The 72,089-nt window shown below is 38.1% G+C and overlaps 3 protein-coding genes and 1 non-coding gene across 4 annotated transcripts; 2 read left to right on the top strand and 2 right to left on the bottom strand.

Moving 5' to 3' along the window:
- Positions 1-29,056: 29,056 nt before the first annotated feature.
- On the bottom strand, positions 29,057-29,129 carry TRNAA-AGC (transfer RNA alanine (anticodon AGC)). The gene has a single exon. It is a non-coding gene; the product is annotated as a tRNA-Ala (tRNA).
- An 883-nt stretch (positions 29,130-30,012) lies between these two features.
- On the bottom strand, positions 30,013-33,836 carry LOC143540671 (protein NRT1/ PTR FAMILY 4.6-like). The gene is made up of 5 exons (XM_077033666.1): positions 33,717-33,836; positions 33,416-33,633; positions 32,469-32,906; positions 31,097-31,577; positions 30,013-30,527 (listed from the first exon to the last, which is right to left on the bottom strand). The coding sequence occupies exons 1-5, from the start codon at positions 33,739-33,741 to the stop codon at positions 30,013-30,015; spliced, it is 1,677 nt and encodes a 558-aa protein (XP_076889781.1). The 5' UTR covers positions 33,742-33,836.
- Positions 33,837-52,955: 19,119 nt separating this feature from the next.
- Positions 52,956-58,108, top strand: LOC143540670 (protein PTST homolog 2, chloroplastic-like). The gene is made up of 9 exons (XM_077033665.1): positions 52,956-53,318; positions 54,155-54,234; positions 56,064-56,098; positions 56,159-56,239; positions 56,652-56,821; positions 56,897-57,018; positions 57,108-57,252; positions 57,339-57,407; positions 57,997-58,108. Exons 1-9 carry the CDS (start codon positions 52,956-52,958, stop codon positions 58,093-58,095), a joined length of 1,164 nt encoding a protein of 387 aa, XP_076889780.1. The 3' UTR covers positions 58,096-58,108.
- A 2,090-nt stretch (positions 58,109-60,198) lies between these two features.
- LOC143540656 (thioredoxin H2-like) lies at positions 60,199-61,195 on the top strand. The gene is made up of 3 exons (XM_077033654.1): positions 60,199-60,331; positions 60,792-60,914; positions 61,008-61,195. The coding sequence occupies exons 1-3, from the start codon at positions 60,218-60,220 to the stop codon at positions 61,137-61,139; spliced, it is 369 nt and encodes a 122-aa protein (XP_076889769.1). The 5' UTR covers positions 60,199-60,217; the 3' UTR covers positions 61,140-61,195.
- Positions 61,196-72,089: the final 10,894 nt, after the last annotated feature.

Here is a 72,089-nt window from a genome sequence, read left to right as displayed (position 1 = left end):
ACCGGTTTATAAACCGAACCGGTTTGAGTCAAACCGGTTTTGACCAGCCATTGACCAAACCGGTTCAGTTTGGGTTTAAAACCGGTTTTGTACACCTCTAGGGGGGATGTTTCTTTCAATTCTAGGCTTAGTTAAGACTCAAAAAGGGTCTCTTTCCATTTCTCACATTAAACAATGAGTAACGCTAACAATCTTTACTAAAGAGGACTAAATGTGACTTTGATATGGTATTTTCGTACTTTGTAACTTTTATTTGTTGATTTATGGACAAAGTTGGGTTTGTTTTCTTGTTTTGTTTTTGTTTTTTTTTTTATAAATGTCACACCCCAACCTAAGACGGAAATGTTGGGGCGTGATCCGATTGCTCACAGCTCGAAGACACTATCTTAGTATAAAAGTGAGGATATCTAATTAGTTATTTTAACTTCAACGTACACACACGTTTCCAAATATACAAAACAATTCAAATAAACAAATATGAGTTCAAATAAAGTTTAACTTATTTATATCCTAAAGTCTTGTCTACGTGTCCATGCTTCAATCTTCCATACAAGTAACCTGCATATGCGTATAAAATAGAGTTTTGTCAACATAAAGTTGAGTGAGAATATCACCAATTTGACTCCACAATAAAATAAGCATAACGTGATAAGTGCGAATAATGAAATCAAACCGTAAACAAGTATGTGGACCGTTGCCAAGCGAATCGGGCATTGGTCACCAGCAGGAACACCCGCTATATGATTGATTGAATAGTAATTCCAACATACGATTGATTGAATGGTAAAACAAGTAAGCAAATAGCACATAGGCTTGATTAAATCACTTCACAATAACACGTATGCATTTGTTTGAATATATATATATATATATAGTATGAAAATATGAATACGTACGCATATGTCTCCAAAACGTTTATGAAAATCGAGTGAAATAGGGGAATGATAAACTCACCTGATCGAGTAAGCTAAACAGGAATGTATACGACAAGAAAGCGGAAATCACGCTCTTCGAGAATTACCGACAAGAATCCTAATTAAATAATATTATGAATGAATTATAAAGGATGTAATACGTATGATGAATTTAGGATTGCGATATGATTGGAGTTATATTTATGGTCGGGTACTTTATGGATTAAACGATTGATCTCTACTAATTATTGTTATTATTATTTAATTATAAAAATCATTGTTCGTTATAAAATCGAGTTTACGTACAAGTAGTTTAAATAAATATGATATGAGATCTACTATAAACGTTTAAATATAATATTATCATAACATTTATATCTTAGAATCCTTAACGAAAATCGATGGTAAAAATATAATTTATACCTTTAATATGTTTAATACGTTCATTATGGTTTGTTCAAAACGAATAATAATAATATGTATATATATATATATATTTATATATATAAATATGAGTAAATTTATAAAAACAACTTAACAACGAAAATCCTCAATATTAGTGTCGGGTTTTACATAAAATAATGATGATTTATTATTATTAATATATATATATATATAGACATAGACACACGAAAACTCGTCACGAGACCAATTTGAACCATTATTATTATTTTTTATTTCATATAAAATTTGAACCATTGTAATCTATTTGATCTAAAATCATTTTATTCTGTAAATGACTAATTAATGTTGTTATTATTATTATTTTATAAGTAATGTAGATGTAGCTACGTAATGTGTTGTAAGCGCAGTTTAAAATGTTGTGTAGTTATAATTAGTGTAGTGTGGTGTAGACATATATAATGTAGTGTATGCACACTTTTAATGTTGTGTAGTTATAATTAATATAGCGTTGACATATCTAATATAGTGTAGTCAAAACTAATTTTGTGTAGGTAAAGTAATATCCTACACATTAAGCAACACATCTTACACGTCATACAGCATATCCTACACATAAACCTATTTACATCTTATTTACAGTTTATCAACAAACAAATCTACATCTTTTTTTATTTTATTTTTAATTTCAAAATTTTTATATAAATTATACATACACATTTCAAAATACCACATACACAATACATAAATGAACCAACATACGATAAAAAAATTACGCATGTACAATTCAAAGTATCACCTACACAGTACATATATGAACCTACACATTACTTAAATGAACCTACACGTGATAAAAGATACACATACATAATTCAAAAAAACCACATATATAGTACATATATGAACCTACAAAGTACATAAATGAGCCTACACACGATAAAAATTAGAACTACACTATTCAAAATACCACCTACATGGTATACATATAAACTTACATATTACATAAATGAACCTACACGATAAAAATTACACTTACACAATTCAAAATACCACAAATACAATAAATGTATGAACCTACATAGTGCATAAATGAACCTACACACGAAAAAAAATACACATACACAATTTGAAATACCACATACACTAACAAAATAAATAATGTAACTTTTAACATAATCATTTTTAAATTATGAATTTAATTAGTAAATTAATTAACTGTGAAAATTAATTCCTAAATAATGTAACTTTAACATATTGTTGGTCAACGTTTTTTTATGAACATTGAAGAACGTGTTAGCTTGTATAAACTAGAAAACGTATGTTGAAACACACAAATTTATTTGGTAATATAGATTATATGATTTTTTTTGTAGGTTGTGATAACTTCTCTTCTTGCAAGCTTAAATTATTAGAATATTTTATTTGAGAGATGATGTAGTTAAAATTTAGGAATGTAATAATGAAATATAAATTACAAATGTGGCTTCTACAAAGCAAAATACCAACATACCCTTTTTGTTTGAAACTACATTAATTTTCATTAAGATGTTGAAACTCATAATTACACTATTACCATTTTGATTGTAGACCATAGATCAATCATCATCAATGATTACGATTAACTTCTCGTTATAAAATCACTTCTCGCAAGATCCATCCCCTATATATATATATGTTATCTCAATGAATTGTTTTAGATAAGCCCTGCTTGCAGTGTGCGCATAATATATATATATATATATATATATATATATATATATATATATATATGCGTGGGCCCTTGGGTTGGCAAAAGTGAAATTGCATTAAATTTGACGTTATTTTACTAATTTTGTGAAAATAGAGTTAAAAAAAACGGAAGGTTAATCAGGCATCATGTGGTGGCGTTGATAGCCGAAAGACAAGGGTAGATGCACCAATCGGCCTGGGTCTCGATGGTTGAGTGTTATGTACATAATGTCCAAGGCTTGATGCAAAACCACTATCGAGCTGGGGGGTCTCATTGGAAGTATCATCCTTATTCCTATGGCGTAGAGGTAAAGCTATCTACATCCTACTCTCCTCAGACCCTACCATAGTTTTGCTATTGATGGATTTACCGAGTATGAATCATCAATGATGATGATGATGATGATGATGAATAATGAATTGTTTTACAATTTCTAAATTGTAATAATGAGCTATTCACATCAAAAATGAGCTAGAATGCCTAAATTCATTGGAACTCTTTGATGTGGTTACTTTGAGTAAGTTAATGTTGTGTCGTGATTGTGGGTTTGAGTTCAAACCTTCCAGAAGAACAAGAATTAGGGCTGTAAACGAACCGAACGAACACGAACAAGGCCTTGTTCATGTTCGTTCGTTAAGTAAATAATGTGTTTACAAACGGTTCACGAACACTTACCGAATGAGACTTTATGTTCGTGTTCGTTCATTAAGGAAATTAATTTGTTCACGAACGGTTCACGAACACAAATAAAATCGGCAGAGTCTAGAGATTGAGACCGATGTATTCATTAATGTGAATAACGAAAGCCTGTAAACGAATCGAATGAACACGAACAAGGACATGTTCGTGTTCGTTCATTTAACTTTAAAAGAACATAGACACTTAATCAAACAAATATTTATGTTCATGTTCGTTTATTTAAAAATGGACATTTGTATTTGTTTAAAATCTAAACTAACACAACTGAACAAAGATAAACGAACATGTATGAACAAACGTAAATGAACACAAATATAAACGAACTTAAATGAAAACACTTAAATTAACACAAATTAACAAATATAAAACTTTTAAGCAGATAACATATCCAGATAATATTTAATTATTTTCTATTAATATTAATACATAAATGAACATAAATAAACAGACATAAATGAATGTTCATGAACATAAATGAACGAACGGAGCATGCGTTCATGTTCGTTCGTTTAATTAAACGAACACAAATTTTTTGTTCATGTTCGTTCGTTTATTAAATAAACGAACATAAATGCACTTCCCACCGAACGGTTCACGATAGTTCACCGAACGTTCGGTTCGTTTACAAGCCTAACAAGAATGCTCTTTTAAGGGTTTTTTTTTCTTCAATTTTTTTTCCGTGTGTTTTAAGGTTAACTATCATTTTCTCCGGATGGTCTCTCAAGATTCAGTTTTGTCCTGTTTATAAATTCATTTGTCCAATGGAGGGTTATCCGTTATTGTTAAAAGTTACTTAAGCGTTAAAACTCTAAAATATACATACGTGATATACATCTTTAAAAAATGTTCTCTACGATATTCATAGCTTCATTCTATATGCGGACAATGAAAGACAAATCATATGATTTATAAGGTTTAGCCGAAACATTCAAGCCGAGTAACAGGAATGAGTATGAAACTGACTAACTGAGTATGGGATTAGTTTTAAACATTTTCACATGCATGAGACGAATATGGAGAAAAACAAATTTATAAATATACAAAAACAAATTCCTAGAAAATCAAATTTATAAATATACAAAAACAAATTCTTAAGGCAACTAAAGCTAAAGCTCATTCATGAAGTGTTTTAAGACTGAACATGAAAAAAAAGGGCCTAATTAAAATTGGGAAAAAAACTCGTATATCATAAATAAAAATAAATATGATAATAATAATAATAATAATAATAATAATAAAGGAGAAACAAGTGAGTTTGAGTTGAAGTAAATAATAGTAATATTAATATAAAGTAATAATAGATACATGGTGATTTGATAGATTTGATTTTGTACACAAGTATCTTTGACTAATTTGCAAGGGTACGTACTTCCTCTTTTATTAAATAAACTTAAAAAATAAACATGTCTTGTGACTTGTGTTTATTATATATCACCAACGTTTTTATAGCTTTTATTAACAGTATACGTCTCAGGTAGAAGAGATCAAAGATAAACTACTCACCAAGGCCCGGGTGGTGGGAAGGTAAACGCCAAGGGAAGGGAACGGGTGTGCATCCTTAAAAGGCCAATCTGGAGACGAATGCCAGATTAGTTAAGACTAGACGTTATGAAGAGGGAGCTTGACTTGAGTTGAAGTAAATAATAATAATAATAATAATAATAATAATAATAATAAAAGGAAAAGGCTAGGAAGTGGGAGTTGGAATTGAATTGTAAGTAAACAAATAAAGTAACAATACATACATACATACACATATAGATACGTACATGAAAGCAAGCAATTAATACATTGAGTTGAATACATACTAAATATAGTTCCTTAGCGAAGTAAACCTTAGGCGAAGTTACGCTTGAAGGCGAAGTTACGCTTGAAGGCGAAGTTCATCAGGCGAACTTAATCTTGCAGGCGAAGTTATCGCGCTGCAGATCTGTTTGCCAATAAATCCTTCGTTTCTTAGCCAAATAACTCGATTTTGGTACCCACGGAATCGTATGATCGGCGCCTACAAATCCCAACCATCAAATCGGCCTAAAATCGACGTTTTAGGGGTCCGATTTGGGCAGTTTGGGTTTCGGGTCCGGTTAACCCATCCAATCCTAACCATTTTCAGTAATATTAGCTTTGGTGGATTTGTTCTTACCTTACCAACTCAGATCTATCAACAAAATCTCGGGTCTCGGCTTCGAATCTTGATCGGTTAGAATGTGTGTGTTTTGAGTGTGTGAAGAAATAGATGTAAATGAAGATATTTTTGGGATTTTGGGGGTATTTATATCCCTGAAATCTCATTCTTATTTAACCCATCTCAATTAATCCACGCCCAAGACCCGCTCCCTACCCGATACTAATTAATTACGCAAAAACACTAAACATAACTTCATTTATTCATCATTAAAATTTTTAGGATGTTACATATACACATATTTGCTGTTACCAATCTTTAATTTCTAGTTACTTAAATAATATTAAGACTGTATTGAGTGAGTGTACCTTTTGGTAACACTTTTATTAGATCATGAACATTGCTATGTCGTTTTCATTACATAATACTGTTAATGCAAACTCTTTGTTTGGGATGGATGAGCAAAGATTAAGCTTAAGGGCAAGATGTTACTGCGCACTTATAACACACTTACTCTTTTTTAATTCTTTCTTGCAGATCCTAACTGAACACAGCAATGGTTGTCGGTGAAGCTGCTGCCGTGTCCGCTGTAAAAGAGTTAATTAGCGCTCTGGCGTCGTATAGCTTGAAAGACGTGGCTCTAACTTTAGACGTTGTGCCTGAGCTCCAGAAGCTGCAAAACGCTTTGACCCTCATCGAAGTTCTACTTTTAGATGCAGGCGAGAAGGAGTTAAGAGAAATATTAGTTCAAGTGTGGTTGAACCAACTCCAGCATTTAACTTATGAATTAGAAGACCTGGTCGACGCTTTGGCCATCGAAGCTAAGCGACGAAAGCCGGCTGATGCAGGCACCAGCAGCAGCAGCAGCAGCAGGGTATTGAAGTACATTCTGTCCAAAATTCATTCTACTAAGTATGCACTCAAGATGAGTTCTAAGCTAAAAGAGGTTACACAGAAATTGGATGATCTATATAAGCGTAGACAGCTTCTGGTTTGGTCAAAAGGCCACATAAAGTTACTAGACGGTTGGAGGAAACTTCAAAGACTGATGGGAAAATTATAGGCCGGGAACGCGATAAAGAGGCATTGTTGGGGGAGTTGTTGGGCAGTCAATCTTCAAGCAGTCAGACTCAAACTTTCAAGGTCGTGTCCATAGTTGGTATGGGCGGGATTGGCAAAACCACTCTTGCCCAACTTCTGTACAATGATGAACGAGTGAAGAGTCATTTTGAACTCATGGCATGGATCCCTGTTTCTGATGACTTTGATGCGTTTAGAATCACCAAAGCCATCTTTCAAGCTGCAGGTGGCGGAAGCAAACACTTTGATACTCTAGATCTTCTCCAGTCGGCCCTTGAAGAAATACTTTCTGGTAAAAAGTTTCTGATTGTTCTGGACGATGTCTGGAACGAAGACAACACGAAGTGGAGAACCTTCAAACGCCTTTTCTCTGTAGGGTCTCCTGGAAGTAGGATTCTTGTGACCACACGGAATACCAATGTTGCTTTTGCAATGGACTCCGTTCAAGCTTACCCTCTCGGGCTTTTGTCGAATGAAGACGCGCTGTCTTTATTTGTTGAGCATGCATCAGGTGAGCACAACTTCGATTGGAAGCAAACACTTGAATTGCATGGTAAGGATATCATCAAGAAATGTGATCGGTTGCCTTTGGCTTTGAGAGCACTCGGGCGGGTATTCAAGACAAAATCCAATCAAGAAGAATGGGAAGAGCTCTTGAATAGCCATATATGGAAATTTGATTACAAAAGTGGGGTTCTTCCGGCTCTAATGCTGAGTTCTACGATCTCCCCGCGGATTTGAAGCGAGTTTTCAAGTATTGCTCCTTATTCCCAAAGGACTACTCGTTTGACAAGGACAAACTAGTCCTGTTGTGGATGGCGGAAGGGTACCTGAACAAGACAGATGAAGACAAGCCAATGGAAATTTTAGGTGCCGAATATTTTAGTGAACTAGTGTCCAGGTCCTTCTTTCAGCATGCCGACAGCGATATGTCACAATATATGATGCATGATCTGGTCCATGACTTGGCTACAAGTGTTGCAGGAGAGTTCTTTTTAAAGGTGGATGATAAGTTGGACACCTACCATAGGAATGAAGCTTTTGAGAAAGTCCATCATGTTTTACTTATTCAAAAACAATACAAAGCACACGATAAGTTCAAGGAGCTGGTTAATGCTAAACACCTGAGAACCTACTTACCCATGGCAGCTTCAGGGTTTGATAGAACCCAGAATTATATGTACCAAACAAGGTTATTTTAGAACTATTTCCTCAACTGAAATATCTAAGAGTTCTAAGCCTAGCTGGTTATAACCTTACAGAGGTTCCTGAGTTCATTGGTAGCCTTATGCATCTTCGGTACCTAAACTTTTCCAGAACTCTGATCACATGTCTACCCGAACAAGTCTGTGAGCTTCAGAATCTGCAGAGCTTGTTGTTGTATCGCTGTCCTATTCTATCTAGCTTGCCAGATAACATTTCAAAGTTAACAAACCTGCAACATCTCGACCTCACTTGCACTCCATTATTGAAAAAGATGCCATTAGGAATTAGTGAGTTGAAGGGTCTACACGCGCTAACCAAAGTTATTATCGAGGGCCTACACAAAGTGCAAAACGCATTACAAGCAAAAGAGGGAAAATTACAAGAAAAGAAAGGAGTGCGTGACTTGTATCTGCAATGGAGTAAAGCCTTTGATGGTTCAAGAAATGAAGTAACCGAGTATGAAGTACTTGAAGCGTTAAGACCTTTTAGGAAGTTGACAAGCATGGAGATCGAGTATTATGGGGGAACAAAGTTTCCTAGTTGGGTTGGGGATCCCTCATTTATTTATTTAACCGAGGTTAGATTGATTGGTTGTGAACGTTGTACACGCTTTCCAACACTTGGATATCTACCGTTACTTGAACAGTTCGAAGTTGAACACATGCATGGGTTGGAGAGGTTGGGTTCAGAGTCCAGTAGACCTTCTATATCAAACAATGGTGTTGCATTTCCATCGCTTAAACGGTTAAGTTTTACGGGTATGCTTGGGTGGAAGGAATGGTCAAGTAGTGGCAATGACAAAGCATTTCCTTGTCTTCGTTTTATAAATCTAATAAACTGTCCGAAGTTAGATGTAGTGACAATTGAGCCAATACCGTCACTTCGAGCTTTATGTATACGGGAATGTCCTTTAGTTGTGTTAAGAAGCATGGTCGGCGTGTCATCATCAATCACTTTCTTGGATATGCGTGAAATTAAAGGACTTTCTCAACAACATGGAGAAATTCTATGGCATCTTCGGGCAATTGAATGTCTCAACATTGGTTGTTGTGATGAACTCACACACTTCTGGGAATCAGAAGAGATTCTTGGGCGTTTAAGGATATTGAATATATTTACGATTATCAGTTTGGTATCATTTGGGAAGGAAAAGGCAGCCAGAATGGAATCTGTTAGAGAAGTGAGACTTATTGGTTGTTGGATACTGGAGAGTTACAACTGTCCAAGTAACGTTGAGATGTTGCATCCTTGACCTTCCCAACAACGGATGGCCTCTCGTCCACTTTGAAGAAGCTTATGGTTTATCGTTGTGATGTCGTGGATCCATGTTTCCTTAAGGACAACTTTTTGGTATCACTTGAATCTCTTGAGATTAATAGTATGCTGCATTTGAAGTTGTTGGATAAAGGATACCTAAAACATCTCACAAGATTAACAATAGATGATTGTGATAACATAGGCTCCATTCCAGAGGAAGGGTATGGTTTCCTTCCATTTTGTTGCTTGGAATACGTGAACATAAATTCTTGCCAAAATTTGACCTCTTTTCCTCATACGATTTTGCCAATGATGGAATCTCTGAAAGAAATGCATATAGTTAATTTTTCAAGTGTGGATTATTCTGTTAATTGGGTCGGGTGGCCTCCCAACTTAAGATCCCTATCAATAGGAGGGTTAAAGAATCCCATCTCAGAGTGGAGGCTGCAAAATCTCCCAACCTCAGTTACAAAACTATCCTTATATGGCAAAAAGTCAGATGTGGTTTCATTTCCGAAAACTAATTTTCTTCTTCCACCGTCTCTAAGTTGTTTAGATATCCAAGGATTTATGAAGTTGAAATCAGTTTCAGAGGGCCTGAATAACCTCACATGTCTCGAACATCTTTCTATTACATCATGCCCTGAGCTTAAAGATCTGCCAGGAAAATTACTCCCTTCACTTTCAAGTTTGGATTTGTCTAGAACCCCAAAGCTGATAAAAAAGCGTGATAGCAAAAAAGGCATCTTCTCTCAAATCCCTAAGCTTAAATTGTGAATCAGGTTTGTGACAGTTACTGCCCTTGTTCATAAATGTATTATTTGTGATTTTCTATGCATGATATGTTTTCTGTACATTATGATTCTCATAGGGTACGGTTTCATCGTTGAAAGAATCTTCCACACGACAAGTAAAGCTTCAAAGGGGTTATTTTCAGGTAAAACCCAATCTAAAAGTTGACAAGTTTTTACCTTCTTGTTTTCAATTTCCGTCTGCGCACTTTCTCGTTTTTAGTTACAATATGTGTACCTAGAATGCTTTGCATCTGTATCTATCTTTTCATGTAATTTTAAGTGGAGTGTTTGATAATTTAGAACCTTTGATAAATACTATTATTTAAAATAACATTTTAAAACTTTTTAGAAACTCCTTTGTAAAAGCAACTGGCCTGGTTTCTTTTATAGAAACTCATATGTTACATAAAAAGATGAGTGGGCAGTACGAGTGTGAAGTTGTCGAGTTGAACTTTAAATTACTTGAGATCAAGTTTTTAGAAACTCGAATCAAGGCAAGCCTAAACTATAACTAATTTAATAAAGGAACTCGACCCCAAACTTCACATACCGAATTCAACTGTAATAAGTTTTGTTTTATGTAATATTTATTAATAACTAAACAGGTCAGAATAGAGTGAATTGTTATATAAACGGGTCAACATATAGTGAATTGAAATTTAAAGGTCAAAATATAGTGACATAAAACAAAACGGGTCAAAATATGGCGTATTAAAATGAAACGGGTCAAAATATAGTGAATTGAAATTCAACATGTCACAATATAATGATATAAAACAAAACGGGTCAAAATATGGTGTATTAAAATGAAACGGGTCAAAATACGGCATATTAAAACGAAACTGGTCAAAATATGGTGCGTTAAAATGAAACGGGTCAAAATATGGCGTATTAAAATGAAACAGGTCAAAATATGGTGATTTAAAACGAAACGGGTCAAAATATAGTGAATTGGTATATAAACAAGTCAAAATATGGTGTATAAAAATGAAATGGGTCAAAACATAGTGAATTAAACGGTTCAGGTAGTGAATTAAAATTAAGCGGGCCAAAATAGGAACTTAAAGTGAAATTGGTCAGATGGGTCAAAATATAGGCAAATGGGTCAAAATATGGTTTATTAAAATGAAACGGGTCAAAACATAGTGAATTAAGCGGTTTACACAGTGAATTAAAATTCAACGGGTCAAAATAGGAACTTAAAATGAAACTAGTCGAACGGGTCAAAATACAGTCAAAGGGGTCAAAACATAGTGAATTAAGCGGTTCAGGCAGTGAATTAAAATTAAAACGGGCCAAAATAGGAACTTAAATTGAAACTAGTCAAATGGGTCAAAATACAGTCAAACGGGTTAAAACATAGTGAATTAAGCGGTTCAGGCAGTGAATTAAATTTAAACTGGTCAAATGTGTCAAAATATAGTCAAACGGGCCATGTAGTTATTTCAGTTTGTTGATGCGTCCTGCTGTGAATTCTCGTGTTACAAGTTAAGTTTATGTCAATACAGTAAAATTTTCGATGCTGCATGATCTAGGCTAGAGGGGTTGACTTTATGCTGTGGAATTCATCGACTCCTGCAGTCGAATGTTCATAAAGTTAACCAAAACAAAAATATCATGCAAAATTTGACCAGTCGATTCTTCTGCAACGTGCACCATCGTGAACTCGAGCTGCTTAGTATATCTTAGATAAAGATATAAGCACTGTTTAGTTCTCAAGCATCAAATTACTTTTACATCTTTAGCCAACGAAATAATCTTCTACATCAGAGAAGGTGCTGCATTTTAAGTATCCAAATACCAAAAACAAAAAAAATGTATCATTTAAACTTTGGATAAACAAAACCTAGCTGGTGTCTTGACAAAATGATCGTTTAACGAGCATTATAGAGTGACATCGGCGGACCTGGCACATAGCTAGGGAACGTCCGACCCTTGTGGAATTATTTTTAGTATAATTATAGTGTTAAAATCCCAATCGACCCCTTGATATTTTGACACTTTTGGTTTCCTCGCGCCTGAAGCTGTGGAGCTACTTACCCGTGTTCAGCGGGTCATGCATAGTAATGTTATGACTCCAAGATCAGCAAATATAGTTTTTAAAAGATTGGGTTTTGCGATTCAAATAGGGGTAGCGGCGCAGCTTGTTGCCCGCTTTCCTTCTGTTTCGATGTAATCCAAAAGACATTAATCACCTTTCTTTTAATACCAGACCCAATCAATCTCTACACATTTTGTTAAGCCCAATACCCAAACTCAATCAATCTCCATCCAACTTTTAAGTCCAGTACACAACAAAATCCACATTTAACCTACTCATAAAAATAAGTGGGATCCAAACTTTAATTTGTTTGAAGCGAGTAAGCCTCTGACCGTCGACCTGACCATTGACCTCATCGATGAATCGCTCGCGTTGCGACATGCTGGCTACCGATTGGCCACCGTCCATCCGTCCTCTACCTGTTCTGATGTCCCTCTCGTCCAAACTCCAATCCACATAAGATATGTTATATTTTAGTTATTTTGTTTTATGTTATTATGTTTGATTAGCCTTTTTCATATGATCAACTCGATCGGAACGGCTGAATCAGGCAAAAAAAAATTATATACCGATTTGACCCAACTCGAACTGCCGAATCAGACAACATAGACAGACTTTATATATATAAAGCAAAACTCTGAAGCCAGTGTGGGTTTGATTGAGACAATCGGAAGACGAGTGGTCTAATTTTCACAAATGACTAATTAATTTGATTTTTTTAATAATAATAATAATAGACGGCAATTCGAAAACGAATCAGAGTTTTGCTTTAATAATAATAATAATAATAGAATGTGTTCGAAACCGGTCCACATGTATTGGAAAATAGGCTTGGACCTTGCGCTCCAAAACTATGAGCTCTATTATATATATTACAATTGTTTTCAGTTTTCACACAAAATTACTATTCATTTTAAAATGTGCTTTCTTATTTATACTCTTTGCTTTATATGTTGTTAAAAGTAGTTGATCATGTACTATTCACAATCCAACTTAATTTGTATCTTTATCTTTTGAAATTAGACCCACCATAGGGAAACATGCAAACAAGCTTGAATTTCTACGTGGCTTGACTAACATAGGGTTACAATATTGTTGGTTATAAATTAAATTGTGTACAAAGTTACTAAGCCATTGTTGGTTGTACATTATAAAACAAACTTTGTACCATCTTTATTGTAATTCCTTTGTTTTTTTTTTATTTTCTTTTTCTTTACTTATTTTCTTTTTTACTTTTAACCCTCATACTTTTACATTTTTTACAATTTAACTTCAACACTTTTTCATTTTTTTACTTTGGTCTCATATACTTTTAATCTTTTATAAATTTTTCATTTTACATTTTGGTATAAATTTTGAGAGTTAGCACACCGCAACATGCGTGCGTTGTTAGATGTTTTCACGCCTATTTTATCCGTCTAACGGCTCCGTCGCAAGGGGCAAGTCCTAGATAAACTTAGATATTTTTATTCTATGTTTACATTTCGCGTGAGTGGACGTTCAACATTTTAACTTTTACTCTGCGTCCAATTTTACTTTTTCAATATTCGAGCTTTTCCGGTGTTGGTGGTGATGGCCATAATGTGGCATTTAATTGGCACAGTTTACGCCCCCGCCGCAACACGGGGGCTTAATTAATTCTAGTTTATTTTAAAAACAAATGAATTAGAGGTGTAGTCTAAGCTAACCGAACCGTTTTAGTCAAAGCTAATTGAACTATGAATTATACTAAACCACACCGACTGGACATTCCTAGTTACACAAACAAAGATGGAAATCATAAACTGAGATAAAAAACGAGACTAAATGGATACTTGATCTTCATTGTTCGAATCATCAAAAGAAAAAAAAAACACTCATAATTTGATTAATTTATAACTTATTGTATTAAGAACTTAATTCTTAAATAAAAATCAGTTAATTAATATTTCTTTTCGCTTCGGCGAATTTCTCTTCAGAACTCATATGTGGATCGTAAAGTATGTATACGTGTGAGTTGAAGGAATATATATCCAAATGGAAGATGGCTTCTATATATAGGATGTTAGGAGATCGACGTCCTTGAGCGTGCATGAATAAATTAATGTACGTATTTCACATTTATTGTTTTGGAATATTACCTTTTTATTAAGTCATTATGATTAAGTTTAATGACAAGCATGCATATATCTTAAATATATTATTTCTAATGAAAAGTAAATGCTCTTTTGGTAGAAACTAATATTCTCTCTTTATTATCATTACTATATCTAGTTTAATGTCAAGCATTACAAATATATATAATTTTTTTAATAGAAAATAATTGATGTTTAATGACCTTTGGTCCAATGATATCAAAGTGTTAGAGGTGTGCATGGGTCTTGATCCAAAATCAAAACCGAGATGTCAGTTAATGGATAACCATACCCAGTGTTGTAAAACTCAATAAGCGTTAGTCGGATGGTGAGATAGGAACTCGTGATTCATCATGATTAAAATAATTGAAATTTATATGCAGTTCTTCAAATAGACGTATTTATACCAATTTTTTTATATAAAATTTTCAAAATTTTACCAAATAACAATTAATCGAAGATGAATATATTTTTATTTTAAAAGATTAAAAAAGTCATTGTGGATGGACCACTCATTTCAACTATCAAGCAATAACGTATCAATCTATATGACCAAACAAACAAATTAATTAGTTATTTGTGTAAATTAGACCACTCATATTATCTGATTACAACTAATAAATAATATATGCTTCATGTTAGCATGCCTAAATATATAAAATGACCAAAATTTATGTATGATATAACGAAACATAAAACTTCATGATCGTCTTAGCCATAGAATGTATTGTAAAATTTGTTAATAAATTTAACTTGACAAAATTCATATAAGCTAGAATTTGAAGCAGTAGAGCACCAACACATTGTCATCAAAACATATGAAATACATAAAAAAGTAAAGTGGGCACGAGAACAACAGTGCAAAGTCGGTTAAGTTTGGTTTTTGGGCTCTACCGAAACTGATAATCGACTTTTGGTTATGACAAGGTCCTTATAAACGATAACCGAGCTTCGGTTATGGGCGGCTTTAACCGTCGGTTATGTTGGGCTATTATGCAACACACTTACCAAAGAATTACTGTTAGAGTTGGGCTTTGGTCTTCACCAAGAGCCCATTTTCACCGACATTCGATTGGGCTTAGAGTAGTGACGCAAACCCCGGTCTTTGGTCAAATGGTCAAAACCAGTATATTCCCAATAACCTGTTACAAGGGTCAACCAATAACCGTGTTTTTTAAAAGAAAATGTAATATGTAATGTAGCTCACAAAATTACATATGTGTAGTAGAGTAAGATACAAGTTACACACATTAAAGAATTTTTAGCTACATAATTTTTTTAAAAATATTTTTCACACTTCTAACTTTATAACAAAAAAAATTGAACTAGAAATTGATCAGTTTTTTTTTTTTTACTTAAATCACATATTTCATTAAACTCAAAAACGATTACAATAAAGTGGGTAGAACTCAGTTAGTTTAGTAACTTCACTTCAACACTAGTTTGAACACCGTCTCTCTCTTATGCTTCCTCATGCTGAAGGCGGGTAGAAGGCTGTGCGCCACACGCCTTGGGCCAAAGTTGATGTCTCGAGTGGGTTTTGTAGTGATAGAGGTGCCACTGTTTTTCAAACGCGGACAAGGACGTCTTAGCTCCCCATCGCGGTGCCTTTGCAGGGTCTAACTCTAACTCTGGCTCCTCTGCTTGACTTGTGCTAACTGCACCCTTCTTTCGTTTACCGTTTACTTTGGATCAAGCTTTAGCCATTTCTGCCCCCCAAAAAAAAAACTCACGAGCATGAGCCTCAAATGAAACTAAATATTGAGCCTTAACAAGCCTTTTTTTAACTTCTTTTTAGAATTCTATGTATTAACTTTACACTACAATACCGAGCTCGAGCCAGGGTTAGGCTCGTTTAAGGTTTTTCGCCAAATATATATATATATATATATATATATATATAAATTAAAAATTAATAAAAATAAGCCCAAGCTTGAAGAAACAACCCATGAGCTGAGCTCGAGCTCTCGTACGTGAAAATAAGCCGAGGTCAAGCCTAGTCGAGCTTGGTCGTTTACACCGCATGTAACTTTTAAGCTTAAAACGAACATACGTACATACAAACAATTTCATCAAAAAATATATATATTCTTCAACCTCCCCAAACATTGCTGATCGAGGATCATAACTCCAACAAATATATATATATATATATATATATATATATATATATATATATATATATATATATATATTAATTTGGGTTAAAAGCAATATTTAGCAAACGTTTTTAAACGCCTCATGAGAGTTATGTAACTGAAGAGGTAGGTCCCAGCAGAGCCCAGTTGGACCCGCAAGACTCACCTTGAAGAGGGACGTCTGCGCAAAGACCAACTGGTTCCGCAGGACCCACCATGCTCAGAGAGATGAAGACCTTACGCGCAGTACGCAAGCTGTTCCCGCAGGAAAAGCCTCCCAATGGTGAAGTACCCCGCCTGTTCCCGCAGCTGCGGATACAAGCCATCAGGGAAGGCTACCCGCACTAATAGCAAGGCTACACGCACAAGGCACTAACTCTCAATAATTCAGTAGTCACCTGAAGAAGGAATGAGCAAGGCGGGAATACTCCCGTCCAAATGAGCCAGTCCGTACGCTTCTGGAGGATCTTTTGTACTATACCTGCCAAGGTATGGACAAAATAGACAAGATCTGACCAAAGCAGCCCATGAACCAATCACAGGGTGACAGCTCACTGACAACAGTACGACGAGCAGCACGCTCTAGTACTTAATGTCACTATCAGCCGCTGCCTACTCACCAACCCTCATCATGGCACGTACATAGCCTGCAGTTGGTGGAAAAGGAATAGTACACAGCCGGCCATGTCACTATCAGCCGCTGCCTACCCACCAACCACCAGCATGGCACGTGCGTAGCCCACAGTTGGTAGAAAAGGAATATTATACAGCTGGCTGTACCTGCTTGGAAACCTACCTTCGGCTATAAATACTCCAACATCTTGGAACGGTATCATCATCTTATCATATATTATCTTATACCATCACATATCTTATCTGCTCTAGCTATTTCTCTTAATATACATTTATATTCAGAGCAATCTAGTCTGATTCTCACGCCGGAGGGTGGTCACAAGGAGGTACCCCCCCTTCTCAGTGACGAGCTCACGGTGTCTGTTTTGCAGGTCATCAGAAGAATAACCATCTTTGCCGGACCTAACCCTCGTGGGAAACATCTACTTGACCCTAAGATTATCCGTAATCTGCCGGGGTCACTTAGTGTTTCTTCATTGGCGCCATCCGTGCATAAAAGCTAGAACTAATTCAGTTTTTTCAAAACCTCTGGAAAGATGGTTAAGGTTACTCCGGTGCCAAGGCCAACGAGTGACCAAAAAACTCCGGTAACCACAACCCCAGCTACTGGGGGGAACACTGGCGAGTACACAATATTTACGAACACTACCCCGGTTACCCAACCCGGGGCAAGTGCAGTAAATAATCCTCCCCTGGGATTCACCGATACCCAGTTGGAGAGACAACAGACGAGGCTCCCCCGCCAAACACTTGATCAAGTTAAAGCGTGGGCGGAAGCACGTCAGAAGGAATTCCAAGCTGAGTTGGATGAACGCTTATGTTCACTCCAACAGGCTGACGAAATCGGAATCACTCGACAACAGCTCAACATGAGTAATGAGTGCGAGTATGATAAAGATTGGGAAGAATCTGACAGTGACGCAAACCCACGCCATAGGGCGAAAGGGAAGCGTAAATAGGCAGATTTCCACAGAAGAAATTTTGGAGAAACCTTTAAACCAAAAAACGCGGGTGGAAACCCACGTGACTTCTCTAAAACCTTCAGACCAATTGTAGCAAATGCGGGAACGTCCAAATTTGCAAGGGACATTGCGGAAGCAATTGCCCCGAAAAGTGCCAAACAAATGTCCAACATAGGCACATATGATGGTATATCTGACCCAGACGATCATTTGAACAGATTCATAGCGGGGGCAACCGTCAGCAATTTGAAGGAACCCACGTGGTGTTACATGTTCCAAATGACGCTTGTTGGGGCAGCCAGAGCGTGGTTCGACCGTCTACCGGTCCACCACATCTACGATTGGGCAGACTTCCAGCAGAAGTTCAGCCAACACTTCAGTCAACAAAGAAAGTATACTGAAGAGCAATGGACGATCCTCAACTGCATCCGAGAGGAAGATGAGTCTTTACTAAACTTCATCACGCGCTTCAATTCAAAAAAGCTAAGTCTGGGCACTATTAGCGAAGATCTTGTTCGCGCTGCTTTCATCCAGGGCGCGGAAGACCCAGAGCTCATCCGCACCTTAACGGGTAAAGATGGCATGCCATCCACGTGGGATGCCATCATGACAGCAGCTAAACGCTTCGCGGAAACGGAAAAGCAACTGGGTAGAGATCTTCCCCAGAGCACAAACCTTTACACTAAAAAAACTAGAGAAAACAACGTCCTTACCGCCCGACAAAACAAAAAGAGGAAGCTTGGTATTTGGCAGTTAAGGGTAAACTTTGACACCTCATCCGGCTCGCACCCTCGGTTAGGCGGAAGGGATAACATGCAGTCGTCGAACCGGAACTCCAGATGGACGCCACTCACCAAAAGCGTCACCGAAATATTTGCCACCGAGAGGCTCCCATGGCCAAAGGCTCCAATAATCCGACAGCGTCACAACGCTGATCAGAGCAAATCCTGTGACTTCCACAGGACAAAAGGCCATACCACGGAGGAATGCGTATCCTTGAAGGACGTCGTCGAAGCATTCGTCAGAAATGGGAAACTCACTCACCTCGTGGCGTAATGGACGCTAAGCAGGCTAATGCGTGTAGAACCCCAGTTGGGGAAAACACGGATGAAACTGCAGCTTCAATGTTGGAGACTACATACTGCGTAAACAACAAGATTCCGAACCAGGTGCATATCGGCTCGAAAGGCTCGATGACACCCCCATCCCAAGAACATGGAAGGGAGCTCAATTACACAGGCTGCATGTAGATCAATTCCAAACTTGTAAAGAAAAGGCCTAGAGCCACTTCTAATGGAAATGATTCTCCTTATCACATTGACGCTGATGGTCTTACATTTATACTTATGATCTGACCACACTGATATGCCGGTATTCACCGCATAAATAAGTGGGGAAGTAAGTCGTTGCGTGTGGAAGGCGGCAAAACCCGCATAAACACAAAACGGCAAAAATTTCTAAGGAAAAGATGAGGAAAACCTTCACGCAGGTCAGTTACAGGTGAAGTTTGGTCGTCCCACTAAATGAAAGTGACGGTCCTACCCGCACAATCATGATAGAGGAAACTGAACGTCAACCTATTGACAACCGCGCGTCGAAAGGTTAACTTATTCAAAACACTGATATGCCGGTATTCACCGCATAAATAAGTGGGGAAGTAAGTCGTTGCGTGTGGAAGGCGGCAAAACCCGCATAAACACAAAACGGCAAAAATTTCTAAGGAAAAGATGAGGAAAACCTTCACGCAGGTTAGTTATAGGTGAAGATTGGTCATCCCACTAAATGAAAGTGACGGTCCTACCCGCACAATCATGATAGAGGAAACTGAACACTAACCTATTGACAACCACGCGTCGAAAGGTTAACTTATCCAAAACACTTGGAAAATTGCTAAGTTAAACTAAAGTATGCACGAGCGAATCATATATTGTTTTTGAGGCAAAACAAGTGCCAAATTAAACTATAATATGCATGAGCAAGTCATATTACGTTTATAAAGCAAGTCATTAAGTGAAAGTGACGGTCCTACCCGCACAAACATTTATATTTCATAAAAAATTCAAACATTACAAGAATGGCCAGGTATCTACCCGCCTACAGTAATGTAAATCTATCCTAACGGTGGGAAGGGATCTCAAGGTTCAAACTTCAGGACCACTCCCTCCAAACCCACTCGAACCCGCACCATCAGTTGGCTGTGGCGGTTCAAGGAAAGCCTTAAGAATAGTTAGCCCATCATAAGCAGCAGCAATTTCATTCACCTTCTCCACCACCGGATGCGGGAAGGCAGCATACGGGTTCACTGCTTGGTCGTAAGTAGCTTCAGTGTCCACATCATAAAGAGGGAAGTTGGAAGGCGGGATGCCCTTCTCAACAAACCCCAGACCAAGCAAGAAATCAGCCTTTTCCCCATCCTCATGGGAAGCGTTGAGGGCTGCGCTCATGGCATCGTCATAAGATATGTTCGTGAAGATCCGATGCACAACCTACAAAAAAAAATGTATATGTATCAACTTTTCTAAGTATAAAGAAAAGCGTAAAGATATTATGAAGCTACGCATACCTGCGACAACGCTTCTCGTAGAAGCCATTCCTTGGTGATAAGAGCTTCATGGAGGGAAGCTTGAGCTTGGTCACGGGCGCGTTCGGCTTCATTTTGTTAAGGTTGGCAAGCAACACTTCCTTAGCAGCAGCCTCTTCAACGCCCTTCAGCTTACACTCAGTGTGGTCAAGCATACCCCTCTGGTCCAAGATCTCTTGGAGCTTTTTGGCATCTTCTAAAGCCAAAGCATAATGAGCCTGCTGAAGCCTCTCTAGTTTGGCTTTAAGCTCCTAATTCTCAGCGCGCAAAGGCTCAGCAATGGCTTCAGCTCTGGTGGCCCTCTCGGTCGCGTTCCGCGCAGTTTCCTTAGCCAACCTAAGCTGTTCGTTAACTGCTTGGGTAGCCTTGGAACGGGCCTCGAGCCGGGCCTGAACTTCAACCTCGAGGGTCTTGAAGGCCTTTTCCTTCTCCGCAGCAATGGCGGCAAGTCTCATGTTCTCCTCCCGGATAGCCCGCGCCTGAGCTACTTCCTGGCTACGCGCTGCCTTTAACTTGTCGTTTTCACGACAAAGCAACTCGACGCGCGGCTGCATCCGGGCAAGGAGAATCCGAAGCTCATTCGTCAGCCTACCCTCCTGGTAGCTAGACATGGCTTCCCCCAACGCACCACTTGGGGCTGCGTGACGCGCCCACTCGACGCAGTCCACAGCCGTTCGAAGGGTTGTTCCCCGGCGGATGTTCCACCATGGAACATACACCTCATTGGAATCCGAAACTGCAAAAACAAAAAAGGCGGTTAGGAAAAAATGATAAAAAAAAAAAGAATAGGCCAAAATAACCCTACGCACCTGTAGGGTCGACAACAGGCCGGTAGCCGCCAAACCCATCACCTGAACCTAAGGGATATCCATCCAAGAGGTCAGACAGATGGTAAGGAGGCAGAGATTAGCTAGAAGCCCCAACCCTGAACATACCTGATGAACCGGCCGGGGACGAGGTAGTCGCCGGTGCCAGAGGCACGGTTGAAGCCGCCGCGGTAGAAACCATCGGAGGTGAACTCACTGGAGGTGAACTCACAACCGAGGCCGCCGCTGCGGAGGAGCCCGCAGAAAAAATCACCGCCGGCTTAGTGAAGGATGCAGTAAAGATGACACTGACAGCCGGCGGATATGACGTCACAATTGGAACAGTTGCCTCAACGGGATGAGCAACTGAACCAACACTGCAAACAGGCGCAGCCGCCTGGGTCATCGCCTCGGGTATATTGACCAAACCTACCGTCATGGGTCCAGAGATGCTCCTTCCCGCTCCACTCTGGAATGCGGTTGCATCCACGTCTGCATGAAGACAAAATATTAAAAACAATGGCGGAAAGAATTGCGGGTAAGATTAATTTATACTTACGAGTTTTCTTGAGCTTGAAGGTTCTGACAGGCGGGGACGAACCCGATGGAGCCGGCCTCTTCACGCTGGTCACCGTCGTCATACTGGGCTGCCCGGAGGTGACAGCTGTCTCAACCTCAGGAACAGTGGTCTCACCATCACCAGGGTTCCCCACTGCCTCCTCGCTTTCGGTCTCCGAGTCGGACCGATTTCCCTGATCGGCGGTGGAGGCGACCTTCGCCTTACCCTTCACACCGGCAGCTTTCTTCTTCCTCACAAAGAAAGGCCCGTCTGCGGATCCCTCATCAGAAGATGATAAAATTAGGGAAACTCCAGCAGAGGTTTGAGCATGAAGAGGGCGAGGGTTAAAAAATCCCTTACCTGGCCGCGTGGCGCTCAAAATCTCGTGGCCCGGCGGGTAGACCTCCACGAACCTATCCGCCGTTTGCTCCAGGATGGGCAACTCGTTCTCATCAAGAGCACGAGTACCCAGCCGAGCGGGACCACCGCTCTCACGCGGTTGCAGAAGAGATTGCAAGTTGTTTCCCTCTGAAAATAAACAGAAAAACAGTTAGAAGAAAAACCCTAAATCAGCAAAAAGAGATGGAGCATACCGTAGGGAATAGAATTCGAACCGTATTCAAGGATGATAGGTACTTGCGGCGTCCCAGAACCGGCATCCTTCCATACCCGGCTCATCCCGAGCATCACCATCCCAGACTCCGCAAAGCGGTAAACCGGAGTCTGGATCCGGGAGATCTTGGTAAACCATTTAGTCTCCTGGTAGTTGGAGGAATGAAGGTTGGGGAGTGCTCTCCCGTTCTTGAACGTCATCGCTATGGGGACGACGCGAGCGAATATATAGAAAAACTCCCACTTCCAAGACCGAAGACTGCGCTCGGTAGCACGGATCTTCAAACCCTTGATCAGAGTGACCAAGGTATACCAGCCCTGGATGCACCTCCAGGAATAGAAGGTCATCAGGCGGTCGACGCGGGGCTCAACGCCCAGAATGCGGCACATCCATTCAAAGTGGCGAACCTTTGCGATCGCCATCGGGTGCACCTCCGTCAAATGTACACCGTATTTCTCCAGAACACGGTATACGAACTTCGTTAATGGGAATCTGAGATTCCCATATAGGAAGGATGAGGCATAAACCCCTATCTTACCCTTGGGGGCATCGTACACCGTCTGGTGAGGCTCCGGAAACTCAGGCTCGTAAGGATCGAGCATGAACTTCTTGACGATATAGCTGTATAGATCGACAGAAAGAGCACACTTGCAATCGCCAGCAGTACTCTTATCGTCCTTGTCAGACGCAGACATCGGGTTCTCAGGGTATACGTCGGACTCTTCGGCAGTAACCTCAGGATCATGAGTATAAGACATTTTGGAGGTATGAAAGAGAACGATTTCAAGAGAATGCTCGGCGGAAAAGTTAGAGTATTCGCCAGAAATCGTTTAGAAGAAGAAGAGTGAAGTGAAGGTGTAAGTTGAGATGCATCATCTTCCCCCTTTATATACCCATCGCAATGAATGCGATGAATTTAATGCGGGGGAGAGGGAAAATTGCAGGCACAATGAGACAACGACACGTGGAAAGCAAGCTGGCAACAGCTATCGACAGGACGCGTGCCGTAAAATTCGCGCCCACGCGCCCGAAAACTCGCGCCCACGCGCCTGAAAAAGCGTCTGGAATGACCATATACTGTCACGTCGCCATAACTGCCTGCACGTCCTGAAACTGTCAGACGACGCTAACGTCCCTTCAACAGTTTGGACTGTTCTTATCCTTTCACCAACTCTTCGAATTTCAAAAAGATTCAAAAAGATTCAAAGATTCAAAAATAAGAGGGAATATACCCCCTTACCTTGGTAACCAAGAAACCGTAAGACAAGTGCGGGTACAGTGTCAAGGCAAAACCCTTCACATACTTAGCACCTGCAGGGAATTGAAGCCAAGAATACCTTGCTAACCAAGAAACCGTAAGACAAGTGCGGGTACAGTGTCAAGGCGAAACCCTTCACATACTTAGCACCTGCAGGGAATTGAAGCCAAGAATAACTTGGTAACCAAGAAACCGTAAGACAAGTGCGGGTACAGTGTCAAGGCGAAACCCTTCACATACTTAGCACCTGCAGGGAATTGAAGCCAAGAATAGCTTGGAAGTCAAGTAACTATAAGACGAGTGCGGGTACAGTGTCAAGGCGAAACCCTTCACATACTTAGCACTTGCAGGGAATTAAAACCAAGAAGGATCTTCTGGGCCTTGCTTGTGGAAAGGGAAATAACATCCCCGCATAGCGGGAACGTTGAGAACTAGATTGTTTGAAGCTCCAAGATGGAATTGGTTGTTTAACATAATTGATCACTATGTCTAAAACTACCAAAACCTCGTGGAGAATCTACACAAGTGAAACTCAACGCTCCTGACTTGCGAGGAGGTTACACACCTACCCGCATCATACCCAAAGATCAAGCAGAAAAGTCGGGAATTTCTGAACGTGACATTAGGAAAACCGCGGGAAGAATCCCCACGGAAAACCTTAAAACTAAAAACCCTTTTCAAAACCCTTTGCTTAAGTCCAAAAGTTCACCTCACTTATTAACAATTCATGAGAAGAACATTGGACTGGGGGGGCCTGAAGAGGTAGGTCCCAGCAGAGCCCAGTTGGACCCGCAAGACTCACCTTGAAGAGGGACGTCTGCGCAAAGACCAACTGGTTCCGCAGGACCCACCATGCTCAGAGAGATGAAGACCTTACGCGCAGTACGCAAGCTGTTCCCGCAGGAAAAGCCTCCCAATGGTGAAGTACCCGCCTGTTCCCGCAGCTGCGGATACAAGCCATCAGGGAAGGCTACCCGCACTAATAGCAAGGCTACACGCACAAGGCACTAACTCTCAATAATTCAGTAGTCACCTGAAGAAGGAATGAGCAAGGCGGGAATACTCTCGCCCAAATGAGCCAGTCCGTACGCTTCTGGAGGATCTTTTGTACTATACCTGCCAAGGTATGGACAAAATAGACAAGATCTGACCAAAGCAGCCCATGAACCAATCACATGGTGACAGCTCACTGACAACAGTACGACGAGCAGCACGCTCTAGTACTTAATGTCACTATCAGCCGCTGCCTACTCACCAACCCTCATCGTGGCACGTACATAGCCTGCAGTTGGTGGAAAAGGAATAGTACACAGCCGGCCATGTCACTATCAGCCGCTGCCTACCCACCAACCACCAGCATGGCACGTGCGTAGCCCACAGTTGGTAGAAAAGGAATATTATACAGCTGGCTGTACCTGCTTGGAAACCTACCTTCGGCTATAAATACTCCAACATCTTGGAACGGTATCATCATCTTATCATATATTATCTTATACCATCACATATCTTATCTGCTCTAGCTATTTCTCTTAATATACATTTATATTCAGAGCAATCTAGTCTGATTCTCACGCCGGAGGGTGGTCACAAGGAGGTACCCCCCCTTCTCAGTGACGAGCTCACGGTGTCTGTTTTGCAGGTCATCAGAAGAATAACCATCTTTGCCGGACCTAACCCTCGTGGGAAACATCTACTTGACCCTAAGATTATCCGTAATCTGCCGGGGTCACTTAGTGTTTCTTCAGTAACGTTAAGCGGAATAGACGTTTTGTGAGCGTTAATTAGACCAACGTTGCTCAGTGTGTTTTCTCGTATTCTTCTAATTCTTGTGTTTTCCAAACGCCACACCACCGTTCCATAACTCTCATTTCTTCCTTTTATTCTTTCTAAACATCACTTCCAAGGTTCGAACTCGAGACCTCTGTCTCATTTAAAGTCCCACACCAACCATAACTATGTTCTTCGTTTAATCGTTTTTAACAATTTCAATCTTTAATTCACCTTTTTAGTTTTATCTTAATAACAACAACAACAAACGAAAATATGCATTTATCCAAGTGCATAAATTATGGTCTTCATAAATATACATCAGGCTGTAAACGAACCGAACAAGGCCTTGTTCATGTTTGTTCGTTAAGAAAATAATGTGTTCACGAACGGTTCACAAACACAAACGAAATCGGAAGAGCCTAGAGATTGAGACCGATGCATTCGTCAAAGTGAATAATGAAAGCCTGTAAACGAATCGCATGAACATGAACAAGGGCATGTTTGTGTTCGTTCATTTAACTTTAAATGAACACGGACACTTAATCGAACAAATATTTATGTTCATGTTCGCTTATTTAAAAATGGACATTTGTGTTCGTTTGTTTAATATCTAAACGAACATGCATGAACAAACGTAAATGAACACAAATATAAACGAACTTAAATGAAAACACTTGAATGAAGACATATAAGCAAATATAAAACCTTTAAGCAGATGACCTATCCAGATAATATTTAATTATTTTCTATTAATACATAAGCGAACATAAATAAACAGATATAAACGAAAGTTCATGAGCATAAATGAACGAATGGAACATGTGTTCATGTTCGTTCGTTTATTAAATAAATGAACATAAACGAACTTCCTGCCGAACGGTTCACAAATAGTTCACGTTTGGTTCGTTTACAGGCCCATATATATACATATTTTAGTAAATGTCGACTTTAATACACATGAACTTATGTTTTATACGTTGCGTCTAGTTCTTTTATACAACAATATGAAAACGACTTATATATGTTAAACGTGTCAACACCAAACCAGATTAAAGGCTCCTAGAATCTTGGAGAATATTTAATAAAATAATAAGTTTATTATTATAAGATAAGTTAGTCTTAGTTTATGTTCGTAGAGGTCTAGCACATTAACGCTATAGTTTACCCGTGCGGCCAGAGTCTTGCATTCATATGCTATATCTGTTACATAAAAATGATGAGTGGGCGGTCGAAGTGTGAAGGAGTCGAGTTGCACTTTCAAGTTTATCGTGATCGAGTTGTTAAAAACTCGAATCAAGGCAAGCCTAAACCATAGCTAATTTAATCAAGGAACTCGACTCAAACTTCACATACCGAATTTAACTAGGATCGCTTGCTTATTATTAATATAACTGTAATAAGCTTTATTTCATGTAATAAACACTAATAAATATATTAAAACAAAACATGCCAAAATATAGTGAATTGATATATAAACGGGTCAAACTATAGTGAATTAAAATGAAACATGTTAAAACACGGTGAATAAATATTAAGCAGTACAGATAGTGAATTAAAATTTTACGAATCAGACAAAACGGGTCGAATTGAACGGGTCAAAGTATAGTGAGTTGATATATAAACTGAAATTAAACGGGTCAAAAGATATGGTTAACTGAAACGAAACTGGTCAAAATATGGTGTATTAAAATGAAACGGGTAAAAATATGGTTTAATAATTTAAAACAGGTCAAAATATAGTGAGTTGATATATAAGCGGGTCAAAGTATATTTAACTGAAACGAAACTGGTCAAAATATGGTGTATTAAAATGAAATTGGCAGAAATATGGTTTAATATTTTAAAACAAGTCAAAATATAATGAGTTGATATATAAATGGGTCAAAAGATAGTTAAGTGAAGTTAAACGGGTCAAAAGATAGTTAAGTGTAAACGGGTCAAATTATAGTTAACTGAAATGAAACTGGTCAAAATATGGCGTAATAAAATGAAACAGGCAAAAATATGGTGTAATAATTTGAAACGGGTCAAAATATAGTGACTTGATATATAAACGGGTCAAAAGATAGTTAACTGAAATTAAACGGGTCAAAGTATAGTTAGCTGAAACGAAACTGGTCAAAATATGGTGTATTAAAATGAAACGGGCCAAAACATAATTAATTAAACCTAAACATGCCAAAATATAGTGAATTGATATATAAGCGGGTCAAAATATGGTATATTAAAATGAAACGGGTCAAAATATAGTGAATAAGCGGTTTAGGCAGTGAATTAAAATTAAACAGGTCAACATAGGAACTTAAAGTGAAACTGGTCAAACGGGTCAAAATATGGTGTATTAAAATGAAACGGGTCAAAACATAGACAAATTAAGCGGTTCAGGCAGTGAATTAAATTTAAACGGGCCATGTAGTTTTTTCAGTTCGTTAACGCGTTCTGTTGTCAATTCTCATGTAACAGTTTCTGTTACAAGTTAAGTTTATTTCATACAAAATAAAGTAAAATTTTCGATGCTACGTGATCTTGATCTTATGCTATGAATTCGTTAGCAAGCTTCTTGATTATTCTTACGTCTTTAGTCGATGAAGTAACGGAATAATTTTAATCAGATACATCAGAGAAGGTGCTGCATTTTTGTATTAATATGAAGTTCTAAAGTATACAAATACCATAAACTAAATAAGTAAATATACATATCATTTTAACTTTAGACAAACAGAACCTAGTGACTTGACAAAAAGCTCGTTTAACGAGCATTATAACACGCCCAACAGCTACCATACCACATATCTGCAAAATATCGAGTTGGAAGATGCATGACTTTGCTAATTATAAGTGTCATATTTCTCTAGTTGCAAACAAACCATTACTTTGTAAACTTACAGATATTACTGTAAAAACCATGTCCGCAGTCGATGGTAGGAAGCCGGGAATACATTTAACTTTTTATTGTTTTCAGTAGAAGTGAAGGAGTCAAGTTGCACTTTAAGTTACTCGATATCAATTTCTTAAAAACTCAAATTTAATACATGAAGTCGACCCTAAACTTCACACACAATCTTAAGTCGGCCTGCTTGCTTATTATTTATATAACTGTAATACATTGTATTCACATTTGTTTATTCAGTGACCAAACTGCATTTGGCTTAGCGGTATCCAGCTACGTAAAAGAGCGTTTCTCCATGTTAGGTTGATTGGACGACGGCTGCATGGTTAGTAATGCAGAATTAGAAGTAGAATCAGATCGTTTGAAAAGAAAGTTTGTTTAGTAAATATCTATTTATAATTTATAAATGAGTTTATTTAAACTATACTGCTGCTGACTAATAGGACTTACGGTTTCGTAACGAAAAAACTTGAGTATTTTAAATTTGGAGATGCGGGGTATCGATCCCCGTACCTCTCGCATGCTAAGCGAGCGCTCTACCATCTGAGCTACATCCCCATTTGCTAGAATTAACATTTAACACTTTATTTATCATCACAAAAATATGATTACACTGCAACAAGAACACATAATTGAACGTTTTTTATGTGCATTAAGAAAATAGGCATGTTCATTCGTTTAAACCTAAGCATGTAGTTTACCAACACAAACGAACAAAAACAAACTTAAACGGACATAATAGAACACACCCAAACGAACACAAATGGATATAACTGACCAAACATAACTAAGTGTGTGTGTGTGTAGTATACAATCTAACTGAGCCCAAACAAACGTTTATCTTTTACGCTTATCTTTATATAAATATAACTACTTACGTACTTATTAAAATTTAAAGGAACATAAATTAACGAACACAAATGGGCGTTTATAAACATAAATGAAAGAATAAAACGTGTGTTCGTTTGTTTAATGAAATAAATAAAAAAAATTGTTCATATTCGTTCGCTTGTTAGAAAACAAACTTCCCACCGAACAAATTATGAACGTTCGGTTCGTTTATAAGACTTACTAGTGGATGGAGATGCACAAACCCAGTACTTTCGAGAACCGGTATGGTCAACAAAAGTCAAAACCAGGTTTGGTGGGAACCTGTTCCGAGTATTGACTAGGTTTTCCAGGATTTTTTTGGGGTTTTGGGTAGGGTCGGGTTTTGACCGGGTATTTCCGGTTTTGGTTCCGGCGATCTGGGTCGGTTCCTGTTCGAGGGAGAAATCCAATACCAGATCGTATCTGCGGGTCGGATACGGGTAGAAACCGGTTCTGAGTCAGGCCTGAAACCGGGCATTTTGGGCACCTCTACTAGTGGACATGAAAATTATAAAACTATATATATATAAATAAAGTTTGGTGAACAAATTCCTTACACAACCATAACTTATTAACTATACATATAGATAATCCAATTACACTCCATTATCACCCTATACTTATAACGTTTAGCCCAAAACAAATAATTACAAAAATTCAACAAACTCAAACCAAACATTAACCAATAAAACCTCTCTAGCTTATAATGATTCAAACTCTCCCCGGACAACCACGGGTGGTTGTGGGCCCCATGGCCCGTCAGACCGTTAACAACCGAGACAATCACACTGCTAAGGTAATAGCCCATTGCCAAAGAAGCCCACGAAAACGAAGTTGCTAACGACCTCATTTTAACTGGTGCTTCACTAAACGAAAACTCCATTAAACCCGCCAACACGAAAAGATCCGCGGATCCAAGAAATAAATATTGAAATGCTATCCATAGGAATGAAATGGGCAACGGGCCTGGCCCGGGCCCGTGGTTGTGTGCCACTTTCTTGCGTTTGACCTCGACTAGGGCCGCGATTGCCATGGCTAAAATGGAGAAGCATAGACCGAGCCCGATCCGTTGGAGATGAGAAATACCTTGAAAGAATTGAATAACTGAAAATCAAATCTCTTTATACATAGAAAAATTACAATGAAAAAGATAATGAAACTGAAATAACTGAACTCAAGTGAAAACGGACTGTTTGGTTATAGATTTTTGTAAAAGTCGAATTTTCAGTTCGATTTTGACTTTGCTTGTAGTGTAAACTAGAAAAACCGAAACCGAACTGAATTTATAGATTTTTAATTTTTTTTATGAATGCCAAATAATTTACAAGAATTTAATAAATAGTGCAACTCAGGTGTATAATAATAAATTAAGCCCAAGTCATTAACTAAAAACCCAAAACAAATTAATTAACAAAAAGAATTATTGATTTAGGTCCAAACTACTTATTTTGGGCCAATTCTTTTTCAGCTAAAAAAGCTTCAAGCCCAAGTCGTTAACTAAAAACCCAAAACCAAATAGTTTTTAAAAGCTCAAAAACCAAGTTTTCGGTTTTTGGCCCCGTTTGAGCCCAAAACTGACCCAAAGTAGTAAGTACACCCCAAAACATAAATTAAACAATAATGAATATAATAGATAATAAACTCGGTTAACGTACCTGTTTCAGATTTGGTCACCTTTCTAGCCAAAGGGATTATGATATGATTGTACAATGGGGCCAAGATAATCATGAAGATAATGGGGAACACGGGTAGTGACGCAGGTGGGACTACGAATGACCCGATAGTCGTGTTCATTGTGGCCGCTTGTTGGACCGAAAACGTCGATAATTGGGCTAAACAACAGTTGAGTATTATGGTGCAAGCAAATATAGGTAGTATTTGTAACATGACTTTGACATCTTCTACTTCTTGAACCGAGCATTTTAGTGAATTGAAAGCAGGTTTGTTTTCGATTGCACGGTTTAGAAACCCATGGGCTTTAGACGGGTTGGATGGTTCGGGCTCGTTATCATTTGTTTGTTGTTGCTCTTCGGTATATGTTGGTAGAAGCGGATATGGGCTTTGGGTCGGGTTGGTGATGGTATGCATTTGTTTGGCTTCTGTCTTGGAAACATTTAGAGTTGCTGCGAGTAGAACCTGTTTAATAAAATGTTTAATAATATTTTTTTTTGTAACATTTTTAAAATTAAAAGAAAGAGCCGGGAAGTGTTTGCGGGTCAATATGGCCCGTTTTCACTCGTGCCAAAATCTTATGTTTTGACCCGAACTGACCCGTTCTTGTCTTACCATTGTAAATTAGTTTACTTCATATGCTAACATTATTCAATACAAAGTTCACAGTTTTATTTTTAAAGCATAAAATCTTCTAAATTATGTTGATTCAAAAGATTTAAACTATTGGTAAGTAATATTGTTTTAGTGATCATAATTAGCATATTATTTATTTATCATTTTTGAAAGTAGACAAAAAAAAATGTCTACAAATTAAGTTGGCTTGTATTTTCATTGCATACAACCTATTAAATAGTTTTTTATTAAAAGATTTAAATTACTTGTATAGCAATATTATTTTTATAGTCATTAGGCAAATAAACCGGTTAACCGAACCGACTAGAAAATTGATTCGAAACCAAATCAGTTTGAAACCGATTATGTAGAAACCGATTTGAAACCAATTGAAACTGTAGGTTTGGAACTAGTTTGTAATTTTAATTTTCTCCACCAAAACCGTTTCCAAACCGGGCAAAAACCGAACCAAAACCGATCGTAACCTGGTCAAGAAATCGGTTTCAACCTAAACTAAACCGATCATAAACCAGGTTTGACTTCTGTGACCAAATCAAACCAGTTTCAATCAAAACCGATTTTGAGTTTTAAACCAGTTTATACATCTCTAGTCACAAATAACATTTTAACTAATTAACTAATTTTAAAATGGATGTGGGTCCCACTCCCCAACAAGACATGTTTAAGAAGACACTTGTTTTGACTTATTTACCTACTTGTGTATAGAAGTGAAGCCCATACCTTAAAGATAGTTGTAAGAGGACTTCCTTGGGGAATTTTGCATCTATAGAAACATGAACCCAAACTAAAGATTATGATTGACAAAAATATGGCAATTGTGGAAACCCCAAATCCCCATTGCCAACCCACATTATCTTCAATCCATAACACCAATGTGACCGCGATTAGACCACCTGTCGACAAACAAAATACAAAATAATTGAAGAAAGTCGATCTTTGTTTCCTTCTTTTCGGGCTATCTTCGTCAAACTGTTCGGCTCCTACTACTGGCAGCGATCCTTTTATACCCCCGATACCAAAAGCCACAAGGTACAAACCTATGAACAACATTGCGGCTTTTCCACCATGAATTTCTTCACAAATGGTTGTTTTTGACTTGTTACATGGTTCGGGTTTTAGGTAAGGCGCACGGGCTTGGAAAGTGAGTATGATCAAACCCTGTTTCATTATACATTCGAAGAGATTTTAGCAAAGTATGGCCTTTTGAAACCGGTTCGTGGAGGTAGCTCGTTGGTGTGGTATTTTTGTCGGTTGGCTGTTTATAAATGTTCTTCGTTTGAAAAACAATAAGTCTTTGGAGACCAAACAAACTAGTATTCAACTTATATCTTAAGTCCATGTTTTTGAAGCCTAAGAATTGTTTAGTAAGAGTAGAGATCGAGTTGGATTGGTTTGGTTTCACATGCAAAAAATTATTTTTCATTATTAAACTTGTTAAAAATGAAATATTCTAATTAGTTAAATAAAACAGTTTAGAAGGTCGTATGAGATATCCTTCAGTCTATTTTCGACCCTTTTGAACCGTTCCTTTTTAGCTTAAATAGACGATCTTGAAATAAAACACAACCCAAATTCTTTTAACCCAATGTAAATACTTTTATTATTATAATTATATGATTTTGATTATTCAAATAATAACAAAAAATAATAAAAGTAAGAACAATTACCAAAAGCTCAATGCAAGCACTCATGAGATAAATATAGTAGCTAGTAAAGTAAGCATCAGATAAAAAGCCACCAAGGAGTGCTAGCAAGAAAGCAGTGCCCATAAAATTTGTGACATCATTGGCTGATCTTGATAAAGGAAGGTTCATATATTTTGACAAATATAACACCAAATTGCTAGCATTTGCTAAAAAAGCCAAATTTTCTAATACTTCAACAACTGCATAAAAAAATCCAATAAATTTTCCCAAATATATAAAAGACAATTTAAAATTAAAAATAATAATGATAATAAGATCATACCCAAGACGAATAAAGCGGCCCTCATATCGCCATGATGACCTTTTCGTGCAGGCTTAAAGCGGGTATCTACATAACCTTCCCACCCGTTTACTTCGTGCTCTATTTCCTTCACGAATATTGGAGTGAAATACATTAGTAAAGAATGCAAAACATACACATGCAAAAAAAATATATATATAAAAACAAGAGCTATGGTAAGACAAGCATACCATCTTCTCCTTTGGTGTGGAGTGCAAAGAATTCAGAAATTTATAAAATCTCCAAACAGGTGTGACATATAAATAGTGGATAAGTTAAAATTTTTTAAAATCATTGCGTGCGTGTGAATAATAGGTTGACAGATGAAATTAAATCTTGGTCAATATGATATCACAATCATTTATGGCATGTTTATCCTTACAGGTGACACCTTAGTGCATATATAGACACACTACACACATATATAGTATGTTTTAGAACTACAAGAAACAAATAAAACATGAATATAGTAAGAAAATGAACAACTTCTGATATCGAGCATAGTCAAAATAAATTAAAAATTATATGAATATATATATATATATATATATATATGTATGTATGTATAATATATTTTAATAGTATATGAAATCATTCTAAGTATATATGCTTTATAGTATATGTATAATATATTTTAATAAAATATAACTAGATACATAAATAAAAAATATTTAGTGTGAAGTAGTAAATGAACGGGATAATGTTTTAACTTAATTAAAAATTAAGGAAAGACCTTTAAATCCTTTAAAAAGAGGGAACGCTTATTACACAACTAGATGTTAGTAGGTCAAATGTCATTTTAATTTTTATATTTATGATTTTATGTATCTTGTTCCCTGTTAAAAAAATAAAATTTAAAATAGTTACAAATCAGTTTATGTAAATAGAAACAAATACAAAATGTTAAAACTCAAAATCATTTAATATATCATTATGTTGTTATCAAATTTCGCAAAACATTAAATAAATATCATTAAATGTTGCACTAAAAATACTCAATATATTTTATCATTAAATGTTTTATTATTAAAGTCACAATCATTAAAGTGCTTGCATTTTGTGTTTTTAATGAGGATATGATGTGACACGAAATATTTTTTTTAACCTTATCTCATCATTTTGGTTCTTAATAAGATTTTATCCTATTTCACGAATGCATTCTTACAATCAAACCTAGCTAGATCTGACGTGTCAGTGGTCACAGTTACAAAATTCAATGAACACTAAAGGCAGTATTATGTGCTAATCCTAATTTTTAAATCGTTGCAATTGTTTAAGAGAAAGTAATTTTTTTTTGGAATTACTGATTCTGTTTTTCTTTTAAAGTTTAGGGTTTTTATTTATACAAAACCCATAATTTTGTTATTTGTTATATGTAATATGTAATTATGCTATTACATATATGCAACTATGTTTTACATACTTGTCATACAGTTTAATGGTCAGAGAAGATCTTCACTATTATTGTATTTTGTTATGTATGCAAATAATACATGGTGCAAGTTAAATACAGGAGCCTCTAAAGTGAAAAAGGAAAATATGCTAATTAGCAAGAAATATGGCTCGTCAATAGGAGAAGATAGAGGCATGGAATGTGGCTGTGATTATGCGTTAATATGGAATGTGGTTGTAATTACGTCTCAATACTCCCCCTCAAGTTGGAGCATGTAAGTTTGTAACGCCCAACTTGTCGAGTAAGAACCGAAGCTGTTGTGTGCCTAATCCCTTGGTAAGTAGATCAGCAATTTGCATTTTAGTGTGGATTTGACGAGGTTGTATTTCCTGCAATTCCACCCGTTCACGTACGAAGTAGCAATCCATCTCCACGTGTTGGTTCTCTCGTGGAAAACGGGATTGTTGGCGATATGACGGGCAGCTTGGTTGTCACAAAAAATGGAGGTCGGACCTGATGAAGTAATGTCGAGTTGTTTCAAAAGCCAACGAACCCATAAAACCTCACTAATAGCGGAGCCATGAACCTATATTCGGCTTTGGCAGAAGATCGAGAGACGACCCATTGTTTCTTCGTTTTCCAAGAAATAGGTGCACCACCGAGTAGGAGTAGATAACCCGTGCGGGATCTTTTGGTGTACGGACAACCCAACCAATCGGAATCACAACAGGCAGTAAGGGTGGTGCCTCCTTTTCTTAGGAGAAGGATACCTTGTCCGGCTGTGGTCTTGAGGTACCTCAAGACTCGATGTACGTCGTCCATATGGGGCTTTCTCGGGTCGGCAACGAATTGGCTTAAAACGTTTATAGAATAGGCAATGTCAGGTCGAGTAGCTTGGAGGTAGAGAAGTCTTCCGACGATCCTACGATATTGAGTAGCATCGACCTTAGGTTCATTTTCGGCTTTATCTAACTTGAGATTTTGTTCAATAGGAGATGGGCTAGGCCTACATCCTTGTAACCCACAATCATTGAGAATGTCAAGGGTGTATTTGCGTTGGGTTAAGACCAATCCCTCGGTGGTGCGAGCAACTTCGATGCCTAGGAAATATTTGAGGTTGCCAAGGTCTTTTATGCTAAACTGTTTGTTGAGTTCATCCTTTGTGTCTTGTATTCTTAGTGTTGTTGCCAACCACAATCACATCATCAACATAAATGAGGGCGGCAACAAAACTTGTTCCTTGTTTTGGATGAAGATGGAATGATCGGCCATAGATTGAGTGAAACGAAGTGCAAGAAGGGAATTGGCAAATTTTTGATACCAATTCCTTGAAGCTTGTTTTAAACCATATAGTGACTTTCTCAACCTACAAACTCTTGTTTCCCCTTCTTTGGCAAATCCTTAAGGGATCTTCATATAGACTTCTTCGTGTAAGTCACCATGCAAGAAAACATTGTTAACATCCAATTGATGGATGTGCCAATCTTTCTTAACAGCTATGGCAAGAAGAGTGCGAACAGTGACCAATTTTGCAACCGGAGCGAAAGTATCATGGTAGTCTACCCCTTCCATTTGGGTGAACCCTTTTGCTACGAGCCTGGCTTTGTAGCGTTCAATGTCTCCGCTTGGTTTGTATTTTATTTTGTAGACCCATTTGGAGTCAATTGCCCGCTTCCCTTCTAGTAGGTTTTCAAGAGTCCATGTCCCGTTCTCTTCAAGAGCACAAATTTCTCGTTTCATTGCTTCTTTCTACCTGTCATCTTTTATAGCCTGGTGAAAAAATTTGGGCTCATCGATTGAATCGGTGGCTGCTAAAAAAGGTTTATGAGAATTTGAAAATAAATCGTATAAAGGGTATACCGTGGAGGAACTTGGACTTGGTGGGTCGTGCATTGGATCAACTGAAGGAGGGAGTTGTACCAGAAAATCTTCAAAATGTTTGGGCTGAGTTCGGTTGCGTTTTGTGCGTGTGGGCTCGGTATTTGGATTGATATCTTGGGTTGGATGAATGTGATCACTTTCTGGTTGAATATCTTCTGGACTAGTGTCTTCAGTTTCTTGGACAGTAGCATGTGGGCTCATTTTAGAATTTTGTGAGCTACTAGGAGTTCCAACCACTTTAGTGGTGGTGTTTTGTGGATAGGCTTCGACCTCTGTGGAAACAGTGGTTTCAAAGTTGGGTTCTTGGACCTCAATATCAGGTTGTTGAATAATGGACTGGTTTGGACCAGTACTCATCATAACGCGCTGTAAAATCTTGAGGGTCAAGGAAATCCTTAGGACCGGTTTCTTCTATTATTTCGTTGAAAATGAATTTTTGTTCATGGAATTTGACGTCCCTAGAAACAACAATTTTTTTGTTTTCTATATCATAAATCTTGTACCCTTTCGTCCCTTAGGGATAACCCAGGAAGATGCTGGGTCATCCCCTCATATCAAATTTATCCCTTTTGGTTTCAGTGCTTCTATAATAAGCGAGGCAATCAAAAACTTTCATGAAATTATAGTCGGGTTTTCTATTGAAAAGAATTTCATAGGGCGTTTTATTTCCAACAACTTGTGAGGGCAATCGGTTGATAATATATGTGGCGGTTAAGACACACTCACCCCAAAATTTCTTTGGTAAATTTGCTTCAAACCTTAAGGCTCGAGCGGTTTCAAGGAGGTGCCTATGCTTTCTTTCCACCACCCCATTTTGTTGAGGGGTGTGTGGGCAAGTTGTTTGTACAAAATTCCATGATCATTGTAAAAATTTAGCATGTCGTTGGATATAAATTCTCCTCCATTGTCACATCTATTTTTCTTAACCAACTTTCCGAATTGAGTTTTAACCATGTTGTGAAAACCTTTTAAATTCTTGCCAGCTTCGTGTTTGAATTTTAGTAGGAATATCCACACCGCCCTACTAAAATTGTCCACGATAGTTAAAAAATAACTTGCCCTCGAGAGGGAAGGTATGCGGTATTTTCCCCAAATGTCACAATGCAATAAGTCAAAACAATCAACCGTTTTAATTTCACTATTTGAAAAAGGAAGTCTTGTGTGCTTGGCTTTAGAACAAGAATCACACATTTTATTAAATGAAATATTATTAAGAAAATCAATCTGAGTAAGCTTTTCACCGGAGGCGTGACCCAATCTTTTGTGCCAAGTATCGACCGTTGTCATCATAGCTTTTCTTTCTTTTCCAATCAAACCCATCCGGTACAAACCCCTCCTACACTCACCCGCACCAATCAAGTTCCTTGTGTATAGCTTCTGCATAACACAAAAATCAGGGAAAAAAGTTATAGCGGTTTGTATGTCGTTGCTCAATCGATTGACTGATAATAGATTACAAGTGAATTTGGGTATATGTAAAACTCCTTGTATTCTAGTTCCACCGGGCAAGGTACATTCACCTCTTCCTTCAACGGGTATGGCATCCCCGTTAGGAATGAGAACCGGCGTTTCAATATAATTTTTAGTTTGATTTTCAAGTATGTTGATGTTGTGGGTGATGTGCTCAGTAGAGCCCGAGTCCATAACCCAATCATCATCATGACCCCATTTACCTGCCATATACGCGGTTGGTGTTACGTTTTCACTACTCGGACCTCCTGTTCCACCGAAGTGCTTCAGAAAAGTTTCATACTGGGCAACCGACAGACCTGGAATGGGGCTAGAACCTGATTCTGTGCACGCGGCCTTTGGCTTTGCTTCCTGCCGTTTTCGATTACCCGGCCACCACTCGGGATAGCCGACTATTTTGAAGCAGCCTTCCCGGGAGTGACCATCCTTTCCACAGAAAGAACAATGTTCAATAACATCACCTTGTTTTGTGTCCTTTGACGGCGTTGGCTAAGATTTCCCTCTCTTCGTCCAGGCATAGATGTTTTGAAGGCTGCTGCCTCTACCGAAGGTTTCTTGTAGGCAGATATAGAGCGGTGGCGTTCATCATCATAAACACCATTGAGAGTTGGTGGTGGGTTCATGGCTAGTACCTGGGTGCGGATGACAGAGAATTTGTTGTCTAAGCCCATGAGAAATTCATAAAGCTGCTCCTTCTCCTTGTGTTGGGTTAACTTCTTCCCAATATCACATGTGCATTTATTACAGATGCATTGAGGGCTAGGTAATACAACTTGTATTTCTTCTTGGTGTGTGTTGGTAAGCAATTGTTTTATTTCATAGGCGCCTGGTGCACTTTCATTCCCAAATCTTTCATATAAATCGGACCACATATCAGCAGCAGTGGCAGCGTATCTAACGCTAGTCGTAATGTCTTTCTCCATTGCGGTTGTGAGCCATCCTTTGATCACACCGCATTCAAAGCAGATAATCAGCGGAAGCTTGGTCGGGTTTTTGGATTGAGCCGTCAATGAAACCGGTTTTATTTTTGGCAAAGAGAAAATTCATCATCTCTTGAGACCAATCAGCATAATTGCTGTCGTTAAGTAGATCATTGACATGTAATTGTTCACGTTCATCTTAGTTCACTAGTGAACAATATTAAAACTGGCATTCACATATTGATAAATGTTCACGTTGTTCTTTCTCACAAACATAATATATAGAAATTAAGGTTTTCGACATCTAAAAATTAATACAAATCCCTGAGATCGATCTTAAAAAACTAAAGATTAGTGAAGACAGAGGTTCAAGTGTGCTAAGGGTTAAGGTGTCATAACATGACATGTACATTTATGAATTTAGACTGAAGGGGGTGTTTGCATATACTTAAGATTGTGTTAATAGAAGGGATTAATTAATCATAGGTGCCGTTACGTCATAGCTAGCCACGTAGGCAGTGAAGGCCGTAACTTACTAACTAGCTAACCCATCAAACTTGTGTAGTGGAGGTGGGTTGGTAAAACAAATGCTTGTATTAGTTGGGCCGATAAAAAATGGAATGGTTGATATGCTTGTTTAACTGACGTTAGTGGAATAGCTAGTAATTTGATTGGGGGGGGGGGGGTTGGCACCCCCTTTCATTTAAGTGTAATGTTTGACGCCCCCATCATGGTGACATGGAGGTGGATGGGTGGTGACACCATAACACTTAATCTTATTATTTAAGTACATACAACTTTCACAATAATATATATAAGTTGGACACACCATTATAATATGTTGTACGTATCATCGTAAGTGGGAAGGGTGTTTAGGTTTGTATGTGGTTTTAAAAAAATACTTATACATCATCAAGTTATAGTGATAGTTAGGTGCTAGCCAATTGAATCCGTTTATATGTATTTTTTAATAACCAACAAATAGAGAATTATTTAGGTATTTCGTATGATGTGACTTAATGAAAAAAGGTCACCGTAATTGAATCCTTTTATTTGAACAACTAGAATATACACTAATTTTTATTTTTAAATTATCTAGTCTTTTATCCTTAGAAAATCGTTTAGATACCTAACACAAATAAAAGATAACTCAAGACAAATTTAGGTCACATTTTTTGTCTTTGTTTCTTCCTTATGCACCAAAATAGAAAAATATTTTCCGTGTAGTCATCTTATTTTTTAAATATTCGACAAAATGAAGAAAAAAACAAAATGGCTATATTATTTCTTTTGTTTTCTTCTTGTTCACCAACAAAAGTGGAATATCACCCATCAAATCATTTTTATTTATATTGTATCCTATTTATATTTTTCACAAATAATATATTTTGTTTTCTCTCTTAGTTATCTTTTATTTTTGTTTTTTATTTGAACACACGCCATATTTCCCATACACAAATCTTGCTCACTTATGCTCTTAATATGCCATTGGCATATAAATGTGTCATGATATTATCTGTTGACCATGCTTAGCGGAAGTCTCGCTCATGTTTGCTTCTAATGTCCCGTCAGACACATGTAAATTTATTAGCTAGTGACGCAGGTCAAGTTTACGCCCAATGTCCTATAAACGCAACTGTGACATCTGCCCGATCCGACCCGACCCAGGTACCCGTTTCTCTGACCCGATCTCTTTCTTTTGGTGATTTAATATTTATTTAGTATTTTTACTTTATTTTTAATATGTATTTTATTTAGTATTTATTTCCCTCCCGCCTTTCGTTTCCTTCCCGCTGTCCCGTCCCTCTCCTCTCTTTCCGCCTTGTTTCCCTCTTTGCTTGTCCTTTGGTCCCTCCCGCCTAAGGATGTCTGCAGCTCCACGCGCCAGACTCCTTACATGGAAGCCTGCGTGAAGACATCTTGTTCCTGCGATGCGTGAAGAGAACTCTTCTCGCAGCGCGCTAAGAATGCATGTTCTTTCCGCGATGCGCTTAGAATTCTTGTTCTTCACGCAGCACGCTAAGGAATTGTGATTCTTCCCGCAGTGCGCTAAGGAATTGTGATTCTTCCCGCAGTACGCTAAGGATTTTTGTGCCAGCCTTCGCGCTCGCGCACTCAGCCTTCCCGCGCTTAACCCTTGTATCTTCTGTTTGTTCCAGCCTGTATGCTTTGTGTTGTCTTATCTTCTGTACTGTTGACCTAACCTATCTAATGTCTGAATAGTTACTTTCGGCGCAGCATGCGTACCAACCCCATTGGTTGGTAGATAAAGTGACTGACATTATCTTTTGAGATCTGCTTTTGCCATGTTTGACCAGTACCTTTATCTGACCTGCCCATGCCTTTTTACTGTTCGCTGTCAGCTTTATCTTGCCCCCTGCAGCTGCCATATCTTTTGATATCTTTTGTTATCTTTTGTTTTGTCTTGTTCTGTTTGTCTTGGAACCTTTTCCCCTTTTTCTGGATTTATGTCTCCTAGGGTTTTCCTATAAATAATAGTATTATTTTCTTAACACTACACACACAAAACACTTAATCTCTCCTGTTCTCTTGCTCCTTGCTCTCTCTGCCGCCTCCTCTCTGCCTCCGTCTTCCTCTCCGTTCTGCCTTGCTTTTCCGGTAATATATTATATATAATAATTTACTTATTAAATTATGACTTAAAACAAATCATTAAAACAATAATCTTATTTATAGGTTAACTTGTGCTTGTTTAAAGTTGGTTCTTGCTTTATCTTTCATCGCATCTTTATCAAGTGAGTAATCTCGTATCTAATCCCTTTTTGTTTTAATGTTTTGGGATGTTCATGTGTTCGTACAAAACTGAGTCTTAAACTGTTTATGGAGTTTTAGTCGCGCAGTATCCCATGTGTTATGGATATTTACTTGGCTGTTATTTGTATGTGTGTATCATTAACCGCTTTGTTCGGCCTATTCCGAAGTTCTCATGGATCCATTGGTAGACACGGGAGAACCTATCGTTTATGTTTTCTCTTTTGTTTACACTTGCACAGTTTTCTTGTTTTTGTGCTCAATTAGGAGTACGGATTGAACTATGAGCTATGAATCTAAGGCTTGGTCACAATCTGATTTCACCCTTGTTAGATACCAGATTAACATATGTTGCGCGCAGATTTACTGTTATTATCTATGATTATCTATGATTAACTATGAATATCTATTAAACTTGATTTCTCACCAACACGCAAGTGTTTGACGTTTTATTTTAACACATGTTCAGGTTTGCAGTAGCTGTTTTGGAGCTTGTGGACACATAGGACGTTTTTACTTTTGGACCTAGATTAAAATGTATCAAGACAAGTTATTGCTGTTCGAATATTTTGATTTATAATATATTGATTATGTTGGTTTATTTATATCTTATGTATACGTTGCGCATGCGTGAATGAATATATTTATTAAATATTGACACCCAATAGTGTCACGAGTAATGAAACAATATGTGGCGCCCCGATGTATAATCCGCCTTTGGTCGGGGTGTTACAGATTGGTATCAGAGCTCGTTGACTTTAGGATAGGTGGTTAGACGTAACGGCCTAGAATACCTAAGAGTCCCTTCTCGCGCATGAGAGAAATCTCATGTTAGCGCGCTTATTGTTAATTACTCGTTATTTATGAATATGCTCGCACTTGCGCAGTATATGATTTTATGTTTTATTTCACGATATTTCGATTTTTATTGATTTTTCTTGCATATTCGTTTGTTGGGATTGAAAATCCGAAAAGTCATGGTGATACATGAATAGTTGATTTTCAATTTCCATTTACGATTATGTTCTGAGGTTGGAGACTTGAAAAGTCATGGTGATACATGAATTGTCAACCTCCAATACTCATTTTCTTGTATATTTTATATTGAAGATTGAAAAGTCATGGTGATACATGAATTGTCAACCTCCAATACTCGTTTGCTCGTATATTTTAAATTGGGAATTCGGAAAGTCATGGTGATACATGAATTATCGATTCTTGATTCGAATTTGTTACCTTTATTAAGTCTGCATTTAGGGTCATTTATTTTACTTTAACTTTTGATAGTATCTAACTCCGTGAAACCAAGCTTTTCTTAAACTTTGTGCTAAAACTAAGATATTAACTAAAATTAAAATTTTTATAGAATGCCTCCGCTATCTCGCCGATTTCAGAGAAGAGAAGCCTCGCGCATGCGTAGACAGCAACGTTCCCAGGAAATGGCCGCCGCAATAGCCCAAGCCTTGAGCCAAAACAATGCCAATACCTCCAGTTACAACATTAAATCCTTCAACGCGGGTAACCCTCCAAAATTCACAGGTCTTGAAGGAGCCACCGTGATGCTCCAATGGCTTGAGAAGATTGAAAACACTTTCCTCCACACCCAATGCCCCTCAGACAGACGAACCCTGTATGCTTCCAGTGTCCTGGAATCCAGAGCGCTTACATGGTGGAATGGAGTAGCTCATGTGCGTGGCGCAGAGGCTGCTTCAAGCATGACATGGGAGGAATTCAAGGAAATTCTTACGCGAGAATTCTGCCCTCCCAACGAAGTTAAGCGCCTGGAGGAGGAATTTTGGAATCTCAAGCAATACAGCGGTGAAGCGCGCGAGTACGCGACGCGCTTCCACGAGCTAAGCTTACTGGTCCCTCACCTTGTTACCCCTTCCCGCCGAGCCATAGAGAAATTCCTTGGGGGTCTCCCCATGGAAATTCAAGATTCTGTATGGGCCAGAAACCCAGTAACCCTCTCTGACGCCATCGAGTTGGCCGCTGTGCTCAGCGACAACCATGTCAGAGCAGGAACCCTGTTCCTGCGGGGAACTGAGAAGACCAAACCCACCAAGACTGTCCCTGAACCCGCAGAAACCAAACCTGAACCCTCAAACCATAACCAGAAACGTAGGCGCAGACAAGCTTACGCGCTTACCAACCCGCCCGTTGTCCAGCAACCCGCATACCAACCTCCAGTTTACACGCCTAACCCACTGTCAACCTACCCAGCACCTCCTGTAGTCCACAACTATGCCTTAACCAATCCAGCACTTCCTGCCCCGCCAACTAAGAAACCTTACACAGGAAACCAACCCTTTTGCCCAACCTGTAGACTTCATCACCCACCTCAAGTCCCGTGTCGACAATGTAACCGATGTGGCCGTGTTGGTCACTCTGCTGAGTTCTGTAGAGTCCTTCCCGCCAATCCAATTGCGCCAACACCACCAGTTTACCCGCAGAACCCACAACCAACCTACCAAAACCCACGACCCAGGTCGTGCTTTAACTGCGGTGATCCCAGTCATTTCCGGAACGCGTGCCCGAGACTACAAGTGCAAATCACACAAGCGAATCCGGTGAACCAGATTTCGAACCAAGTGACGCGTGGACGAGCTTTTAACATAACCGCGCACCAAGCGCAAGCGATTAATGATGTAGTTAATGGTACATTTTTACTTAACGGATTTTATGCCTCTGTACTTTTTGATACTGGCGCCGATCGAAGTTTTATCTCTCGCGCCTTCGAGCAAAAGCTTGCGCGACCGCGCAGCGATTTAAAAGAGGATTTTTCAGTTGAATTGGCTAACGGTGAAACTATTTTAATTAACTCGGTGATTAAAGATTGCACGCTTAACCTTAACGAAAACGATTTTCTGATCGACCTCATCCCTATGCCTCTTGGAAGCTTTGATGTTATCATTGGTATGGACTGGCTCTCGAAGAATCGCGCCGAAGTTATTTGCGCCAAGAAATTGATTCGCATACCTCGAGAAAATGGTGATCTTCACATTTACGGCGAAAAACCCTCCAGTGGTCTTAAACTTATGTCTTGCGCCGAAGCCCAAAGACTCATGCGGAAGAAGTGTGTTGCATTTCTAGCCCATGTGGTTAAACCTGCTGAAGAAAAGAAGCTTCGCGATATCCCTGTCGTGCGTAATTTCCCTGAAGTTTTTCCTAATGATCTTCCTGGTATCCCTCCCGCTCGTGAAGTCGAGTTCCGTATTGATCTTGTCCCTGGTGCTTCCCCCGTAGCTAAATCCCCTTACCGTCTTGCACCCGCTGAGATGCAAGAATTGGCCAGCCAACTTCAAGAGTTGACTGCTAAAGGATTCATTCGCCCTAGCTCTTCGCCCTGGGGTGCTCCGGTGTTGTTCGTTAAAAAGAAAGATGGATCGTTTCGCATGTGTATTGATTACCGCGAGTTGAACAAACTCACCATTAAAAACCGGTATCCCTTACCACGTATTGACGACCTCTTCGATCAACTCCAAGGTGCCTCTTGTTTTTCCAAGATCGATCTCCGCTCTGGCTATCACCAGTTGCGCATCCGCGATGAAGATGTTCCGAAGACTGCTTTTCGAACTCGCTATGGCCATTTTGAATTCTTGGTCATGTCCTTTGGTTTGACCAACGCACCCGCCGTTTTCATGGATCTAATGAATCGGGTGTGTAGGCCTTTCTTGGATAAATTCGTGATTGTGTTTATCGATGATGTTCTGGTGTATTCTAAGACCAAGGCCGAGCACGAGCAACATCTCCGATTGGTATTGCAAAAGCTTAAAGCTGAGCAACTCTATGCTAAGCTTTCCAAGTGTGAATTCTGGTCTGATGAAGTACAGTTTCTTGGTCATGTTGTAAACAAGATGGGTATTCATGTCGACCCATCCAAGATTGAAGCAATCAAGAACTGGATTACGCCATCCTCTCCTTCTGAGATCCGTTCCTTTCTGGGCTTAGCTGGTTATTACCGGCGCTTCATTTCGAACTTCTCGAAGATCGCTTTGCCTTTAACAGCTCTAACGCACAAAGGTAAACCGTATATTTGGGGCTCGAAGCAAGAAGAAGCCTTTCTGACGCTCAAGCGTCTGTTGTGTGAAGCTCCTGTTCTTGCGCTACCTGAGGGTAATGATGATTTTGTCGTGTACTGCGATGCCTCCAACCAAGGTCTCGGTTGTGTTCTTATGCAACGAGGCAAGGTTATCGCTTACGCATCGAGGCAACTTAAGGTTCATGAAAAGAATTATACAACTCACGATCTCGAACTTGGTGCAGTTGTTTTTGCCCTGAAGATCTGGAGACACTACCTTTATGGTACTAAGTGTATCCTCTACACTGACCATAAAAGCCTTCAGCATATCTTTGATCAAAAGGAACTTAACATGAGGCAACGCCGATGGAACGAACTCATCAGCGATTACGATTGTGAGATCCGGTATCATCCTGGTAAGGCTAATGTGGTAGCCGATGCGCTCAGCCGAAAACCCTGCCAGCTTAACTGTATCTTGCCGCGCACTCAGCTTCACTTCGCGCCGATTCAGAACAACCTTGAATCGCGTATTCGTGACGCACAGCGCGCATCCATCAGTAATGGTAACCTTCGCGCCGAGTTAGCGTGTGGCGCGGAAGCGCACTTTGTCCCTAATCTGAGTGGAATACTCTGCTATCTCAATCGCATCTGGATCCCTTGTGATGAGAATCTTCGCGCTGATATCCTGTGTGAAGCGCATAAATCTCGGTATTCTATTCATCCTGGCACTGATAAGATGTACAAGGATTTGCGCATTACTTATTGGTGGCCTGGCATGAAAAAGGATATTGCTGTGTTCGTAGCTAGATGCCTGACTTGTTCTAAAGTAAAAGCTGAACACCAACGCCCATCTGGTTTGCTCGAACAACCAGAAATTCCTACGTGGAAATGGGAATGTGTAGCGATGGACTTTATTACCAAGTTACCTTTGACAGCAAGCAAACATGATAGCATTTGGGTAATAGTGGATCGATTGACTAAGTCTGCTCACTTTCTGCCCATTCGTGAAAACTACCGTGTTGAGCAGCTCGCGCAGCTTTATGTCAAGGAAATTGTCTGCCGCCATGGTACTCCTTTGAGCATCATATCCGATCGCGATGGCCGTTTTATATCTCGCTTTTGGAATTCTCTCCAATCTGCGCTAGGAACTCGCTTGGACATGAGTACGGCATATCATCCTCAGACTGACGGTCAGTCTGAGCGAACTATTCAAACTCTTGAAGATATGCTCCGATCTTGTGTTCTTGATTTTGGAGGAAATTGGGATTCACACCTGCCTTTGATCGAGTTCTCTTATAACAACAGCTATCATTCCAGTATCGGTATGGCCCCATTTGAAGCACTTTACGGACGTAGGTGCCGCTCCCCGATCTGTTGGAGCGAAGTGGGTGAAACTCAAATCACAGGACCCGAACTTGTTCAAGAGACAACCGATAAAATCGCCAAGATCCGTGATCATCTGCTGACTGCCAGAAGCCGACAGAAGAGTTACGCAGATCGCAGGCGAAAGCCTCTCGAATTTCAAGTTGGTAATCTTGTTCTCCTCAAGGTGTCGCCTTGGAAAGGTGTTGTCCGCTTTGGGAAGAAAGGTAAGCTTGCTCCTCGTTATGTTGGACCATTCAAGATTCTCGCGCGTGTGGGAAAAGTTGCCTACAGACTTGACCTGCCGCCCGCGCTCAGTAATGTGCATCCAACGTTCCATGTATCCAATCTCAAGAAGTGTTTAGCTGACGAGAACCTTCACATTCCACTTGATGAAGTTCAAGTTGATGAAACTATGCATTTCGTTGAGAAGCCTGTTGAGATTATGGATCGCGAGGTAAAGCAAACCAAGCGCAGTCGCATCCCTATCGTGAAAGTTCGCTGGGAGTCCAAGCGCGGAGCCGAGTTTACATGGGAAAGGGAAGATCAAATGAAGATCAAGTACCCGCACCTGTTCTCTGCGCAACCTACTTCGATATAAATTTCGGGACGAAATTTCTTAAAGTAGGGGAGACTGTGACATCTGCCCGATCCGACCCGACCCAGGTACCCGTTTCTCTGACCCGATCTCTTTCTTTTGGTGATTTAATATTTATTTAGTATTTTTACTTTATTTTTAATATGTATTTTATTTAGTATTTATTTCCCTCCCGCCTTTCGTTTCCTTCCCGCTGTCCCGTCCCTCTCCTCTCTTTCCGCCTTGTTTCCCTCTTTGCTTGTCCTTTGGTCCCTCCCGCCTAAGGATGTCTGCAGCTCCACGCGCCAGACTCCTTACATGGAAGCCTGCGTGAAGACATCTTGTTCCTGCGATGCGTGAAGAGAACTCTTCTCGCAGCGCGCTAAGAATGCATGTTCTTTCCGCGATGCGCTTAGAATTCTTGTTCTTCACGCAGCACGCTAAGGAATTGTGATTCTTCCCGCAGTGCGCTAAGGAATTGTGATTCTTCCCGCAGTACGCTAAGGATTTTTGTGCCAGCCTTCGCGCTCGCGCACTCAGCCTTCCCGCGCTTAACCCTTGTATCTTCTGTTTGTTCCAGCCTGTATGCTTTGTGTTGTCTTATCTTCTGTACTGTTGACCTAACCTATCTAATGTCTGAATAGTTACTTTCGGCGCAGCATGCGTACCAACCCCATTGGTTGGTAGATAAAGTGACTGACATTATCTTTTGAGATCTGCTTTTGCCATGTTTGACCAGTACCTTTATCTGACCTGCCCATGCCTTTTTACTGTTCGCTGTCAGCTTTATCTTGCCCCCTGCAGCTGCCATATCTTTTGATATCTTTTGTTATCTTTTGTTTTGTCTTGTTCTGTTTGTCTTGGAACCTTTTCCCCTTTTTCTGGATTTATGTCTCCTAGGGTTTTCCTATAAATAATAGTATTATTTTCTTAACACTACACACACAAAACACTTAATCTCTCCTGTTCTCTTGCTCCTTGCTCTCTCTGCCGCCTCCTCTCTGCCTCCGTCTTCCTCTCCGTTCTGCCTTGCTTTTCCGGTAATATATTATATATAATAATTTACTTATTAAATTATGACTTAAAACAAATCATTAAAACAATAATCTTATTTATAGGTTAACTTGTGCTTGTTTAAAGTTGGTTCTTGCTTTATCTTTCATCGCATCTTTATCAAGTGAGTAATCTCGTATCTAATCCCTTTTTGTTTTAATGTTTTGGGATGTTCATGTGTTCGTACAAAACTGAGTCTTAAACTGTTTATGGAGTTTTAGTCGCGCAGTATCCCATGTGTTATGGATATTTACTTGGCTGTTATTTGTATGTGTGTATCATTAACCGCTTTGTTCGGCCTATTCCGAAGTTCTCATGGATCCATTGGTAGACACGGGAGAACCTATCGTTTATGTTTTCTCTTTTGTTTACACTTGCACAGTTTTCTTGTTTTTGTGCTCAATTAGGAGTACGGATTGAACTATGAGCTATGAATCTAAGGCTTGGTCACAATCTGATTTCACCCTTGTTAGATACCAGATTAACATATGTTGCGCGCAGATTTACTGTTATTATCTATGATTATCTATGATTAACTATGAATATCTATTAAACTTGATTTCTCACCAACACGCAAGTGTTTGACGTTTTATTTTAACACATGTTCAGGTTTGCAGTAGCTGTTTTGGAGCTTGTGGACACATAGGACGTTTTTACTTTTGGACCTAGATTAAAATGTATCAAGACAAGTTATTGCTGTTCGAATATTTTGATTTATAATATATTGATTATGTTGGTTTATTTATATCTTATGTATACGTTGCGCATGCGTGAATGAATATATTTATTAAATATTGACACCCAATAGTGTCACGAGTAATGAAACAATATGTGGCGCCCCGATGTATAATCCGCCTTTGGTCGGGGTGTTACAGCAACCACATGTTATGATCGTATTGGCTGGCGTTTGATAAAGTTATGTTGTGCTTGGCAGAGTTACTCGGTGTTTGGTGACGATGACCCGTGAATGATGGTGGTGGAATGGTAGTAGAACTCGAAGATGGATGGCTATTTGATAAACTTGATATATAACCCTTTCTTTTTAAATAACTCGTAAAAAATAGCATAAAACTTCTAAACGTTAAATTTATCAACAATTGTACAATGATTTTTTTATTAACATCAAATTTATGACGATGTTCGAATAAATTAATATATAGATAGTAAAGTTAATGATTTGCATGAAGGCTTTTGTTGGATCACATTGCTACAAAACATACGCTATTATCAAGGGCATAAATATATGTAATGATATGTGTATGTTGTGTGATTTGCATGTGGAATCATCGGATCACCTTATGGTTCATTGTCGGGTTGCTAAGGGGGTGTGGTCAATTATTCTTAGTTGGGTGAAATTATTGTTTCTACTACTTTTGACTATGTGAGGGATATTTTTGAGTTTCCAAGCAAATATAGCTTTTTTAGGTTATGCAATAGAAGGGGGCTTGCGTTTGAACTGAAGTAGCGGTTTTGGAATATAAGTAGGGCTCCTATGTGGCGTGTTCGTGAAGCGATCTCGTACCAAACGAAAGAACTTTCACCATAAGAGTAATAAAGAGGAGTGCTTGGCCATACAAGCTATTTCAATTGTTACATGTTGGTTGATTTGGAAGGCTAGAAATGATCAAATTTTCAAAAATAAAGCTATTTTGGTGGATGAATTCAAAATTACCTCTTTCATGTGAGTGAAATATCAAAGCAGGAAGTGGACTTTAGATTGGAGAAGGGGAGTAAGCTTAGTTTTATTGACTTTTCTTTGTAATTTGTAGTCAAGTTTTGGTACTTTGGTTGTTTTATTTCCCTTTTCTTGTATGTTAAGGTCACTTGCGGCCTGTAAGTTGATCTCTTTTTTTGTTTTACAAAATTTTGATATTTCAAAAAAAAAACATAAAACAAAAAGATAATAGATACTAACCATTTAGATACACTAACTAGTGTGCATGAATTAAAAAAAAAACCAAATTGAAACAAAAATCTTACAGTTTGGTGTTTTTCTTTTTTTAAAACCAAACTGAATTCATATATATATATATATTCTTAACTTTTTGTTAATTAATAACAAACTAAATTAATACATATTTAGACTAGAGGTGTACACAAAAACCGGTTTGGGACTGGTTTTATGCAAACCGAACCGAACCAGTTTGGGTTTAAAGCCGGTTTCATCCAAACCGGTTCCCAAATCGACCAAAATCGCCAGTTTCAGGACCGGTTTCCCTTAAGATCTACCAAACCGGTTTGAGGAAAACCGGTTAAACAGGTTTATAAACCGGATCGAACCGACATGACCAGACCAGCCTATCTTGCTTCTAAACCGGTTTAGAAGCCGAACCGGTTTTAACCGGCGTTGACCAAACCGGTTTTGTACACCTCTAATTTAGACCAAAATTTATTATTTTGAGCATTTTTTCGCTTAAAATTCTCAAGCGCAACTTACAAAAGTTCAAAAACCGAGATTTCGATGGCTAGTTTAATTTTAGCCCAAAACCGACCCAAACCGACCACCTAACACCTCGTACAACGGAGCCCGACATCCTTGAACCCGCACATACAAGAGCCTCGTGAACCAGGTTTATTGTTTAATACATAAATAAATATAATAAACTAGATTGTATCCCTCGTATTACGGGGGTTGTCTTACATTATTCGTTTTTTAATATTTATATATGTATATTTAGATTTTAATTTTATTTATTATAAGAAAAATTAATAATTAATATACCTGAGGTTTAATGATGAAATGGTTTCACAAATAAATGATATGTTATAATCCGGTTTAAAAGCTATCTGGGTTTGGTGATACCCATTACCCGTTTATTTTCTTTATTATAAAATTGTTTCTTAATTATAAATAATATCTTTTTTAAAATAAAATAGGATATTAATTTTTAGTATGTTTCTATTTTATAGGATTTTCATATCAAATATTTGATGAGATTATTTTTTAATATAATGAGATGCTTTAACCCGTTTAAGAGCTATCTGGGTTTGGTGAGACCTTTACCCGTGAATTCAGGTCAAATACGTGAGAAGCCTTCATTTACAAATAAAACAATCTGATGGCTTGATAGAATGATTGTTTTATATTTTTCGTTTTTTAATATTTGTTTTTTGTATTTTAATTTTCTTTATTGTAAGAAAGTTAATAATATACTTAGGGTTTGATGATGAAAGAGTTTCATAAATAAATGATATGTTATAACCCGTTTAAAAGCTATCTGGATTTGGTGACCCATGACCCGCTTATGTTTTTTACTATAAAATTGTTTATTAATTATAAATAATATCTTTTTCTTTTTAAATTGGATATCATATTTTAATATATCCCTATTTTATAGGATTTTTCATATCAAATAATTGATAAGATTAATTTTTAATTTAATGAGATGTTATAACCCGTTTAAGAGCTATCTGGTTTTGGTAAGACCCATACCCATAAATTTGAGTTAAATTAATGAGAGCCCTCCATTTAAAAATAAAAAAATCTGGTGCTTCTATAAAAAGGGGATCTGCTATATCGCGACACATAGAATTTATAAATAGATATAAAAACTTAACCCTAAAATCACACCAACCATTTCACAACAAGAAATGGAGCCAAAATCGGAATATACAAACACAACACCTTTACTCCACCATCAACACTCATCTTTTCTTCACCCAATTACACATTGTTCGTTGCTTCAACAACCCATCAATCTCACCATCAACCAATCTCACTCACACCCAAAACCCCCAATTCCCAGTTTCTGCCCACCAACTGTTCGATGAAATGCCGCTGACAACTTTTTCATCAAATTTTAATAATTTGATCCCACACTTTGCTTCATACATTCACCCAACACCCAATTTGAATCCCAGCATAAAAAATTCAACTGGGTTTGTGAAAAAAGATTGGTTCTTGGGGGTTAAAGTTTTCAAGAAAATAAGAACAAGAAGTTGGATTTTGTGTAAAGAGTCATTGGAAAGTGATTTAGAGGGTGAGGTTATGGAGTTTATGAAGGGTTCGAGAAACCCGAATGAGTTTCCGAGTAAAAAGGAACTGGTGGAGGCTGGAAGAGGTGATTTGGTGGATGCTATTGTCGAGAAAGGCGGTTGGATGACGTTGGGTTGGGATGATGATGATGATGATAATGTGGAATGTGATGATGTGAATTCGAGATTTGACCTTTCTTTGGATTCTTGTTGTTTGTCTGATCAATGTGCTTCATCTTCCGGTAGATCAGTGTAAGTGCGCCTTATATTTAGGGGTGTACACGGTTCGGTTTTGGGATAAAACCGAACAGAAAACCGAAAACGGAAACTTCGGTTTTTGTGTTTTCGAAAACCATTCGTATAAATTTAGGCTAAAATATTTGAGTTACGTATTTATTAACATTTTTATAAATTACTTATAACATAATAAAAGAAAAGGTGCATTGATGAGATATTCGAGTTAAAACAAGTCAATCCCTGATTTTCTTTTATGATATTTGCCACAATTTGGCTTGGGGGTGTGCACGGTCGGTTTGGGTTGGTTTTGGGTTAAATCCGAAATTTTTGAATTTGATGATGTCAGGGATGCGAGTTCAAGATTTGACCTTTCTTTGAATTCTTGTAGTTCGTCTGATCAATGTGCTTCATCTTCCGGTAGATCAGTGTAAGTGTGCCTTATATTTAGGGGTGTTTACGGTTCGGTTCGGGTCGTTTTTGGGCTAAAACCGTACCAAAAACCAAACTTCGGTTTTTAAATCGTTGAAAACCGTTCTATACATTTAGGCTAAAATATTTAAGTTACGTATTTATTAAAATTCCTATAATTTACTTAACATATTAAAAAAATGAGGCACACTAATGAGATATTTGAGTTAAAACAAGTTAATCCTTGATTTTCTTTTATGATATTTGCCACAATTTGGCTTAGGGGTGTGCACGGTTCGGTTGGGTTGGTTTTGGGTTAAATCCGAAATTTTTGAATTTGATGATGTAAAGGATGTGAATTCAATATTTGACCCTTCTTTGACTTCTTGCAGTTCATCTGACCAATGTGCTTCATCCTCCGGTAGATCAGTGTAAGTTTATTATATTTAATGTTGTGGAAATCGCTATTCGGGCGGTGGGGTACCTTCTAGGGGTTAATCGGGATTAATAGGGATTGGAATTTTATATGTAGTTTTTTGAATTTATATATACACACAGAAATTATATATAGTTTTTCATTTTGACCAAAATTTGACTGCTTTTGAGACTACCGATTAATTGGAGCGGTTTGGGGAAATCCTATTGGCCAAGCACTGATTTTGGATTAATCGGAGCCTAGGCGCGATTTTTACAACCATGCTTATGGGGGTGTTTGGCCTAGCTTTTATTTTTTGGCTTATGCTTTTATTTTGAATGAGCTTGTAGCTTATTTTTCATTGTTTGATAAGCTGTTTTTAAGTGTTTGGATTAGCTTATATTCTACAAGTTGATAATAAGTTTTTAAATCCACAATTCTTTAATTTGTTAGTAATAAGTTGCTTCAATAATTATTAATCCACCACCATTTGAGGGTAATTGAGTAACTTACACCCTTACACAAATAAGCTTCTTCAAATAAGCTAAAAAACCATCTTCAAATAAGCTACTTCAAATTAGCTTATATAAGCTTATAAGCATAAGCTTAAAAAGCTAAACCAAACACCAAGTTAAGTTTATTTTGTAAAAAAAGGCTAAAAAAGCTATAAGCTTTGTTAAAAAAGCTAGGCCAAACACCCCCATAGGGCAGTTAGAGATATTTGTCACAATTTGGCAGTTAGGAGTGTGCGCAGTTCGGTTTGGGTTGGTTTTGGGCCAAAAAAGAACCAAAAACCAAAATTTTGGTTTTAGAATTTTTGAAAACCGGTCGGTTTTCGTTTTCGGTTTTTCCATTTGAGTTTGAAGATTTTGAGTCGAAAAAAAAATGGCCCAAATTTTGCTAATTAATAACTAATTAATTTTCTTTTATGATATTTGCCATAATTTGGCTTTGAGGTGTGCATGGTTTGGTTTGGGTTGGTTTTGGGCTAAAACCGAACCAAAAACTGAAACTTTGAATTTTGAAAACCTCGTTCAGTTTCGTTTTGGGTTCGGTTCGGTTTTGCCATCCGAGTTTGAGCATTTTGAGCCGAAAAAAGAAATTGGCCCAAATAATAAACTTGGGCCTAAATCATCTTATTAGTTAGTAATTAATTGATATTGCAAGTTTAGGCTAAAGCATTTGAGTTACATATCTATTAGATTCACATAAATTACTTAACATAAAAAATTGAAAATAAAGCACATTGATGAGGTATTTGAGTTAAAACATGTTAATCCCTTATTTTCTTTTATGACATTTGCCATAATTTGGCTTAGGGGGTGTGCACGGTTCGGTTTTGGTCTAAAACTGAACCAAAAACCCAAACTTCGGTTTTTGAATTTTTGAGAAGCGTTCGGTCTCAGTTTCCGTTTTGGGTTTGGTTCGGTTTTGCCATTTGAGTTTGAAATTTTTGAGCTGGAATAAAATGGGCCCAAAATGATGAATTTGGGCCTAAATCGTTTTGTTAATTAACTAATTGATTATTAAAAATTTAGGCTAAAATACATGAACTACATATTTATTTAATTCCCTATAAATTACTTATAAAAATAACAAAAACTGAAAATCTATAAGTTCAGTTCGGTTTTTATCACATGCAAAACCAAAACCGAACCGTAAATTTGGTATTTGCGAAAACATATTTTCAAAGTGTCCGTTTTTGTTTCGCTATGGGTTTTTTGATCTGTTTTTTTTTTCGAATTTTCCGGTTTCGGATCGGTTTTTTCAGTTTCACGCACACCCCTAAATTTTGGCTATCACTTGTTAAAGTTAAATCTTATTTATGAGTAATTTTTGGATCAGAGAAGCAGTAATTCATGAAGATGGATGGATTGAAGGTGCCGTTTATAGATTGGAAAACATTAGAAGTACGCCTTTTGGCACTAGCATGCAAGAAGATGGACATTGTATATATGATTTTAGCAAAGTCAATGGCGGTCAAAGTGTTTACGGGTCACTTGATGTGGGTGAGTCACGGAGTCTTAAAGAAATTTTCTTTGTTATAGGCGGGGTTAGGTAATGCCATAATGTGTTGAAATGGGTCGGGTCGGGTTATCCTGAAAACGCTTTATTACCAATTTCTTAGTGTTTCTAATAGTTAGTTAAATCGTTAAATATGATTACAATTTAAAAGACCAATACAATTACAGCTTGGACGTTTTTCAACTCGTTTCACCAATTCAGTCGATTTGGATCATACTCTTTTAGCTATATTTTTTATTTGGCCCGTATGGGATTAAAAATGGCCCAAATCAACCCATAAGTCAATGGGTCTAAATTGTCACTCTAATATTATTTTGTTATTGTTATTGTTATTGTTATTGTTATTATTATTATTATTATTATTAATAATAATAATAATCTTTGTTCTTGTATCATTATGTCTTTCAGATTCAACAGCTATTGTTGAAAAGTCAAACAGGCATGAACATACAGATTCAAACGTCATAAAATCCCGACTTCAGCAAATGGAACTCGAGCTTTCTTCATCTTTTCGCTTGTTGAGGCTCACAAAAGTTGATAAAACTAATGTAAGTCCTATAAAACACAACATCTTTAAAGTTTTATATTGCAAAAACGATAATATTCTGATCATGTTTTGAAATCTTAACTAGGATCATAAAAGTTCTAGTCAGCTGCAAAAGCCTCCTGATACGCGTGAGTTACATGAAAATGAGGATATTAATGTCAAAGATAGGTTGAAATCAGTATGTGCAAAGCTAGCAGTATTAGAGCGAAAACTGGGATCATCAATTATGTAATAGTTATAAACATCTTTAAATTTTTATTTTTTTATTAAGTGATGTGAAACATAGTGTACTTATGGTTTTCGTTTGCATGTTTCAGTGATGCACAAAAACTAGCCAAGAAGAAGCAAACGAGAACCGATGGCGGATGTAAAAGTTTACAGCTTCATAATATTTGCATAATGTGGCATGATTCAGCATCCGAAGTTTTATTAGTTGGATCGCTTGATGGCTGGACCACTCAGGTTCTTTTCTTGACCAAAAAGCATGCAACTTTATTACTTAGCGGCTTCTTTATAACTATATAGTAGTTGCTTATGTTGTAATGCAGAGAAAGATGAAAAAGTCAGATGCAGGTGTATTCTATCTGTCTTTGAAGTTGTATCCAGGAAGGTACGAGGTAAAACAATCAACGGGTCGATTACATAAAAGTTTTTCTAAAGGGTCGTGGGATCACGGGTCAAAATGAGATTTTTAGTTTTTGTAATCATATCCAACTCGTATTATAAGTTTTACAAATCTTAAAAAGTGAAAAAGAACCCGAACCCTATAAATCTCGGCTTTAGTCCAATAGTTTCAGTTTGTAATTTTCGTCCCTGTGGTTTCATTTCACTTGCAATTAAACCCGAATTCACTAATCCCGTTAAGACTGTTCGTTAAACCCATCAGCGTGTCCTTCACGTGAGGGGCAGTTTTGTCTTTTTTCTCCCCAAATAAACCTTAGTTCTAATTCGCAAGCCTCCTCACGTGAGGGGCCGGGGTGTATTTTGGCGAAAATGACAAAACTGCCCCTCACGTGAAGGACGCGCTGATGGGTTTAACAACCAGACTTAACGGGATTAGTGAATTCAGGTTAATTGCGAGTGAAATGAAACCACAGGGACGAAAATTGCAAATTTGAAAATATTGGACTAAAACCGCAGATTTGGATAAACCATAGGGACAAAAACCGTAGTTCACTCATTTATTTATTTATTGTATTTTTGTAGTATAAATTTCTCGTTGATGGTGTTTGGAAAGTCGATCTTCTACGGCCTACGGTCAAGAATAATGGGTATGAGAATAATTTTCTTATAATTCCTGAATGAACATAAATGGATCATGATTAGAGTTTTGTAAACATTAGTGTTTCTGCAATTTTGATACAAACACAAACTAGTTATAGCTCATTGTTCACGGTGTTTGAAAGTACGAGGACTAAAGTTGAAATCGGCCTAAATTCGGTGCACCGTATTGTAATTAACCTTGAAAATCCAAATGGTGGTCCACAAAAATATAAAATCATTGTTTTAACATTTTAATTTTTTATCCTTGATCAAATGTAATGTAATGTAATGGTGGAAGTTTTTGACACGGTCCGCAACACGGATATGAAACGAAGATAATTAGGTTTTAGGTTGTTATATCTAATCTGTTTCATAAACCTGTCGTGTTTGGGCTGACCTCTTTAATTTAATTTATCGTGTTTGAGTTGACTTATTTAACCTCGACCACCTAACCTGCTTACGTCCCGTTCAAGCCATTTTTACAAATCACCAACCCGATTAACATGTGTTTGTGTGGTGCCGTGGTTGGGGTGGGGTGGGGGGGGGGGGGTGGGGTTAGGGTTTATGTTTTTGGAATGAATAAATATGTGGGTCGTGTTCTTACGATGTAAAAATGTGTTAACATTTTTTAAGGAGAAACTTAATTGAGTACGTTTAATTTCTGTTCAAGTGAACACATTACACATCCTTAAATATTCTTAGGACTGCGAAAGGTTCTCAAAAGAATTTGATGTTCCTAGTCCCAAAACAACATATGGTACATAGGCCCCGAAACGGCATATGGTACATATTCCGAAAATAAGAGAGTATTAAGGATGTTGTGAACAATTAGATGAATGTTGCCCCCCCCCCCCTGACGAAAAGGAATCGGACGTTTAAAATGGGTAAATGAGGCGCGCTTTGTTTAACTATACATTAACTTTAAACCATCGTTTAACGTATATTATCTTTTTAATCTAAAATTATACAGTTATGTTTATGTTTTATATTTACGAATCATCTTTATCATTTAAAAAATAGCATGAAGTTATATCCAGGCTCCAGCCGACTCGATGAAGCTGTAAGGTTTGTTTCGTCATTTTTGAAAGCGAATATATAAATATTATAACGTCAACTCTCAGCCGAAAAGTTTTGATGAAATCTTAAACGAGGCATCAAATATGAATCTTTCTACTTTTATGTCGCGTAATCTAACTAAAGCGCAAAAGATGCGATTGCCACTAGTGTGGTAAATACATGTTTTGGTTATTCTAAGCACGATTAATACCTTTAAGCGTTCGAAACAAGATACTTCACACATGTTTTGTCCAGGTTCTTACTTTAGTTCTTAAAACAAGTTTCGAGCTAGAATAATCGACTAGGATCATAAGCTTCTTCGTAATTCAATCCGGCCTTTGGGCAAAACATTACATATTTATCAGTAAGTCAGGATGGTCTTTGGGTGAAAACGATACATACAGACGTCTTACAAGTCAGGACGACCTTTAGGAAAAAAAAGATATGAGCTTCTTATAAGTCAAATGCTACTATTCAGCATACACGTGGTAACACTTTAAACAAAGTTCAAAACGACATGTTTGTACACGAGCAAGTTTTATATTTCTGATAATTCGGACTTACATGTACATTAGAAAATATATTATCTCTAGTAGAAATTCTTTTAGAGGACGAGCGTTGACAAATTTTATATTTTTGATAATTCGGACTTACATGTACATCAGAAAATATATTATCCCTAGTAGAAATTCTCTAAGAGGACGGGCGTTGACAAATTTATTTATTTTTTTTATAGTTAAAGCTCTTTGCTCAAGTTTTGAACATATGTAAAGTTTGCCGTTATTAATATTATCATTTATCATATGCAACTTTAAACGGAATCTTATTCGACACGATGAAACAAGTCGTCATCATATCGCATGCGTTAATAAGAGTATATCACGAATAGCTTTATAATTATAATACTATTCATTAGTTTAAAAAAACCAAGGGTTCAAATTCATTGGAACAAGAATCCTATACCATGTTAACATCAATCAAAAAAGTTGTCTTCCCACTTATGAAATGAAGTATCAATGACTATATATATATATATATATATATATATATATCTATATATATGCATATTTAGATTTATAACTTGTCTATAAGAACTCAATACTAGAATATGGGAGCTCAAGTTTCATCGCAACAAAGATCGGTTAATGGAGATGTCCTTTCGGTTCATTCGTTAGATAAGTGGAACACAGAGTTTCAGAACTCGAAAACATCTAACAAATTGGTAAGAAAGTGGTTATCTGATTATTAGATTCACGACTTTTTTTACTATGAAAACCCGTCTCAAGAAAACATATAGGGTCCCATTAGAGCCTTGTTAAACTAACAGGATCATGTTAAACACAGACGGGACATATGATCTTTAAGGGGTTAAAGACAGAAAATCAGTGGACGATGGATTCGTCACCTGAGTCTTGAGACCTTACGTAAATAGACTCAAGTGCTTACCACTACGTCACCCCCTTGATGTCAGAACAGTTCCAAGTCGAAGATCCTACTATTCGAATCATGTTATTTGATTCTAATATAAAAAGAACATAATCACTCTCTAACACGCATCTAAACACTCCCCTTAGTTTTATACAAACTCGCTTTAGTCCTACAAACAAGAAAAGCAATTCTTCTAGCAATTTCCTGGCATTTTCGGGTTTACTAACTTTTACATGATACTATTGAATCCATAGATGGTGATTGATTTCTCGGCAGCATGGTGTGGACCTTGTAAATTCATTGAGCCAGCGTTTCATGACTTGGCCGTTGAGTTTTCAGACGTTGACTTCATCAAGATTGACATCGATGAGTTACCCGTAAATTCTTCATCCCTAGTGATTATGTAACATGTTCGGGTCAAAACAAGTTTTAATTAACCTTTTCTTCTAATTTTGAATAATATAACACAGGACGTGGCTAATGATTTTGATGTGAAGGCGATGCCAACGTTTGTATTGGTCAAAAGGGGAAAAGAACGTGATAGGATGGTTGGGGTGAAGAAAGACGAGCTTCATAGGATGATCGAAAAACACAGATATTAATAAAATAAAACCAGTTATAACTTATAAGTGGGTTACACAACACAAAATGATTGTACCTTGAATAAAGTATATGTAACAAGTACGTTTGTTGTATCGCAAGTCGTTGTATTCTATAAATTGCGAGTTGAGAATAATATTATGCTTATAATAAGTTCAAAAAAATATATTTAACGTATACTCCTTAAGTATCGTTATTCACTATGCACAAATTAGTCGTCTCATAATACACATGTCCAACTGTTAGTTAGAAACTAGCCTTTTGGTGAATACAAAATCGACTGAAACCCTCAAAATCGATAAAATGAAAAATCAACTTAAGTTAATTCAGACACGCAACCAGTGTTGGTACCCATGTAACGCTGCATAGGTCTGAATGTGTGTAGCCGGTGTCTAAAACCAGAAATAAAGCTGAAATGTACAGTAATTTTAAAAGAACCATTTTTAAAACCAACCCTTTTTGACCCAAAACACGTTCATACCCGAAACCCATCCCGACCTGATCCACCAAAGTTTCATGTTGTGAAGATAAGAACCGGATCGTATAAAACCAATCCGTGTCTATTGTTTAACCATTTAACTTTCATTTTGTGATTTCAACATGGTTATTATGTTACCTTAAGATAATAAATCAATAATGAGATAGCATGTAATTGCCGATTTTTATTAGTTAACTAGTTTTGCTATCCGGCGCGTTGCATCAGGGCAGCTAGCAAAACCCCATCGTTGAAACACGGGCGGGTGTTGGTAAAACTCGAGCGCTATGATGATGAGCCGACACGAATTCGGTTAGTATTGACTGCGTTCATTACGATATAGACACCATTGGTAAAATTTGAGCATTAAAATCCAAAAAAATGATTTGTCAAATTAACTTATAAAAACATTAGCATATAATAAAACAAAATATTTAAGACGGTGTTTATTTGGTTGGCAAACCCGGGCGGTGGTAAAACCCAAGCGTTGTCGGTCCCTAGCATTGATGCGGTAACTTGACACAAATTCAGTCGTGTGACATTCGTCAATTTTGGGTCTTGTTTGTATTCGTTTATTATGTAAACCGACCCGATTTGTAAACCAAGCTTATGTTATAATCAAAATGATGGATTTATGTTACAATATTGTTTCACACTTGTTGGGTCTTGAAAACATCCTATTTTTATTTTTATTTATTTATTTATTTTTTTGTTGTTTTGTGTTTTTGTCTTGATCCATTTTGCATGAAAACTCTTGTGTCTCACACCCATATTTGACCACCAACATTACCCTATATATACACCACCTTTCTTCTTCATTTTCCCTTGCTACAACTCCAAAAAAAAAAAAAAACTCTCTTAAACATCAAAGATTCAAGGTTATCTTCTTAAGTGTTCTTGAAGGATTTTGGTCCTTCATCTTAATTAGTTTATGTAGCCTTATTAATACTTGTTTATGGTTGTGCAACATATATATAATATACACCCCTTGTTTACCTTTGGTAGTTACTTCTCCGATTCCGGTCGGTGAGGTTTCGGACCCCATAAGACAAGGCTTCATGGAGGACTTCGTGTCTTTGATATATATACATCTATATAACTTGTTCATACATATTAATCTTGCTTATTTTAGTTTGTTGGTCATGTTTACAAGTTCCATGGTTATGGGTTTTTAAGAGTCTATGCTTCGGTTTAACCGTAAATAGCTCTAAACCGTAAACCGAACTTTGTTACTAGTTTTGTTTGTTTAAACATACTTAGTGTTAGATCTAAGTTTCTAAAATCATTTTTACAAATTCAATGGTTATGGGTTTGTAGAATCTTACCTCGGTCTTATCCCGAAACACGATCCGAACCGAAAACCGAACTTTTGTTTAAAGACTTTATTGTTAACTTTTGGTATTTTTTTTATTTGTACATTATTATACAAGTTATTTAGTGTTTGGACATGTGGAAACCATCTATGAACTTGTTGTGAGATGGAAACCGAACCAAACCTATTCTTGCTCGCTTAAGATACACAAGTGTGTTTTTTAGCCATCAAGACTTATATATGTCTTTAAAAATAGTTACAAATTGATTTTTAAATATTTTCTTAAGTACTTGGAAATGTTGGATCCAACTTGATCTCATAACAAAGTTTGGACCGACAAAACCGAACACTCGCTTAACGTGCGTTGTTAGTTCTAAAACAATGGAACTACATACTTAGTTAAGTCTTATTAAATTTTATTGAGTTATCTCATAACATTCAATATTTTGAAAAGTTGACTTTGGGTTTGACCAATTATCAAGACCCGAACCGACAACCCGAACACTCGATAAAAAAAAAAACCCGTTTTAGTATATTTATTCCAAAGGGATTTGCATTCTTGCATTTTACCCACCTTATTACTTAACATAGGTTGATTAAATATTAAGGTTATATACTTTAACCCGGTTTCGAGCAAACTTACATTTTAAAGGGTTATTATTATAAATTCTTAAATAGTCACATTTTAAACCTTGAACTTTAATTATTTACATTTCTCAACATTTATTTTGTTTAAAGACCTTCAAGACAACCCTTCTAAATTCAAGACTTCTTTTCTTTTTAGGCATTGTGCGTTAAACTCGTCGTTCCGACAAATCTCCAAATTATCATCTTTCAAGTTTACTACTTGAAGGTGAGTACTTCATACCCCATTTTCCATCTTTTATTTTGGGGGTGACATTTCATACTTATTCAACAAAATGCTTTATATTTGAATCTTAAACCACAAACGTAGTTGTATACTTTACCTAAATAATTGCTCGATTTGGTGTTCTATACTTATATGCCTATGTGTTTATCGCTTTTGGTTGGTGGAACTATAAAATCCTAGACTATTTGGCATCCCCTTATAGCAAGGTGTCGTTAACGTAATGCAATTAACGATAACTATAAAATCCTAGACTATTTGGCATCCCCTTATAGCTAGGTGTCGCTAATGTGTTTAGCGATATCTATTTATCCAAATTACCACTTTTATTTATCGTTTCGTATGCAAGTTTTGTGGCTATCTTTATTATATACTAATATGATTAAACTTATGAATTGCTCACCAACCTTTGTGTTGACAAACTTTATTTTATGAAATGTTGCAGGTTTGCATCTTGGTTGATTTATGATTATGAAGAAAACGACATCAAAGACCTTAGGATATTAGTAAAAATGAACAATATCAATTTGCCATATTTTGTGATATCTTGTTTATGGTTATTTTATGGATAATTGTTATGTGACATTTTCGAGGTTGTGAAATGAAATGAGTTTATTAAATACTGTCACTTTAATTAGTGTCATGTGCTTATGGACAATCGTTACACCTCGGCATGTTTAGCCGCCTTTGGTCGGGGTGTGACAAGTCGATTTTGATTACGTACGTTGCGATACCAGAACTAAAAACGAAAAAAAATATAAAAATTGAGGTAGACCAACGACCAATTTTGAGGAGGGGGTGTCGATAAACTTGCGCATTGGTAAAACCCGAGCGTTGTCGGTCATGGGATTTAAATAAGGCCACGAGTCTGCGCGAACTCGGTCAGTTTTATTCAGGTTTGTTATGGTACTGAAACTAAAACAAAAAAAATTAACGTTTAGTCGAGTTTCATTATGTTTATTATGGTAGTTGAACTAAAAAATACAAAAAAAAAAAAAAAACAAAATTAATCGATCAACACGGTGCCGCCAAATGGCCCAATAGGCACCAAAGTTGTTTATATCTTCCTATATAATAAAAGAAGAAAGGTTAAGCCACGTGTCATCCTATTATAAACTGTGCTGACATGTCAATCACTAAGGCTATTTGGTTTACGTGTCATGCTCAGTTGCACGATCGAGGAGACTTGTATGGTTCATCTCGATTTCATGATGTAATGTATTTGGATGTTTTTGTCTATTAGATTTAGTGTTTATGTATTGCTTTTGATTTTATTTATGTTTTCATTTGTACTTTTCCTTTTCAATTATCAGTTATTTCAAATCAAAATATTTTTATTGTTATTGATTAATGAATGTGATTTTATATGTTTGTAGTTTAAAACCCAAAAGTCCACGTGCGATGGTCCAATCTGTATAAATTAAATATGAAGATGCCTACTTTCTTTTCGGGCAAGAACAAAGTGGACCACTTTATTGACTTCAGCATTTCAAGAGGATTAGGCAGATAGGTGAGCATAAGAGCGTTGATTAATTAACGAGCTCTTTGTTAAACATCTTTCACCTGCCATTTATATTTAAAGAGCTGCACTTACATGAGTTTTCTTGCAGCTTCCAGTAATGCACCATTGAGATCAGTGGCGGATCTAGACATCAATTTCAGAGGTAACGTTAAAAAAAAAAAATTACCGTATTTCACACAACGTAAAACTGGGTCATCTCCGAGAATAGTGAAATTTTTTAGGTCCTTAAATTAGTTGAGTAATTAGGCTTAAACATTAAAAATACATATTTTTAATATATATATATATATAATTAAAAAAATAAAAATTTAAACCTATCGGGGTGTCGGCTGGAATGGGTCAACAATTCGCCTTGCCTCATAGCCACCCTTGATGTCAACAGAACTAAAATAGAAACATGATAATAAATAAATTTAAACACATATGGTTCAAATTTCTTATATTCGGTTTTTGAAAGCTTGAAATCGAGACATTACATCTTTTTTTTTTTTACTTTATCAAATGTTTCTTTTTCGACCGCACAGATTAAAGCATTGTTCAAATACTAATCACCCATTCGGTTTCACAAATCCGTCTTGATAGGCTTCATTTTAGAAAAACATCTTTCAACGGTTGCGGTTGCAACCGATAAAACGCTATCTTCAATATTCGATAAACCAAAGGAAAAGTTGTGTGCTTTCCCGTTTCCACCATTACACGAGCAAGGTCACACATTACACCCATTTTTGCAAATTTAGCATCTTCCTTTACAGTGTGATAAAATGTCGTAAGATCATCACCCGAAATACACTATTTTTCTTCATTACTAAAATCATTTTGAAGCATCTCATAAAATAACACTATCTTAGATATATCAAACATAGAAAATGAATGGCAAGGATTTAAACTAGACATATTTTTAACGAAGTAGTTGAGACCTTACTAAATCTATTTTCATGTTCTTCAATTTGTATATTCAAAACCATATTAAAAACTTCAACCTCAAACTGGTGTCGAGTGATGGTGTTTGGTGACTACTGAGCAAAATCATTAAGTAGTCACCTTTTTTTCTTTAAATTGAAGATATGGCCAAATCTGTTACACTGTTACCAAGTCTGCTTCAAGCATCTCTAATGGGTGCTAGGTATATTTACATTTACTTTTTCTGAATGCAACTGTTTGGTTATCAAAGTAATCAGATACCTATATCATTTATCAAATTTTTTATAAACTTATTTGTCATTACAAATTCATTGGTTACAAAATTTGTTTTCAAGCTTCTGTTACTGGTTGTTTCGGGACAATTTGTCAGCGGGGTAGATTTGTATATTAAGATGATTTTGGTCAAAACTGATTTATCTTTGGACATTTTAGGTATTATTGAAAGTTTCAGGTAATATTGATTTCTTGTCAAATTTGTTTCGAGCTACATATGGATTCAGGTGATTGTTGTCTTGTACAATAACGGGTTAAAGAGGACAATTTTGGCATTGGCTTACTAAAGAGAGAGGGTAGGATACTTTTGTTTGTAACGGGTTACATGATAAGCATAAAAGAATATTTACTGCTTACGGCTTAGTATCTTTTAGTTTAGAGATTGTATGGAGGACATGCGAAAAAAGGAAAACAACACTCGGTTAAAGTACGTTTTCACGACAAAGCAGCTCGACGCGCGGCTGCATCCGGGCCAGGAGAACCCGAAGCTCATTGGTTAGCCTACCCTCCTGGTAGCTAGCCATGGCTTCCCCCAACGCACCACTGGGAGCTGCGTGACGAGCCCACTCCACGCACTCCACAGGTGTGCGAAGGGTTGTTCCTCGGCGGATGTTCCATCGTGGAACATACACTTCATTGGAATCCGACACTGCAAAAAACAAAAAGCAGTTAGGAAAAGATGATAAAAAAAAAAAAAACAAATAGGCCAAAAGAACCCTACGCACCTGTAGGGTCAATAACATGCCGATAGCCGCCAAACCCATCACCTGAACCCAAGGGAAATCCGTCCAAAAGGTCAGGTAGATGGGAATGAGGCAGAGGTTGGCGAGAAGCCCCATGCATACCTGAAGGATCGGCCGTCGTTGCCGATGACGGAGGAGGCATGGTAAAGGCCGCCGCGGCCGGCGCGGTCGCCGCTGCGGAATCCGCAGCAAAAGTAACCGCCGGCTCAGTGAAAGATGTGGTAAAAATGGCACTGACAGCCGGCGGTGATGTCATCACAGCTGGAACAGTTGGCTCAATGGATTGAGCAACTGAACCAGCGGAAGCAGGCGCAGCCGCCTGGGTCGTCGCCTCAGGAAGGCTGACCAAGCCTACCGTCATGGGCGGAGGGGTAGTCTTCCCTGCTCCACCCTGTAATGCGTCAACATCCACGCCTGCACAAAGAAAAGTATTAAAGATGGAAAACTATGAAGTCAAAAATAAAGTTTGTACTTACGGGTTTTCTTGAGCCTGAAAGTGCGGACAGGCGGGGATGAACCCGATGGAGCCGGCCTCTTTGCGCCGCTCACCGTCGTCATCCGGGGCTCTCCGGAGGTGACAGTCGTCACAGCCTCCGGAGCAGTGGTCTTCTCACCACCGGGGTTCCCCGCCACCTCCTCGCTCTCGGCCTCTGAGTCAGACCGAGGTACCGGATCGGCAGTGGAGGCCACCTTCTCCTTCCCCTTCCCGCCGGCGGCCTTCTTCTTCCGCACCAACGGAGGACCATCTGCGGATTCCTCATCAGAACATAAGATTAGAGGAATTCCAGCAGAGATTTCAACATTGAGGGGTCGAGGGTTGAATAGCGCCTTACCTGGCCGCCTGGCGCTCAGGATCTCGTGGCCTAGCGGGTAGACCTCCACGAACCGATCCGCCGTTTGTTCTAGGATGGGCAACTCGTTCTCATCTAGAGCACGAGTACCCATCCGAGCGGGACCGTCAGCCTCCCGCGGATACAGGAGCGACTGCAAGTCGTTCCCCTCTGAAATAAACAGGAAAAAAGTTAGAAGAGATTCTAAATCAACAAAAAGAAACAGAGCATACCGTAGGGAACAGAGTTCGAACCGTATTCGAGGACGATCGGGATCTTTCGCGCATCCGCATCCTTCCACACCCGGCTCATCCCGAGCATCACCATCCCGGACTCCGCAAACCGGTAAACCGGAGATTGGACCCGGGATATCTTCGAGAACCATTCCGCCTCCTGGTAGTTGGAGACGTGAAGGCTTGGGAGAGCTTGCCCATTCTTAAATTTCATGGCAAGGGGGATGGCGCGAGCAGAGAGGTAGAAGAACTCCCTCTTCCACGAACGAAGACTGCGCTCGGTTGCGCAAATCTTCAAACCCTTGATTCGGGTTATCAGCGGATACCACTCTTGGATGCACCTCCAAGAGTAGAAGGTCATCAGGCGGTCAACGAAGGGCTCAATGCCCAGAATCCGGCACACCCACTCGAAGTGGCGAATCTTCGCGATCGCCATCGGGTGCACCTCGGTCAGGTGCACACCGTGCCTCTCCAGGACACGGTACACAAACTTTGTCAATGGGAACCTAAGGTTCCCATAAATAAAGAATGCAGCATATACCCCGATCTTGCCTCTGGGGGCATCATACACCGTTTGATGGGGTTCAGGAAACTCAGGCTCGAGAGACTCGAGCATGAACTTCCTGACGACGTACTGGTATAGATCGACAGGCAGAGCACACTGGCACTCGCCAGCAGTACTCTTGTCATCGGTGAACACCCCAGCCTCCTGGGCTGTAGCTTCGAGATCGTGAGAAGACATCTTGCAGATGAAAGAAGAAAACGATTTCGAGAGAATGCTCGACTGAAAAGTTTGAGTATTCGCCGGAAATCGCTTTGAAGATGAAGAGAAAAGTGAAAGTGTGGATTACAAAGAACCCTCTCCCCCTTTATATACTAATCGCAATTAATGCGATGAAATTAATGCGGAAGAGAGAGAAATCGAAGGTGCAATGAAACTATGACACGTGGCAAAAAGCAAGCTGGCAACAGCTGTTGAAAGGACGCGTACCATTAATTTCGCGGCCACGCGCCCGAAAAATCGCGCCCACGCGCCTGAAAAAAGCGTCTGGAATGACCATGTACTGTCACGTCACCATAACTTCCTGCACGTCCTGACACAGTCAGAAGAAACCGTCGCACGACGTTTCAGAGGTTTGGACTGTTCTTATCCTTTCACCAACTCTTCGAATTTCAAAAAATTCAAAAAAGATTCAAAAGTAGGCGGGAAAATACCCCTTACCTTGGCAACCAAGTAACTGTAAGACAGGTGCGGGTACAGTGTTAAGGCAAAACCCTTCACATACTTAGCGCCTGCAGGGAATTGAAGCCATGAATACCACGGCAACCAAGCAACTATAAGACGGGTGCGAGTATAGTGTGAGGCAAAACCCTACACATACTTAGCACCTGCAGGGAATTGACGCCCGGAATACCTTGGAAGTAAAGTAACTGTAAGACGAGTGCGGGTACAGTGTCAAGGCAAAACTCTTCACATACTTAGCACTCTGCAGGGAATTCAAACCAAGAAGGATCTTCTGGGCCATGCTTGCGGAAACGGGAATAACATCCCCGCATGACGGGAACGTCGAGAACTATATTGTTTGAAACTCCAAGATGGAATTGGTGGTTTTAGGATAATTGATCACTATGTTGAAAACTACCAAAACCCCATGGAGAATCCACAAGTGGAACTCAACGCTCCTGACTTGCGAGGAGGTTAAAACCTACCCGCTTCATACCCAAAGATCAAGCAGGAAAGTCGGGAATTTCTGCGTGACATCAGGAAAACCGTGGGAAGAATCCCCACGGAAAACCTTAAAACTAAAAACCCTTTTCAAAACCCCTTGCTAGTCCAAAAGTTCACCTCACTTATTATTAATTCATGAGAAGAACATTGGACTGGGGGGACTTGAAGAGGTAAGTCCCAGCAGAGCCCAGTTGGACCCGCAAGACTCACCTTGAACAGGGACGTCTGCGCAACGACCAACTGCTCCCGCAGGACCCACCATGCTCAGAGAAAACTTACGCGCAGTACGCCAGCTGTACCCGCAGGGAAAGCCTCCCAATGGTGAAGTACCCCGCTTGTTCCCGCAGTTGCGGATACAAGCCATCAGGGAAGGCTACCAGCACTGACAGCAAAGCTACACGCACAAGGCACTAGCTACTTCAGTAGTCACATGAAGGAATGAGTAAGGCGGGAATAATCCCGCCTAAATGAGCCAGTCCATATGCTTCTGGAAGATCTTTTGTACTATACCTACTAAGGTATGGGCAGAACAGACGATCTGACCAGAACAGCCATGAACCAATCACAGGGTGACAGCTCACCGACAACAATACGAGGAGGAGCACCCTCTAGTACTGTTTGTCACTATTAGCCGCTGCAAACTCACCAACCCTTACTATGGGACGTGCGCAGCCTACAGTTGGTGGAACAGTGCATAGCCGACAGTAAAGGAACAGTATACAGCCGACCTTGTTACTGTCGGCCGTAGTCTATCCACCAACCAGCATGGCCTGTGCGTAGTCCACTGTTGGTAGAACAGGAATACTATTCAGCCGGCTGTACCTTCTAGGAAACCTTCCTTCGGCTATAAATACTCCAACACCTTGGAATGGTAAGGACATCATCTAATATCTCATTCTTATCTAGCAATCTCTTAATATACACTTATATTCAGAGCAATCTAGTCTGATTCTCACGCCGGAGGGTGGTCACAAGGAGGAACCCCCCCTTCTCAGTGACGAGCTTACGGTGTCTGTTTTGCAGGTCACCTGAAGAACAATCTTCTCTGCTGGACCTCATCCTCGTGGGAGACATTACTTAACCCCCAGATTATCCGTAATCTGCCCCGGGTCACTTAGTGTTTCTTCAAAAAGAGACCATCGATTATTGATGCATGTTTCAACCTTTTTCAGTTTGGCATGTTCCAGTTTCCAACTCAATTTTTTCAATATAAACATAGACAATTATTTTCCAAACAAGGACTATCAATTCTAATAGGGGTGGCATTTTTTGGGTGAACATTTTCAGATTATTATTTTTTGTGATTCTTCTATTATATTTGATAATCCTTTTTATAGTGAAGGGCAACTGGGCAATCATAGATCATTAGCTATTTATATCAGTTTTAAATAATTTATTAAACTTTCCAAGTTTTCTTAGTGTTAATTGCTTAAATTCGTTAGATTGACCCTCTTTTAGTTATATCAGTTTGGTATGGTTGAATTTTTTAGATTGGAAAAGTTTTAAGAACTGTATTTAAAGTTTAAACCCATATATGTTTGTACATTTTTAATTTTTAATTCCTTTTAATTAGTAAAATGGCGTATAGTATTTATCAATAGTTTGTATTTTTATAACTATTAATCAATAATTATTTTGACCTATTTCGGGCCAAAACTTTTGCTCTTCTTTCATTTTGATCACTGCAAGATTTTTGTATTGGTGCACATTGCTAAAGAGTATTGTTTTGTTATGGCAAAAGTTTTAATATAGATTAGTATCAAACTAAATTTTTTAGTCAAATGGTTTAAAGTTTTAATAATTTAACCCGTGTGTCACACGGGTATATAGACTAGCATATATATATATATATAATATATATATATATATATTATATATATATATATAAATTATTTCAAGATTAGAAACAATTGCCACACACATATATATAGAGGTACAAAACCGGTTTTAAACCCAAACCGAACCAGTTTGGTCAACGGCTGGTCAAAACTGGTTTGAGTACGATTTGACTCAAACCGGTTTAGAAGCAAGATTGGCTTGGTCACG

This window comes from Bidens hawaiensis, unplaced genomic scaffold, assembly GCF_021521415.1.
Source record: "Bidens hawaiensis isolate Kalapana, Puna unplaced genomic scaffold, B.hawaiensis_p1.1 tig00012287_1, whole genome shotgun sequence".
Classification (NCBI taxonomy): domain Eukaryota; kingdom Viridiplantae; phylum Streptophyta; class Magnoliopsida; order Asterales; family Asteraceae; genus Bidens; species Bidens hawaiensis.
This window is presented reverse-complemented; position numbering and strand designations above follow the sequence as displayed.

Bases quoted from the DNA above. Each gene is read 5' to 3' on its own strand.
- LOC143540670 (XM_077033665.1), top strand. From the start codon at position 52,956: ATGCCGCTGACAACTTTTTCATCAAATTTTAATAATTTGATCCCACAC. The intron at 53,319-54,154 runs GTGGAATGTGAT...GATGATGTAAAG, and splicing joins ATGATGATGATGATGATAAT to GATGTGAATTCAATATTTGA. The intron at 56,240-56,651 runs GTCTTAAAGAAA...TATGTCTTTCAG, and splicing joins TGATGTGGGTGAGTCACGGA to ATTCAACAGCTATTGTTGAA.
- LOC143540671 (XM_077033666.1), bottom strand. From the start codon at position 33,741: ATGAGGGCCGCTTTATTCGTCTTGG. The intron at 33,634-33,716 runs GTATGATCTTAT...TTTTTTATGCAG, and splicing joins GGCCGCTTTATTCGTCTTGG to TTGTTGAAGTATTAGAAAAT. The intron at 32,907-33,415 runs GTAATTGTTCTT...ATAATGAAACAG, and splicing joins GTGCTTGCATTGAGCTTTTG to GGTTTGATCATACTCACTTT.
- LOC143540656 (XM_077033654.1), top strand. From the start codon at position 60,218: ATGGGAGCTCAAGTTTCATCGCAACAAAGATCGGTTAATGGAGATGTC. The intron at 60,332-60,791 runs GTAAGAAAGTGG...TTGAATCCATAG, and splicing joins CGAAAACATCTAACAAATTG to ATGGTGATTGATTTCTCGGC. The intron at 60,915-61,007 runs GTAAATTCTTCA...AATATAACACAG, and splicing joins TTGACATCGATGAGTTACCC to GACGTGGCTAATGATTTTGA.